The sequence below is a fragment of the Bos indicus x Bos taurus genome, chromosome 2 (assembly GCF_003369695.1).
Source record: "Bos indicus x Bos taurus breed Angus x Brahman F1 hybrid chromosome 2, Bos_hybrid_MaternalHap_v2.0, whole genome shotgun sequence".
In the NCBI taxonomy this organism is placed as follows: Eukaryota; Metazoa; Chordata; class Mammalia; order Artiodactyla; family Bovidae; genus Bos; species Bos indicus x Bos taurus.
This window is the reverse complement of record NC_040077.1, coordinates 127,947,654-128,010,312: the sequence shown is the minus strand read 5'-3', so window position 1 is coordinate 128,010,312 and position 62,659 is coordinate 127,947,654. Positions and strand designations below refer to the sequence as shown.

Sequence of the window (62,659 nt, the reverse complement as noted above, 5' to 3'; positions counted from 1 at the left end):
TCTCCATGGAGCCTGGGGGGCGCCACCCTCCCAGCATGTGAACGTAGTCTTCTTTGCCCACTGGGAAAGCTCTCCGAGCTTCTTTTGGGTTTTTTATGGAGGGTTCATTATCTAAACACAATTGATTAAATCTTGGCCACTGAAGATTGATTCGATCTCCAGCCCCTCTCCCCTCCCTGGATGTGTGTGTGGGGAGGGTGACACTAAAATTTTCAACACTTGGGGACTTCCCTGGTGGTCCAGTGTTTTAGGTCCAGACCCTAAAACTCCATGCAGGGTCCCCCGGTCTGATCCCTGGTCAGGGAACTAGATTCCACGTGTTGCAACTAAGAGTTTTGCATGCTGTAACTAAAGATCTCACATGGTGCAACGAAGATCAAACATCCTGCATGCCACATTAAGACTCGGTGCAGCCAAATAAACAAATACACAAGACAAATATTTTTTAAAAAATTCTAACCCTCTAATCACTCAGCTTGTCCAGCAACTAGCTCTCATCCTTAGGCTACTTGGAGGCCTTCCTAAAACCACCTGATCAACATAAACTCAGATGTGGTTGAAAGGGGTTTGTCGTGAATCACAGACGACACTCATTTCACTCTGAAGCTATTTTAGGAATTGAGGAGGAAAACCAAGTATTACAATGAAAGATGCCACTATTACCCTAATCACTCAAGAATCACAAGGTTTGGGGAGCTGTGAGCCAAAAACCATGGACGAATACTAAAATATATATTTCTTATTCTAAATCACAATTTCACACACACATGTCTCCACAGCTGGAAAGACCTGAGTCTTTTATACATCTGGCGCATCCATTACGAAGCACAATTGGCTTCGCATTCTCTTACCGTTTGGGATTGTGATCATTCTAGTTTTTACATGCAGAGTATCACTTGGTAGTCCATTTGCCTGCTGTGGCACCTGGGATGACCTGTTTGTGGTTTGCCCAAGGAATAAATCCAGGCCAGTGGGTCAGGCAGGTTCTGGACTGGGAGCTAGGGGACCTCTGCCTCTACCTGGGCACGTAGCCCCACCTCTCCAGGCTCTGTGGAGTAAGATCCAGGGACGACCTGAGGTTGCATCCAGCTTGGCAGAAGGAGGGGCAGCGATCCTGGTCATGGCAGCTCCATGCCATGCCTCCAGCTTCAGGGCATGAACTGACTTGGCAGCAGACAGACCACTACGTGGCCTTCTTTGAACCTTCCTCTCTGTCAGCAATTCTTGTCTGCCTGTCCTGCAGATTATATCTCAAATATGACCACTTCTTTCCTCTTCCACTGACACCCCCTGCTCCACACCACCCTCCTGCCTGTGCTCGCTTGATCTACTCTACTTGGGCAGCCAGGGTGATCTATTAAAAACATAGGTTAGGGACTTCCCTGATGCTCCAGTGGTTAAGAATCTGCCTTCCAATTCAGGGGACACGGCTTTGATCCCTGGCCAGAGAACTTATATCCCATGGGGCAGTTAAGCCCACACACCACAATTAGAGAAGCCTGTGCACCACAGTGAAGACCCAGCACAGGCAAAAAAGAAAAAATAAACAAACAGGTTAGATCAGGCCACTGCCTTTCTTAACTCCCCATCCCATGGGTTTCATGGTTTGTGGAATGAAATCTGCAATGCAGGAGACCTGGGTTCGATCCTTGGATTGGAAAGATCTCCTGGAGAAGGGAAAGGCTACCCACTTCAGTATTCTGGCCTGGAGAATTCCATGGACTGATAGTCCATGGGGTCGCAAAGAGTCAGACATGACTGAGCGACTTTCACTTTCAAGACCTTAGAAGATCTGACCTCTGTCTGCCTCTGATCTCCTCCTGTCCACTCTGCCCTCCGCCCCTACTCCAGTCAACCATCTGACCTTGTGGGCTTTCCCTGCCTCCAGAACACTGCCCAGCCGCAGCTCCTCCTCCATCTACCTGCTTGTCCTTTCCATCTCAGCTCAGCTGTCTTCTCCCGGCAGATGGTGCTCACCCTTCCCTCTGTTTCTGAAGGAGTTCCTGCTGTCCCACCGATAATAATCAAAAACAGCATGGTACGTCTTTCAGGGGACTTTCCCAGACTGTCCTTCTCTTGTGTGACCATCTTTTGTGCTTCATGTCAGCTGTCCCCACAGCCCCTCTGGAAGGTGACGTCTACAGGATGAGGCAAGGCCCCCACTGATTCTGCCCCACCTTGCAGAGTGCCTGGCCTGTAGTGAACAGGAGGACTTAATAAATAAACTGAGAGAAGAAGTTTAGCTAGAGCCTTTTCATGCCTCTGCCTCGCTGAGCTTGGCTTGTGTGTCTGATCCTGGTCAACTCCTTATGAGGGAGGCTGGTGAGAGGAAGAGTTGTTACCAGACCGAACTTGAGTCTGCTCACGTGACACCAGCAGAGCCAATCTACGGACAACGGATTGTGCTGAGGGAAAGTACAGCACTATTATTGTGCTGGGCATCAATTATCGCAGGGCATCAAGCAAGGAGAACGGGCAGCTAGTATTCAAAAGACCTGAACTCCTCTGGCCTTTAGGCAAGAGTTTTAAAAGTATTATAGCAATAGGGATAGGTTGCAGGGCACATGATCAGCTTATGGACATTCTTCTGATTGGCTGGTGGTGAGGTAACAGGGAGATGGTTTTTGAATCTCAAGCATCCACCTTCCACTTCCAACCAGTCTGGAGTCTGCATCCTTATGGTCAACATGTAATCACCAGTCACTCCAGTGAGTGGGGGTGGCTTAGTTTCTGCAGGACAATGCAAGGGTATGTGTCAGATTATCTACATGCCTTCAGGAGGAACTAGGAGTCCTTTGACTCTATTTTCTAATCGCTGACTACTTGAGTCTGCTGTTTGGAACTGGAGAAAGCCAAACAAGAAGTCAAGGACACAGAGGATCTTGTACCAGGCAAGGCTTTGCAGGGTCCTGCTGGGTTTCAGAGTTTCATCCCCAGATCCCTCATGGCAGGTGTGTGCAAAGCCATTCTGACATGGCAGGTGTCCTATGACTTGGCCGGCCTGGGTTAAAGGAGAAGCAGAGGGTGGGGTAGAGCCGTGGATGACAGAAGGCTGAAGATCATTGAATCCCTCAGAGGGGACTGTACCAGAGATGCTGAGGTCCCCTTGTGTCAGCATGTCCACCTCCCCAGCCCCTACCACTTAGCATAAAAATTCTTCCATTTATCTAGCATTTTATAAGCATTATCTCATTTTTAATTCTCACCACAACAATACTAGCGTAGGTATATTACCTTCATTCAACTGAAAGAAACTGAGTCTCAGGTTTAAAAAGGATTGGAACTTAAGACCATCTGACTTTAGAGCTCTTGACCCCCTGCACAACACAGCAAGAGCTTCTGGAAGCATCTTGAGGTGGCCTCATAGATCTCAGTTCTCAAGAACAGAGTGATTTTTCAGTGAACTCTCCCTGCCTTCTGCCTCTCCCATCACAGAGGAGCTCTCTGAAGCCAAAGACCCTGTTTCAAGTATTCACTGAAAAAGTAGAATCGCAGGTTGCTCTGACTTCCCATGTCCTGGGGCTACTCTTACCTTCTGAGATGGACAGCATCCTGTCTATGGAACGTGTCTCTTTCTCAATAAACCTGCTTTCACTTAAAAAAAAAAAAAGTAGAATGATAGAATTGCACTTTTTTTTAAATTGAAGTATAGTTAATGTATCAATATAAGTTACAGGTGTACAATATAGTGATTCACAGAATTTCACGTCTTAATCCTTTTTAATAAACATCACCAGAGTTTCCTATGAAAACACGTGGTTCTCTCTTAGTTCTCAGTCAACTTGGGAAGAAGTTATCAACGCTTTGACAGCATCTCATAGGCACCAGTGGCAAAGCAATAGGCCCCAAACCAAACACTTTCTAGAAATAATTTGAAAACACAGTGGGGAAACCTGACTGTACTCCTGGTTCTGTCATTCCCCTGCTATGTGACTGTGGGCAACTCAGTCTGCTGCCTGGGTTTCAGTTTTCTGTTTGTAAATGGGGACTCCCCTAAGATCTCTTCTCCTTTTCTATAAATATTGAGGGCCCATTGTGTGTCCATAATAGAGTGCTAGGCTTCATGGATCCAGCCACAAACCAGCCTGATGAAGGAGACTGCCAGATCCTACAGGGCAGAGCTTTTGAGACTCCCCAGCTGGCAAACCTCCCCCAAACCCTTCAGTCAGATTAGCATAATCCCAATTATTTCTTTATTTGGCCTCACCATGCAGCTTGGAGAGCTTAGTTCCCAGACCAGGGATGGAACACATGCTCCTTGCAGTGGAAGCGTGGAGTTCTGACCACCGGACTGCCAGGGAATTCCCCACACAATCCAACTTTAAAGACAGCTATACAGGTACATAGGCTGCGGTCCATGGGGTCGCTAAGAGTCAGACACGACTGAGCGACTTCACTTTCGCTTTTCACTTTCATGCATTGGAGAAGGAAATGGCAACCCACTCCAGTGTTCTTGCCTGGAGAATCCCAGGGACGGGGGAGCCTGGTGGGCTGCCATCTATGGGGTCGCACAGAGTCGGACATGACTGAAACGACTTAGCAGCAGCAGCAGCATACAGGTACAGCCACTACAGAGAATAGTATGGAGGTTCCTTAAAAAACTAAAAACGGAACTAGCATATGATCCAGCAATTGCACTTGTAGGCATAAACTCAGAGAAAATCATACTTGAGAAGGTACCTGCACCCTAGTGTTCATTGTAGCACCATTTACAATAGCCAGGACATGGAAGCAACCTAAATGTCCGTAACAGAGGACTGGATAAAGATAGAGCTCATATATTGCTCAGCCATTAAACAAGAAAAGAACAAAATTAATGCCATTTGCAGCAACATGGATGAACCTAGAGACTGTCACACTGAGTGAAGTCAGACTCAGAAAGACAAATATCATATGATTCAGCTTAATGCGTAATTTAAAAAAAAGGAGACTTTTTTGTAAATGAACTTATTTACAAACCACAAGTCACAGATGTAGAGAACCAACCAAGGGGTAGGGGAATGGGGAGGGGTAAATTGGGAGATCGGAATTGACATATGCACACTACTATATATAAAATAGATGACACTATACAGATAAAGTAGATGACTAATGAGAATCTATTGTATAGAATAGGGAACTCTACTCAATACTCTGTAATGGCCTATATTCCAAAAGAATCTAAATAAAGGGCGGATATATCTATTTGTGTAATTGATCCACTTGGCTACATAAGTAAAATTAACACAACTTGGTAAATCAACTATACTCCAATAAAAAAAAATTTAAGGCCACAAATATTATTTTAAATAAAAAAGACACCTAACGAACTCCCTGCAGTTCACATCTAGCTAGCCTGGCATGTTTGTAAAGCTCCTTCTCCCGTTCGGCCCTGGCTGAAGTGGCCTTGGTGGACCGAGGGACTGGGCTGGGCGAACTGGAACCCCAAGAAGGGCCTGGACCGGGAGAAGCGTGAGGACACGGCCAGGAAGCGCCGCCCAGCCAGTGCCCCGAGCCTGGCGCCCCTGGGGCGGCCCCCAAGGCAGGGACCGAGGGGGCAACGGGGCCCCTCCCGGGATCACCTGCGCGCGATGAGGCGGGGCCGGGGGCGGGATCCCGGGGCAGCCGGAGCCCGGGCTGCTTCTGCGGCGCTGGCGGGAGGCGGAGCGGGGCGGCGGCCGGTGCGCGGGGCTCCCCCGAACAGGTAGGAGGAGCGGGAAGTGGGGGACCCCGAGTCTCCGGGGGCACGGGCGGTCCGGCTCGGGCGCGGCGGGTCACAGGCCACCTGCCGGCCTCGATCCTCGGAGGGGAGTCGGGAGAGGAAGGTGAGGGGTCCCCAAGTCCCACCCACCCCCCCTCCCCCTTCGTTGGAGGAAGTGCCTGGGGTCTGCTCCTGGAGGGCGGTGGGCTGTGGTCCGAGTGGAGAGGAAGGTCGGTTGTCTTTTTCGGGCTTTGGAAATGGGGACGGGGCACGCGTCGCAAGCTCGACCCTCACGGAGAAGCCTGCCTTTGGGGCGTGTTAACCCGAGCATCTGGCAGGCGAGTCGTTTCCTTGTCCCACCTCCCTCACTAAGCCTTTGGCGGAGGGGCCGAGACTCCCCGGAAGAAAAGAGACCCGGCCAGCCAGGAGGTTGAAATGATTTTAAAGCACTCAGGACCTCTGTTGGCTTCATCTGTGAAATGGGCATCTGGAAGGGTCGGCCCTGTGCGGAAGCCCCTCTTGGAGGAGTATCTACAATGAAAACTCACAGCTAGGAGGAAGAACCCAGGGTTCTAGTTCAGATCAGCCAACTCAGCAGCTCTGGAGAAAGGAGGCGGGGATACGTTCTGTGGTCTGGGTACCTGTCAGGAGGAGGACATGGGTGTGTCATATACTAGGCGGGCTTCCAAGAATCTAGGAATCCCTCTAGTCTGGGAGGAGAGTCGGGAAGTTTCCTTGGAGGAAGTGGGATTAAGTGGCGCTAGTGGTGAAGAATCGGCCTGCCAGTGCAGGAGCTGCAGGAGACATAGGTTCAGTCGCTGCATGGGGAAGATCCCCTGAAGAAGACTGCCTGGGAAATCCCATAGACGGAGGAGCCTGGCAGGCTACAGTCCATGGGGTCACAAAGAGTCAGACACGACTGAGTAACGAAACAACAGCCATGAAGAAAGAAAGCATAGTGCTAAGAGCTTCTGCTTTGGAATCAGTCAGCCTGGGCGTTGGAATCCCTGCTCTGCCCCTTAAGTAAGGGTTAGTCGCTCAGTCGTGCCCTACTCTCTGTGACCCTATGGACTGCAGCCCACCAGGCTCCTCTGTCCATGAGATTTTCCAGGCAAGGATACTGGAGTGGGTTGCCAGTTCCTTCTCCAGGGGATCTTCCCAACCCAGGGATGGAACCGCTGCAGGCAAAGTCTTTACCGACTGAGCTACAAGGGAGTCTTGGGCAGGACTTTGCATTTCTCTATTGTTTGCTTTACTCTGTAAACAAGGCAATTTCTTTGACAGATTGTCAGATCCTTATCTGACTATCTGACAAGTGCTTAGGACAAGGTCTGTATATTATAGGCACTCAGTAAAAATGAGCTATTAATTTCCACCAGACTGTAGCTTCCTGGAGTCAGGGGCCACGTCTCTTTGTTCACCATTATATGGTGCCCCATGGACAGAGGAGCCTGGCGGGCTCCAGTCCCTGGGGTCACAAAAGAGCCGGATACAACTTAGAGACTAAACAACAACAAAAACAGTAGGTCTCACCGCACATTTGTTGAATGAATGAACAGTAAGTGAGTATGTAGTACCACAGTTGGCGTGTGGCAAGTAGTCAATAAACAGTGAATTTAGAGATGGCCAGGCCCTAACAGATGGGTATGGATAGGAGACGGTGGTCTAGGTGGATGGAGCGGTGTAACAGATTAAGATAAGCCCAAAGCAACAGATTTGGGGCACCCCTTCTTGAGAGGGGCAAGGGAGTAACATGATAAGCTCAGCCAGAGCGCAGAGTAGGGGAAGGCACACAGAATGCTGGAATCCTGACCTGGTGGCCACATGGCAGTAGATGGAGCAGCTGGAACTCTAGGTAGGTCAGATGCCTTTCTCACATCCTCTAAGTGTCCATCCCCAAGTTGCAGGGGCCAGGGGTGCCAAGAGACAGCAAAGGATGGCGGGTGCCTGATGAGAACGGAAGAGGAAGCGGGAAAGGGGCTCCCGTGGCCCCTTCATGGCAGTGGGACCTTTCTCACCTGGTCCTGCCGTGTCCTGGCTGCTGGTGAGATAGCTGAAGGGGGCTGTGTGGGGCCAGGAGGGCCGACCCCTCCCCCGCCCCCCACCCCCCGCGTGTGCGTGCTGAGCCAAGCTCATGGGGAGCTGGGCCAGGGGATCGTGCTGGGTCTCTGGGGAAATCTGCTCTGTGGGGAAAAGCTTATCCCCACAGCTTATCCCCACAGTCCTTTGTCTCCTCCTGTGGACCGTGGCCACTGCTGCCTCAGGCCGGGAGGGAGCTGTGTCCTCGAGGTGGAACCACTCTTAGCCAAGTGAGGAGCCTACAGCCTGTCTTACGTCCTGGCAGGCAGCCTGTTGAGGGTTCCATCTCCCTGCGGTGACTAGGAAAGCAGAGATCTGAACTGGAGGTGAGAGATTTGGGCAAACACATCAAGAGGACATGGGAAGCACTGTATCTCTCTCAAGAGCCAAGTTCAAAACATTTCCTCTTAGCACTTTCCATAATTGCTCATAATCATTGGATATCTGTGTTTCCCACTGACTTGTAAACTCAGGGAGTAAGCCTGCCGCCTTTCTCACCATATCCCTGCCTACAACAGTGCCCCTGCACATAGCAGGCATTCAGTGAATGTCTGTGGAATGCATGAACCCAGGCTGAGGACTGGGGCTCTGGGCTTTGAGAGGAGAGCTTTGATTTTCCAGAGAGAGCATCTCTTTACAGAAGTGATGTAGACACCCCAAATTCTCCCCTCCTAACCACCTCCCCACCGCCACCCTCATCTCCCATCCAATCCCCACCCCCTACCTTGAAAGGCGTGTCCCCCATCACATCTTCTGAGCCTCTGCCTTCTCTCCTGCCACCATCAGGGTCTTTTCTCAGGGAAGAATCCCCTGCTGGTAGAATTTACACCTGAGGGACAGGCCTGGACACTGTGCTGCTTCTCCCAGCCGGATAGTCAGCCCTCTAAAGACCCCCTAGGCTCTGAGAGGAGGAAAGCAACATCCAGTCTGATCCCTATCCTGCAGGATCACAGGGTATAGGAGCTACAGTTCAATTCAGTTCAGTAGCTCTGTCATGTCTGTCTCTTTGTGACCCCATGGACTAAAGCATGCCAGGCCTCCCTGTCCATCACCAACTCCCGGAGTTTACTCAAACTCATGTCCATTGAGTTAGTGATGCCATCCAACCATCTCATCCTCTGTCATCCCCTACTCCTCCCACCTTCCATCTTTCCAAGCATCAGGGCCTTTTCAAATGAGTCAGTTCTTCACATTAGGTGGCCAAAGTATTGGAGTTTCAGCTTCAGCATCAGTCCTTCTGATGAATATTCAGGACTAATTTCCTTTAGGTTGGACTGGTTGGATCTCCTTGCAGTCCAAGGGACTCTCAAGAGTCTTCTCCAATCAGCTCAGTTCAGTTCAGTCGGTTAGTCATGTCCAACTCTTTTTGACCCCGTGAACTGCAGCACGCCAGGCCTCCCTGTCCATCACCAATTCCCAGAGTTCACTCAGACTTACATCCATCAAGTTGGTGATGCCATCCAGCCATCTCATCCTCTGTTGTCCCCTTCTCCTCCTGCCCCCAATCCCTCCCAGCATCAGAGTCTTTTCCAATGAGTCAACTCTTCGCATGAGGTGGCCAAAGTACTGGAGTTTCAGCTTTAGCATCATTCCTTCCAAAGAAATCCCAGGGCTGATCTCCTTCAGAATGGACTGGTTGGATCTCCTTGCAGTCCAAGGGACTCTCAAGAGTCTTCTCCAACACCACAGTTCAAAAGCATCAATTCTTCGGTGCTCAGCTTTCTTCACAGTCCAACTCTCACATCCATACATGACTACTGGAAAAACCATAGCCTTGACTAGACGGACCTTTGTTGGTTATTGATATTTCTCCCAGCAATCTTGATTCCAGGTTGTGCTTTTTCCAGCCCAGCGTTTCTCATGATGTACTCTGCATAGAAGTTAAATAAGCTGGGTGACAATATACAGCCTTGATATACTCCTTTTCCTATTTGGAACCAGTCTGTTGTTCCATGTCCAGTTCTAACTGTTGCTTCTTGACCTGCATACAGATTTCTCAGGAGGCAGGTCAGGTGGTCTGATATTCCCATCTCTTTCAGAATTTTCCACAGTTTATTGTGATCCACACAGTCAAAGGCTTTGGCATAGTCAATAAAGCAGAAATAGATGCTACAGGAACCCTTAAAGGTAATAGAGGGCTCCTTCAGGTGAGGAAACTGGAGTCCAGAAAGGATGAGATATACCCAGTGAAGAACTGTTAGGGGAGACTCAAGTCTCCTTATCCGAGTGCTTTGTCACTACAGTGATCTGGGAGATTCTCTGGGAATATGAATACTACAACACTTCCCTTTACTTTCCAGTCTTCCAATAAAATAGAATGGAAGGTTAAAAAAGGAAAGGTTAAGTGGATTTTAAGTTGCCCAGTAAACGCTTTTAATTTAAAAAAAGAAAAAAAAAAAACCTCATATATATTGAAAATAAAGACCCCAAGTTATATATGTTCAATTTACTTTTTAAAAGATATATGTTTGATATTGGAGAAAAATAATCCAAAGCAGGAATCTCTCTAACCTTGCCCAGGTATTGCTGGCCAAGCAGTGCCTGTGCTGGGGTGTACCCTGCAGGCTACCATGCCAGGGCCTCTGCAGGCAGCCCAGAATCAGTGGTGGGTTTGTTTCTCCTGGACTACCTCCAAGCACAGAGCGCACTGCCCTATCGGTTTCTGCATCTCCATCCATCCGGCCTCCTGATGCAGTCATTGGCATCTGGGTTTCTGATATCCCACTCTTTGCTTCGGGATCTGGCAGGGTGGATCCTGCTTTGTCTTTTTTCAAAGGAGTTCCTCATCAGGACGATAGGTCCTCCGTGGGCAGGAGGAGGCAGGAAGGGAGAAAGGGGACCAAGCCAAGGCCAGAGCCTGCCAGTCAGCAAGTCTCCGTGGATTCCTCAGCAGGGCTGGGTGTCAGTACAGTTGAGGGGTAGGACCAGAGCATGGCAGCTGGGCTGGAACCTCTCCTGTGGTTTGATGCTCCCGGGGCTGGTGGCTGTAGTTTGGCCTAAGGAAGGAAAAGGGGGTGTGCCGATCTCTAAAGACAGAAGAAGCCTGTTCTTCAGCCAGCTTCCAGGCCTGTGGTGAGGAGCCTCCTGCCTGGGCTGGACACTCCTGAGCAGTTGGGGCCCTCAGCAGGGCTGCCAGGTCCTATGGTACCCAGTGGGTGGCTCGAGGAGGTGGAGGGGGCAGGGTTGGAAGCTCCTGGCATGTCAGGGGTCCGTGCAGACCCTGGATGGCCAGGGCAGCCTCAGCCAGCAGGGAGAATGGGGCGCAGAGCAGGGAGGGAGGCCTCGGTTTTTGAGCTGTGGGATTTTGTTCAAGCCACATCACCTCCCTGAGCCTCGGTTTCCCAATTTATTAAAGGGGATGCTATCCAAGGCCCTTAACTTATAAAGATGAGTTTCCCTTCCCCTTCAGAGAAGCTTGTGTCTTGGTACCTACTGAGTCAGCTGTTCGGGCCAACGAGCATCAGGGTGTTTCACTTCTTCCACAGTTCACTCATCATTCATTCATTCACTCAGTCACTCACTCATTCGTCAAGACTAACACCTGCCTCTGGCCTGTGCTGAAAGTTCAGGGAGACCTCGTTTTCCTGCTGTGTGTCTAGTTTCTTGCAGAGCCCCCAGCACATGGGGCCTGGCCTTCTGCAGCTTCCATCTGTTCCTCCACCAGGGATCATCTCTTTCAGTCTGCTGTGCAATAAAAAGCAATAGTGTGGGGCTTCCCTGGCTGTCCAGTGGTTAAGTCACTGTGCTTCCAATGCAGGGGGCGTGGGTTTGATCCCTGGTTGGGGAACTAAGTTTCCACATGTCCCGTGGCACAGCCAAAAAAAATTAACCCTACGAGGACTTCCCTGGTGGTTCACAAGTGGTTAAGACTCCACTCTCCCAATGCAGGGGGCATGGGTTTGATCCTTGGTTGGGGAACTAAGATCCCACATGCTGCACTGCATGGCGGAAAAATAAATAAAATGAATAAAAAATTAAAAATGCAGTTGTGTAACTTGTTCCCTCAGCTGCTATCCCTGATCCCCTAACGCTCCTTCAGATATTCCTAAGGTTTTAGCCTTCAGGTCTCAGAGAGAGATAAATGGTCAGTGGTTAATTCCTGCTTGCTGAGGGTTTGCTGGGGCCCACACAGCACTAAATGCGCCACATGCCTCCGTCCCTTTCCCACCCACGGCAGCCCAGGAAGTGAGTGGTTTTCCCTCGCTCGCTGCCGAGGTTCACAGAGGGCTGGGTCACAGAGCTCACCCGGGATGCCATTTTGCCTTGGTGGGCCCCTTGCTCCATAAAAAACATTCAGTTATATTAATAACTGTATTGGTACATTAAAACATTTTCTTCATCCTAAAAGTTCCTGTTTTCTTCTGATTTTGAAAGAAATAAGAAACATTTTTATGTTTCCCAAAAGTCTTGTGAGCCCTGGGCACTTGGTCTCCTGGGTCCTGGAGAGATGCAGACCCTGAGGCTAGGCAGAAGCTAGGCTGAGATTCCAGGAAGTCCTAACCTCCTCCCTGTACTGCCCTTCAGCAATTAAGAAAAAAAAAAAAGAACAGGCAAGAAACTGCAGAAAAGGGACTAGTTATCCAAACTCCTAATGCCTGTGGTGGTGTTAGTAGTTCTTTCTGGAAAATGTCACTTGGTTTATTTCCTCACCTCCCTCCCAACTCCTACCCCCTTTCTCACTATTTCTTGACCAAAACTTTTCCAAGAGCCAAGTCCACTCTGTCCTCTTTTGTGGAAACTGTAGATGCCCTACGTTGGTCTTCTCTCCAGTCTCAGACCTTAACGGTAACTGGTTTGCCCAGAGGACAAAAGAGGATTTATTTATTGTACAGAAGCAGCTCCATGTTCCTACCTAATCCCCAGAAACGATGTCATTGGTCATAGTAATAATAACAACAGCGATTCATATTTTTGAGAGCTCTCAGGGTGCTCGGCATTTGCTAATCATTTGTAATCACTTGGCATGAATTGTCTCCTGAAAACCTAACCCTATAGGAGAGTAGGGAGAAAATTGAGATATCTTGTCCGTCCTCCAGAAGAAAAGGTGGCAGAATGTGAATCTAGAATCAAGGTTGACAAATTTAGTTATCTTTAAGCATGAGGTATGTCAATTAAAGAAAAGCAAGATGATATTTTTTTCATCTCCATTTTGCAGATGAAGAAACTGAGGCTTAGAAAGACTAAGTGAGATGCTCGAAAGGCAGGACCAGGATGGGGACCTTAGTAGGGAACTAGGCTGAGTCTGTTAGTCTGCTATCAGAGCGTGAACCCCGCGAGGGCAGGGACCGTATCCCACGGTCTCCCCCATCATCTGGCACAGTGCCGTGGTACACACACTTACAGTGTGGAATGAGTGACTGACGTCTGCTCTGTTCTCTAAAGACACTTACCCGCTTTGGGTCCCTGCTCCTTGTCTTGGGACAGTCACTGCCTCCTGTCCCTGTAGTGCAGAAGTTGGCAGCTACAGCCCTGGGGGAGTCTGCTGTTGTTTTAGTCGCTAAGACATGTCCAACTGTTTTGTCACCCCATGGACTGCAACCCACCAGGCTCCTCTGTCCATTGGGTTTCCCAGGCAAGAATGCTGGAGTGGGTTGCTATTTCCTTCTCCAGGGGATCTTCTTGACCCAGGGATCGAATCTGAGTCTCCTGCATTGGCAGGAAAGTTCTTTACCACTGAGTCACCACGGAAGCCCCTGGAGCAGCTCAAAGCCCTGCTGAGATGAGGAATCAATCAAAACAGACCAAGGCTCAGGTATTCACTTGCCCATCAATGCCCTTCCAACCCCAGCCCCCACCCTAGTCTGTAGAATCCCTCCGAAGGAGTTGACCTCCTGCCAAGGCTGCTGCTCCCTGGAACTCAGAGATGAAGCCTGGCAGACACACAGGCAGCGTGCCAACCAGAAGAGAGTGGCTGAAGGAGTCTGTGTCTCTCTGCCCCCGGGCTCATTTTTTCTTTTCCAAGTGCCTCTGGCTCTTCCGCAGGGCATATTACCGGGCTGAGAGCAAGTATCCCCAGGGGAACCTGAATTCACTCACCAAAAAATTAGATGCCTAAGAAGTACAACTGTTATAAGAGACAGTAAATCAAGCAGCATATGTCATCTGAAGCAGAACGATTGAAGTAGATGGACCAAGATTTTGAAGTAAAGCATGATAATTTTATTATCTTTATTAAAAAGACAAGGGAAGACCTTTGTAGAATAATACAAGGACACGTCATAGGAGACAACCAAAGCACAAGATTAGCCATGAAACTTCCAGTTTTTGTTGGTTAACTGCTAAGGGGTGTCCCACTCTTTTGCTACCCCAGGGACTGCAGCCCCCCGGGGTCCTCTGTCAATGGGATTTTCTAGGCAAGAAGACTGGAATGGGTTGCCATTTCCTCCTCCAGGGGATCTTCCTGACCCAGGGATCAAACTGTGATGCCTGCTTGGCAGGCGGATTCTTTGCCCCTGTGCCACCAGGGAAGCCCATGGAAGATATACTACTTAAAATAAAGGACACACCTGGCAGAAGTCCTCGCCTCCCCTCTACTTAGCCTCAGGTCTAAGCACCACAGAGGAAAGCGCTCTGTTCTCACGTTCCGTAAACAGAACAGAGCTCTGCAATCCAGCCGGACCCTGTGCCCCAGCGACGAAAGAGACATTGCTGTCTCTCAGCCTGTTCCTTTCTCCACTTCTTCATTCAGAAATGCTTCACATTGCCTCATTATACGTTTTGGGCCAATATGGCTGTCAAATTAACTCTGAATCAGGCTCTGGCACAAAAGAAAAAAAAAACAAATTTGTAGTGAAAAAAAAATAAAGGACACAATAGATGGTTAAAATATCAGGTTGGATACAACTGAATTAACATTTCCCAGCTGGTGCTAGTGGTAAAGAGCCTGCCTGCCAATGCAGGAGACATAAGAGACGCACGTGGGTTAGATCCCTGGGTCAGGAAGATCCCCTGGAGGAGGGCATGGCAATCCATGCCAGTATTCCCCTAGAGAATCCCATGGACAGAGAATCCTGGCCAGGCTATGGTCCATAGGGTCACAAAGAGTCAGACACAACTGAATTGACTTAGCATGCATGCATTCAGTAAAGAGGAAAATCAGATTGAGAACTGTCCCAGAAGGAAGCAGGAAAAAATAAAAAGATAACAAATGAAAAAGAAAATCAAAGAGAGACGGAGAGTAAAAGTAGGTGTCCTGAAAGGAGAGAAGACAAAAAATGCAGAATAAGGAAGAACTTAAGAAATAATAGAGATTAAATGTTTCAGGATTAAAGGAAAATGAATGAAATCAGACTGAAAGGACTCATGGAGTCGCCAACAGCAGAAAAATCCACACAAAATATCGTGATAAAATTGAAAATCTGAAAGACAAAGAGGAAGGGCAGAGAGAAATAGCCTCCCTTACAAAGTGCCAAGATTTAGACTGATGTTATACATCTCAATAACAACACTTGATCAAGGAAGTCAAAGAATAATGTTATTATAAGAATTGAAAGAAGACAGCCCTTTCAATCCAGAATTTTAAAGGCAGCCAAATCGTCATTCAAACATGAGGTCATACTAAAAATATTCTTAGACAAATAAAGCCTTAGAAGGTGGAACACACAAAGACCCACATTGAAAATACTCTGAAGGAACTACTTAAATAATAAAAGAAACAAACCCAGGAGCTGCTGCAGGAGCTGTCGGAAGTCAGGGGTCAATGCAAGAAACAGAAATAGAAATCAGCATTATTGGTAGGAAGGGATTTTATGCACCCGATTCTTTTAAAATATTGGAAAGGCCAGAGGCTTCCAAAACACTGCAGACTGGAGAGCTCTGGCACCTGCCATAGTCAGGAAGGCGAAGGAATCATGAAGCTTCGTGGAACTACTGAATTTAAGGATACATGACCACGGTCATGTGATCCAGGGATCCAGACGCTGGTCTGCTGTAACTACCTGGATTCTGAATCTCAGAGTCTGGCTACAACACTCACTCCATCTTTTTAAACAGAAGACCTGCCTTGGGACCAGACAATTTGGGAGGTAACACTGTCCAGCTAGAATGACATTGATCTGTTTCATCTAATTTATTTTGTTGCTTTCTATTGATGGCAAGTTTTCCATTTTCAGAAATAATAAAACATTTCTGTTTACAGGTTATTTTTTAATGTTTTAAAAGAAAAGTCGGTCCAGGGATCTCAAGCCATCATAATTGGTGCAAACAATTATTATAAGTAGTCAGAGGTGGAAGAGGTATCCTGGGGAGGAGAAGACAGTCGGGTGTCATGACCAAGGAAGGTTTAGATTGGGGTAGCATTGGGAAGACGGCACTGGAGGAAAGGCCAATGTGCTGATTGTCTGTCCCTGTGTAACCAGCTGCTCCAAGACTTAGTGGCCTGATAGCTCTAAGGTTGAGCGGACTCAGTGGAGAGGTCCTCACTTGGGGTCTGACACGTGGTTTCTGCCTGACATTCACGTCTCAAGGCTCAGCTGGTCTGGGTGTCTATGGTGGCTCACTCATGTGGTGGCTTAGTGACACGTGGCTGTCAGTTGAGAGCACAGCTGGGGCTGTCAACTAGCACATCTACCCATGGCCTCTGCACAAGCCTGGGGCTTCTCAGAGCATGTCAGCTGGGTTCCAAGAAGGAGCGAGCATTTTTAGAGGCAGGAAGCAGAAGCCTCCCTGAAGGGCTTTAACCCCAACAGCCAGTATCACTTCTGCCATATCCTAGGGGTCCCAGCAGTCATGGGGCCCACCTAGATTCAAGGGAGTAGAGAAACAGACTCCATCTCTTCAGTGGGGAGATAACTGTGCAGCTAGTAATAGCTTCCCAGTGTGGGAGGCACAGGTGAGGCATGGGTGAGTTTAGGGAGACAGGAAGTCACTCATTCCCTGCCTAGGGTTGGGAAGAAAGGGAGGAGACAGGTGCTGGTGGATAAAACTGGAAAAGGTTCATGGAAGACTTTGGTTGATAAGACAGAGAATGATGGTTTTATTCTGTGACCAGACAGAAGTAGATGGATAGTACTGGAATAAAAGAGAGACACCATGCAGAAGGCCAAGGTCTCAGCAATTTTTTCTCCAACAAAGGATCCCTAGGGGAGACAGTAGTAGCTTCTGTTTCTTTACAGTAGAATATCCCAGCAGCATGAAGGAGTGGAAAATACACACACACACACACACACACACACACACACACACACACACACACTGCCCTCAGTCCACTAAGCACTTGTTAGACAATTATTGTATGGCAAGTGCATGGCCAGACCAGGCACTGTGGAAAGAAGTCTATGATTCAGAAACCACTGGGCTGTCCTGCAAATTCTGCTATTTCTACATTCATTCTATAGCTTCTATTCTCCTCTTGGACTCTTCATTGCCCCTAAATCCTTTGCAAGGACAATGAAAAAGCAAAAAGATAGGACACTGAAAGATGAACTCTCCAGGTGGGTAGGTGCCCAATATACTAACACCCGGTTGAGGATATGACTGGTGATACAAGTAAAGTCTGATGCTGTAAAGAGCAATATTGCATAGAAATCTGGAATGCTAGGTGCATGAATCAAGGCAAATTGGAAGTGGTCAAACAGGAGATGGCAAGAGTGAACATCAACATTTTAGGAATCAGTGAACTAAAATGGACTGGAATGGGTGAATTTAATTCAGATGACCATTATATCTACTACTGTGGGCAGGAATTCCTTAGAAGAAATGGAGTAGCCTTCATAGTGAACGTAAGAGTCTGAAATGCAGTACTTGGATGCAATCTCAAAAATGACAGAATGATGTCTGTTCATTTCCAAGGCAAACCATTCAATATCACAGTCATCCAAGTCTATGCCCCAACCAGTAACGCTGAAGAAGCTGAAGTTGAATGGTTCTATGAAGACTACAAGACCTTCTAGAACTAACACCCAAAAAAGATGTCCTTTTCATTATAGGGAACTGGAATGCAAAAGTGGGAGAAGGCAATGGCATCCCACTCCAGTACTCTTGCCTGGAAAATCCCATGGACGGAGGAGCCTGGTAGGCTGCAGTCCATGGGGTCGCTAAGAGTCGGACACGACTGAGCGACTTCACTTTCACTTTTCACTTTCATTGGAGGAGGAAATGGCAACCCACTCCAGTGTTCTTGCCTGGAGACGGCAGGGCCTGGTGGGCTGCCATCTATGGGGTCGCACAGAGTCAGACACGACTGAAGTGACTTAGCAGCAGCAGCAGAATGCAAAAGTAGGAAGTCAAGAGATACCTGGAGTAACAGGCAAATTTGGCTTTGGAGTACAAAATGAAGCAGGTCAAAGGCTAACTGAGTTTTGCCAAGAGAACACAATAGTCATAGTAAACACCCTCTTCCAACAACACAAGAGAAGACTCCACACATGGACGTCATCAGATAGTCAATACTGATTTCGGACTGATTATATTCTTTGCAGCCAAAGATGGAGAAGCTCTATACAGTCAGCAAAAACAAGACCGGGAGCTGACTGTGGCTCAGATCATGAACTCCTTATTGCCAAATTCAAACTTAAATTGAAGAAAGTAGGGAAAACCACTAGACCATTCAGGTATGACCTAAATCAAATCTCTTATGATTATACAATGGAAGTGACAAATAGATTCAAGGGATTAGATCTGATAGATAGAGTGCCTAAAGAACTATGGACAGAGGTTCGTGACATTGTACAGAAGACAGGGATCAACACCATCCTCAAGAAAAAGAAATGTAAAAAGGCAAAATGGTTGTCTGAGGAGGCCTTAGAAATAGCTGAGAAGAGAAGCGAAAGGCAAAGGACAAAAGGAAAGATACACCTATTTGAGTGCAGAGTTCCAGAGAATAGCAAGGAGAGATAAGAAAGCCTTCATCAGTGATCAGTGCAAAGAAATAGAGGAAAGCAATAGAATGGGAAAGACTAGAGATCTCTTCAAGAAAATTAGAGATATCAAGGGAACATTTCATGCAAAGATGGGCTCAATAAAGGATAGAAATGGTATGGACCTAACATAAGCAGAAGATATTAAGAAGAGGTGGAAAGAATACACAGAAGAACTGTACAAAAAAGACCTTCATGACCCAGATAATCATGATGGTGTGATCACTCACCTAGAGCCAGACATCCTGGAATGCAAAGTCAAGTGGGCCTTAGGAAACATCACTATGAACAAAGCTAGTGGAGGTGATGGAATTCCAGTTGAGCTACTTCAAATCCTAAAAGATGATGCTGTGAAAGTGCTGCACTCAATATGCCAGCAAATTTGGAAAACTCAGCAGTGGCCACAGGACTGGAAAAGGTCAGTTTTCATTCCAATCCCAAAGAAAGGCAATGCCAAAGAATGCTCAAACTACCACACAATTGCACTCATCTCACACGCTAGCAAAGCAATGCTCAAAATTCTCCAAGCCAGGCTTCAACAGTACATGAACTATGAGCTTCCAGATGTTCAAGCTGGTTTTAGAAAAGGCAGAGGAACCAGAGATCAAATTGCCAACATCTGTTGGATCATCAAAAAAGCAAGACAATTCCAGAAAAACATCTACTTCTGCTTTATTGACTATGCCAAAGCCTTTGACTACGTGGATTACAATGAACTGTGAAAAATTCTGAAAGAGATGGGAATACCAGACTACCTGACCTGCCTCCTAAGAAATCTGTATGCAGGTCAAGAAGCAACAGTTAGAACTGGACATGGAACAACAGACTGGTTCCAAATAGGGAAAGGAGTACGTCAAGGCTGTATATTGTCACCCTGCTTATTTAACTTATATGCAGAGTACATCATGCGAAATGCCGGACTGAATGAAGCACAAGCTGGAATCAAGATTTGCTGGGAGAAATATCAATAACCTCAGATATGCAGATGACACCACCCTTAAGGCAGAGATTGAAGAACTAAAGAGCCTCTTGATGAAAGTGAAAGAGGAGAGTGAAAAAGTTGGCCTAAACTTCAACATTCAGAAAACGAAGATCATGGCATCTGGTCCCATCACCTCATGGCAAATAGATGGGGAAAGAGTGAGAGACTTTATTTTGGGGGGCTCCAAAATCACTGCAGATGGTGACGGCAGCCATGAAATGAAAAGATGCTTTCTCCTTGGAAGAAAAGCTGTGACCAACCTAGACAGCATATTAAAAAGCAAAGACATTATGCCAACAAAGGTCCTTCTGGTCAAAGCTGTGGTTTTTCCAGTAGTCATGTATGGATGTAAGAGTTGGACTATAAAGAAAGCTGAGCATCGAAGAATTGATGCTTTTGAACTATGGTGTTGGAGAAGACTTGAGAGTCCCTTGGACTGCAAGGTGATCCAAGAAGTCCATCCTAAGGGAAATCAGTCCTGAATATTCATTGGAAGGACTGATGCTGAAGCTGAAACTCCAAAACTTTGGACACCTGATGTGAAAACTGGCTCATTTGAAAAGACCCTGATGCTGGGAAAGATTGAAAGCCGGAGGAGAAGGGGACAACAGAGGATGAGATGGTTGGATGGCATCACCAACTCGACAGAAATGAGTTTGAGTGAACTCCGGGAGTTGGTGATGGACAGGGAGGCCTGGTGTGCTGCAGTCCAGGGGTCACAAAGAGTCAGACACAACTGAGCGACTGAACTGAACTGAGGACAAGTGTCCTGAGTTTTGACTAAAAAATTGTGGTACAAGTGCAAGTACAATTATTTAACCTTATTGTATAAATAAATCAGGCATTTATGAGGGTTTTGCATGCATAAGGCATTTAGCAGTGCTTTTCAAGCCTCTAGGAGAGTGACTGATGCTTGTTTTCCAGTCGCTAAGTCATGTCTGACTCTTTGTGACCCCATGGACTGCAGCATGCCAGTCTCTTCTGTCCTTCACTGTCTCCCGGAGTTTGCTCAAATTCATGTCCATTGAGTTGGTGATGTTATCTAACCATCTCATCCTCTGCCGCCCCCTTCTCCTGTTGCCTTCAGTTTTTCCCAGCGTCAGGGTCTTTTCCAATGCATTGGCCTTCGCATCAGGTGGCCAAAGTATTGGAGCTTCAGCCTGAGGCATAGTGGACTAATAATAATAAGTACTAGTTTCCTCCTCCAGGATCTGTCCAAAGTCTCCCCCGGATCTCAAGTAGGTCAGTCTTTTCTGAGAATTCCCAGCACCTCTCAGGTACTTTGCTTATAGCACTTATCACATGAAAGTCTTATAATTAGCAAACAGGTCTGTCTTCCCTTCTATTTTAGGACCTCCTTGGGAAATGAATTCATCCACGCATAGAGGCTGCATGGAAGACATGAGTCCGATTATTATTAGCAATGATTATCTCATTTGATTATTGCAACCAGGAAAAAGACAGGAATCACCAAGTCTAGTTTACAGAGGAGGAAACAGGCTCAGAGAGCTTAAGTCACAAGCCTAAAGACACTCAGGTCAGAATTCAAGCCCATTGTTGTTCAGTTATCAAGTCGTGTCTGACTCTTTACAACCCCATGGACTGCAGCGTGCCAGGCTTCCCTGTCCCTCACCCTGTTCCGGAGTTTGCCCAAGGTCATGTCCATTGCATCCGGATGCCATCCAACCATCTCACCCCTGTCTCCCTCTTCCCTTCAAGCCCATGTCTAACTCTAACCCCCCACCTCTGTCACCTTCACCACACCACCATGTCAAAGAGAGGAGAGGACTTTCCAGGAGAGAGACAAATCCTATGGGGTTGTGGGGGACTCAGTAGTCCAAGGTTAGGGGCATGTCGGTGCCAAGGGGGAATGGGGGACCAGACAGGAGAGAGACGGGAAGAGCTTCGAATGCCAGGCCTGGATGCAGGGAGCAGTCTGGAAAGACCTGCCCGAGGGTCCCAGCATTCCCCAGATCACACCGTGATCTCTCCTCCCAGCTCACTAGTCGCCTGATGTCCACGCCCTCCCAGTCAGGACTGGGCCTGGAACACAGGTCTCCTGACTCGCAGCCCTGAACTCACCTCCCCCTAGTCGCCTGATGTCCACGTCCTCCCGGTCAGGACTGGGCCTGGAACACAGGTCTCCTGACTCGCAGCCCTGAACTCACCTCCCCCAGCTTCCTCCTTGTCATGGCCTCCCTTTCAGGCTGTGGTGTTTGCTCAGAGCCCAAGCCCGGGGCAGAGAGCAGAGAAATATTTATTTATGTCACCACCAACCCTGCCTCCTGGAGGCCCCCAAGGGCTCCCTCACAGAGAAGTTCAGTTATGTAACCCCAAGTTGACACAGCAGGAAGGAGAAGGACATAAATTATAATTACTCATTTTTCCGCAGTCTTGGACGCTCTTTGGATAGCTTGACACTTTGGATACCTCCCTTCTTCCTCATCGAACTGACCTGGGGCCTCCAGGGGGAACTTGGTGGTTCTCAGCCGATTTTAGCCTCAATTGGGGTGAGCCTGGGGCTTTGAGGAGACCTTCCTAGAGGCTGGGGAAGGGAGAGAAATGAGATCTCAAAGGGCTGCTTTATTCCGAGCACTCTGCCAGGGGCTTTATATTCATAACCTCGTTTTTGCCTCATGAAGAAGGTCCTGTTTATTACCTCCATGGAGCGGGAAAGGGATGGAGGCTCAGACAGGTTCAGTAACTTCCCAAAGGGCGCCCAGCAGAGCCAGGTCAGGAGCTCTGAGGCTCCTAGTTTTCAAACAGCTCACGTGGAATCTGCAATGTAGGGATTCTGGAGAGATTAAAGTGTGCTAGCATCTGCCTGTGCAGGAAATTCTTCCCTAGCTTAATCCCCAAACATCCCTCACATTCACTCTCCACTGTGACCTTCCCTGAACACTCAGCTCCTTTGTGCTGGGACCCTCACAGCCCCACCCGGCTCACTGCCCCACCCACCTCCCCAGTCTCACACTTCCCTTTCTAAAGTGTTCATCCTCACCCCCATCTCCCAGTCTTCATGCCCACTGTTCTTCCCAGCCACAATGTCCCTCCTCCTTTCTCCACCTGACAAAATCCTAGCAAAATAATAATAATAATGCACCTTCATAGAGCAGAAGGTGTGGAGTGGAGTGGTTAAAAGAATGAACTCTGAAAAGAGTTAAAAGAATGAAACTCCAGCTAGTTAAATCACTTTTGCTGGCTGTGTGACCTCAGGCAAGTTAGTTAACCTTTGTGCACTACAGTTTCTTCACTTGTAAGATGGAGATAGTGATACCCAGCTGACCTGGAAGAAGGAGAAAAAATGGGATGAAATGAGTTCTAAAAATAAAAAAGATACAAATAAAAGCTTCTTTGTGAATTCCTTAGAAAAGTTCTTGGCACAGAGTAAGTGATCAAATGCTCTTTCTGATGGTCAGCCCTTTGAAATGTGGAGCAGACTCTGAAGTCGTGTTGCTTGAGTTCACATCCCACCTTGGTTGGTGACCTTAGACCAGTTAGTTAATCTCTCTGGGTCGTGGTTTCCTCTGTAAAAAAATTTCAACAGCAATGTGCTTTCCACTTAGGGTGGAGGAGACAGTCAAATAGACTTACAGTGCCAGAGGATTTGGCACTTAGTGACAGGTAAATACGGGGAGCCCTTGTTTAATTAAAACCTTGTTTAATGTTAATTAATGTTAGCTTCCCTGGTGGCTCAGATGGTAAAGAATCTGCCTGCCATGCAGGAGACCCGGGTTTGATCCCTAGGTTGGGAAGATGCCCTGGAGAATGGAATGGCAACCCACTCCAGTATTCCTGCCCGGAGAATTCCATGGACAAAGCAGTCCATGGGGTCGCAGAGTCAGACACGACTGAGTGACTAACACTTGTTTAATGACCACATGGCGCCACTCAGCTTTTCCCTCCCTGTGCAGCTTGCCCTGTTCTCTGGTCCCCTGCTCAGCACCCTCTCCCACACTGAGCTCCATAGCATTCACAGCCTGTCTGTGTCTTACTGTCTCATTACTGGTGCCCACTTGTGGTGGAAAGACTCAAGGCCTATGACCTGTGCTCGGTCCTTACTGGATGCTTTGGTTCAGCCAGAAGCTATTAAACCCCTAGTGCTGTGAGGGTGCACAGCATGGGAATTTGAAGTGATGCTTGGGTTAAAGTATCAGAAGTGCCAGGAGGTGAGGAGAGAGTGCTCTGGCATATGCAAAGTTCCCGTGGCCACAACAGGACAGAGTGACAGAGCAGAACTCAGACAGGGAGGCGACTGGAGGGGTCTGCAGAATCCAGATCCTGTACAGAGGACTTGCTGACCATCGTAAAATTCTAGTGTGAAGTAGACTTGGGGTTTTTAAAGATCACTGCAGCTGCTGTGGAGGACTGCAGGGACGCAGAGCAGAGGCAGTCCTGGCCCGCTGGGCAGCAGTGGCAGCATACAGGTGAGAGAAGACAGAAGCCTGGACCCCAGCAGGGATAGGGATGCTGGAGGAGGTTAGTTAGGAGATGTGTAGGAAATGAAGGTAGATCTGAAAGGGCTTGGTGATGAGGGTGGCAGACTGCTGACAGGCAATGACTTTAGTGGGTTTCTGGCCTCAGAGGCTACGTGGATGGCAGTGACATTTCCTGCCACGGGGAACTCTGGGAGAGACTAGATTCTGTGAATCGCTGGGGCATGACAGAGCCCAAGACACTGCCCAGGCCCTCAAGAGGGGGAAGGCAGACATATAATGGTGATGGTGGTGACCACAGTGGCTAATTGAGTGCGGATGTGAACCCAGTGGTCCGACCCCAGAACCTTTGTTATAACACCCTGCACCATTTGGCCAACAGGCCATCATCTTATTTTCCTTTTGTTTTTTTTCCTTTTGGCTGCCCTGGGTCTTTGTTGTGGCACAAGGGCTTAGTTGCCCTGAAGCATGTGGGATCTTTTCTTTTAATTAATTAATTTATTTATTTTAATTGGAGGATAATTACTTTACAATACTATGATGGTTTTTGCCATACATCGACATGAATCAGCCATGGATGCACACGTGTCCCCCATCCTGAGCCTCCCCCCCACCTCCCTCCCCACCCCATCCCTCTGGGTTGTCCCAGAGCGCCGGTTTTGAGTGCCCAGATTCATGCATCGAACTTGCACTGGTCATCTATGTTACATGTGGTAATGTACATGTTTCAATGCTATTCTCTCAAACCATCCCACCCTTGCCTTCTCCTACAGGGTCCACAAGTCTGTTCCTTAACATCTGTGTTTCTTTTGTTGCCTTGCATATAGGATTGTCATTACTGTCTTTCTAAATTCCGTACGTATGCATTAATATACAGTGTTTGTGTTCCTCTTTCTGACTTCACTCTGTATAATAGGCTCCAGTTTCATCCACCTCATTAGAACTGACTCAAATGTGTTCCTTTATAGCTGAGTAATATTGCATTGTGTATATGTACCACAACTTCCTCATCCATTGATGGACATCTGGGTTGCTTCCATGTCCTGGCTATTGTAAACAGTGCCGCAGTGAACACTGGGGTACATGTGTCTCTTTCAATTCTGGTTTCCTCAGTGTGTGTGCCCAGCAGGGGGATTGCTGGGCCATATGGCAGTTCTGTTCCCAGTTTTTTAAGGAATCACCACTCTGTTTTCCATAGTGGCTGTACCAGTTTGCATTCCCGCATGTGGGATCTTAATTCCCAGATCAGGGATGGAACCCAAGTCCCCTGCATTGGAAGGTGGATTCTTGACCACCAGGAAAGTCCCATCTTCATTATCTAAGTGCCTACTAAGTGCCAAGGACTGTACTAGGCACTGGGATGTCATCTCTGAACAACAAAGACAAGTGCCTGCTCTCACAGATCTTAGGGTCTGGAGGGTTGGATGGGTCACAAATGAGATAGTTTCTGCTGGTGGTTGATCTAAGAAGATTGAAGAGGGTAAGTGAGACGGTTCCAGGGGTTGGGGGAAGGGGGCATCTTAGAGTGATCTTAGACGTTTAAACTGACACAATGGTAAAAGTGCAGAGTCACGGTTAATAGTTCAGAACCCCAGCAGGGACTGGGGGTAGGAGTGAACAAACTGCATGAGGTAATTCTTTTTTAACCGAAACATTTGACTTAAGTGCTTAAAGTGTTGGAAGGTTTGGGTTTTGAAGTATAAATAGGAATTCACCAGGTAGACAGGATTAAGAAGTCATTTTACAGAAAAGCATGAATATGAGCAGCAGCAAGTAACCCTATGGGATATATGTTTGTGTTGTTCAGTCATTCAGTTGTGTCAGTCTTTGCAATCCCATGGACTGCAACATGCCAGGCTTCCCTGTCCTTCACCATCTCCCAGAGCTTGCTCAAACTCACGTCCCTTGAGTCAGTGATGCCATCCAATCATCTCATCCTCTGTGGTCTCCTTGTCTTCCTGCCTTCAATCTTTCCCAGCATCAGGGTCTTTTCTAATGAGTCAACTCTTCGAATCAGGTATTGGAGTTCAGCTTGGAACTATTCTTGTATAGTTGAAAGTTGTATTGTTGAAAGTATTGGAGCTTCAGCTGCAGCATCAGTCCTTCCAATGGATATTCAGGGTTGATTTCCTTTAGGATTGACTTGTTTGAGCTCCTTGCAGTCCAAGGAACTCTCAGTAGTGTGTAGGATACAAGTATAGTTCATAAGCTCCATGTGAGCAAATGCCAGGCCTATATTCTTTCCTCATTGCCTCTAGTGTTTAGCATATGGTGAGTCGGACATGACTGAAACGACTTAGCAGCAGCAGCACTGAATGAATACATGCATGAAGAAATGAACAAATGGGGACTCCCCTGGTGGTCCACTGGTTAAGACTCACATTTTCACTGCCAAGGTCCCAGGTTCAATCCCTGGTTGGGGAACTAACAACCAATGTGGCATCGCCAAAGAAAGAAGGAAAAAAAAGGAGCCAATGAATAAGCTAATGTGGGTAGGAGAGGCAGCAAAGAAAGGACAGAATATAAATAAGTGTAGTTCAGTACATTATGAGCCACATACGTAATTTTAAATGTGGCCACATTAAAAAAGTAAAAAGAAACAGATTAAATTTTGATAATATATTTTATTTGACCCAATATATGCGAAGGGCCTATGACTCACTGGGGAAGACTGAAGGCAAAAGGAGAAAGGGGTGACAGAGGATGAGATGGTTAGATAGCATCACCGACTCAATGGACATGAATTTGCGCAAACTCCGGGAGATGGTGAAGGACAGGGGAGCCTGGTGTACTGCAGTCCATGGGGTCCGAAGCGTGGGACACGAGTTAGCGACTGAACAGCAACAACAATCCCAATATTAGCAAACATCTAATCAATATTTTTTTTAACTTACTAAGATAAGCAAGATATAAATTACTTAGCTCTTTTATTATGTGCTAAAGTCTTTGATGTCCCACGGGTATGTTACACATATAACACATCTCAATTCAGACCGGCCACATTTCAAGGACTCCACAGCCGCCTGAAGCCAGCAGCTACCACATGTCTGAGCACGGGTCTACATGCTGAGGGGTTTGGACTTCATTCATCTTAGCTGGTGAGATGTCACTCAAGGTCTAAGCAGAGGTGACCAGAGTCAGATTTGTTTCTAGAAAGCTTGCTCTCTGGGGTGGCCGTGAAGCTGATGATTTTTTCTTTTATCCTGGTTGTACTATGTGGCATGTAGGATCTCAGTTCCTTGACCAGGGATCAAACCCATGCCCCCTGCATTGGGAGCAAAAGAGTCTTAACCCCTGGACAGCCAGGGAAGTCCCTAGCTGATGGTTTTTGAGTGGAGTGAGCCCTCTCCAGCCTGTCCGCTCTGGGTAGAAAGGTCACACTCAGGGTGTACCCCATTCCCCTGGCTGCCGTGTGACTGGGTGGAGACAGGCGCCCTGCTCCCAGCAGAAATCTCCCTCCTCTGGCGAACGTCAGAGCCGGAGCCCCCAGCCTGCAATCCTCCTCGGTGACTCTGAGCTCCTCTTTCAGGGGCGGTGCTCCCTGAACACACGGGATCTGCCGCGGTGTGTGCGGAAACAGGTGCGGCCCTCCACAGTTCAGAGAAAATAAAGTGCCTACAGGCGTGTCTGGCAGTAGCCCTGCCTGGCTGAGTTTCTTGCCGGCTCAAGAAATCAACACAGAGGCAAAAGCTGGCACGCTGGCCCTGCCTCCTTCCCCTGCTCTGCCCACCACCCCCAGGAGGTGTCCCTGGCACACTCAACCCCTGACACACCTCTCACACCCTTCCTGGCACTGCTCTCCTGCTCATTTTCGTATTTTCTTGGACCCCAGGCTCACACTGCCTTGCCACGTTCTGCACACCCTCCAAGCCTCTTCCCTGTTCCCGTTGAGTCTTCACAGATGGTGGGGTAGGTACCGGGAGGCCCCTGGTTTGGGAAGTTGAAGACTGGATGCTTACCCTGCTCTGTGACTTTGGGTGAATTGCTTGACGTCTCTGAGCCTCAGTTTCCTTGGGTATCAAGCAGAATGGGTGTGACGAGGGGTAAAGGAGATCATGAATGTGAAGCCCCAAGTACAGTGCTAGACACAGCTGCTGCTGCTGCTGCTGCTAAGTCGCTTCAGTCGTGTCTGACTCTGTGCGACCCCATAGATGGCAGCCCACCAGGCTCCCCCGTCCCTGGGATTCTCCAGGCAAGAACACTGGAGTGGGTTGCCGTTTCCTTCTCCAATGCATGAAAGTGAATAGTGAAAGTGAAGTCGTTCAGTCGCGTCCGACTCTTAGCGACCCCATAGACTGCAGCCTACCAGGCTCCTCCATCCATGGGATTTTCCAGGCAAGAGTACTGGATGGGTTGCCATTGCTTTCTCCGGCTAGACACAGTTCAGTTCAGTTCAGTCGCTCAGTCGTGTCCGACTCTTTGCGACCCCATGAATCGCAGCACACCAGGCCTCCCTGTCCATCACCAACTCCCGGAGTTCACTCAGACTCACGTCCATCGAGTCAGTGATGCCATCTAGCCATCTCACCCTCTGTTGTCCCCTTCTCCTCCTGCCCCCAATCCCTCCCAGCATCAGAGTCTTTTCCAATGAGTCAACACAGAGGTGGTCCCAAAAGGGACGAGTGGTGATTGTGAGTGTTAAGTGCCCATCACCCCAACCCCAGCTCCTTGAAAGCCAGGCTGACCTACACACCCAGGGCCTCTGGACTCTCCCTGCTGCCACACCTGCTGAGCTCCTGGGACCCGACAGCCATGGGCAACAAGGCTCATATTGCTTTGAAACAAAGATAATGGCAAAAACAAACGCCCACAGGCTCAGCTCTGGGGGGTGGGGGGTAGGCGTCAGTGACCCACTAGAGCTGCTTCAGAGATGGCACTGGGGGCCCTTCCTGGGACAGGGCAGCCCGGCCAGGACCCTGACCCAATACCAGGCCGACTTACCCACTGGGCAGAGCAGATACAAGGCCATCTAAATGTTTTAATTTCTTTTAAAATCGGGAGGGGGGTGGGAATCCATTTTAGGGTGGAAACAGCCTGCAAAAGCTACACCGCAGCCCTGACCACATCTTCATTCATTCAACCGCATATCCTGGGCAGGGTACTTCCTGTTGGTTCTTATTTGATCCTTATGATCTTGTCTGGCGGCACACATATCATTTTTCTCCCTGAGATGAGGAAGATGAGGCTCCTGGAGGGTAAATAAGTTGCCTCCAACTTAGATGTGACAGAGGTGGGATTTGAACCCAGGTCCCCCTGAGTCCAAATGCTTTTCTTCCCTAGACCACGCCCTTTGCAAGTTCATCATCTTATTTGATTTACAGCATAAGGTGGGATAATCAGTCCCAAGTTTTTTGGGGGTTTTTTGGACTGCACCATTCAGCTTATGGGATCTTAGTTCCCTGATCAGGGATCAAACCCACACCCTCAGCAGTGAAAGTGTAGACGCCTCACCACTGGACTGCCAGGGAATTTTCAACCCCATTTTATTTTCTAAGATTTTTTTTAATGTTGACCATTTTTAAAGTCTTTATTGAATGTGTTACAATATTGCTTCTGTTTTATGTTCTGTTTTTTGTCCACAAGTCATGAGGGATCTTAGTTCCTCTACCGGGCATCCAACCCACACCTCCACCAGAGAAGTCATCTGACCCCATATGAAAGCGGAGGAAACTGAGGCCTGAGGCGAAGGGGACCCCTTGCTCACCGGGTCCTTTCCTCGTAGTCAGTGAGGGTGGGGAACGAGCCCCCGATCCCACGCCCCTCCCTACGTACGGCCCCTGTCTGGTCCAAAGCCCTTTCCTGCACCCCCACGGTGCCCACCCGCTGCCCTCACTGTGGGCACCCTGTCCACGTGGCTCGCCTGCCTTTCTTCCCGCCTCCCTCTTCCTGTCCAGTTTCCCAGCCCTTAGAGGAGCTGCCTACATCCCACCTCCTACCAAAGCTGCCACCTGAGAGGGAGGGAGAGGAGAGCACGAAGGTTCAGATGCAAACCTGGGTCCCCCAGACAAATGCCCCTCTGTATCTTGGGGCCCGTGGTGACTGGCTGCGGGCCAGCGCTCCCTGCGGGCGGGCGGCTTGAATGGCCAGGATTGTTCCCGCACCTCCTGTCCCTGTCTGCTGCCCAGCGCCTGCCAGGCCCCCCCGCACAGACAGGAAAGGGGAGGGCCGTTCCTTCTGGAATGGAAGGTGTGGGAGGCAGGCGAGCCGTGGGGAGGGTGTGGGGGGTGCTGTGTCCTGAACCAAACTGGGGAGGCAGGAGAGTCGCAGGATGGAGGGAGCGTGAGAGGGAAGTCACCGTCCCAGCCTGAGCTCTCTGCAGGAGAGCAAACTGAGGTGCAGACAGGACAGGTGACTTGCCCAAGGTCGCACAGCACGGCAGTAACAGAGGTAAGACTCGAACCCTGGACGCCTAACTTCCAGCCCAGGGTCCCTGCCCTCCCACGTCAGGCCTCACGCTGGGGTTTGGGTGGTGAGCCTGCTGAGCCGGTGAGGTGGTGAGCGCCATAGGCTGGGACACTGAGCTGCAAAGGAAGAACGTCACGTAGCGGCTGCACAGCACCAGGTTTCCTCTCGTTCTGTAGTCACGTGCAGATGCTGCAGACAGCGTTCATCCTTAACTCCTTCATGACAAAGACTCGGAGGTTAGCCAAGCCCTTGCAAAAGGTGGAGGAGAGACCATGCATCAAAGGCAGACCTCTGAAAAGTCAACATCAGGGATAACCTCAGATGATTGGATTTTGTAGGACGGCACTGGCCTGGGTTCTTAAATAAGAAGCAGCTAGCTAGGGGCATTGGAGGTCAGGGCACCTGGTTCTGAAGAGACTTGGGTTTGGTTTCTTCTCTGCACTCCCAAGCCCAATTTATTTTCCTTCAGAGGTTCACAGTGGCCTGCCCACGGTCTACACACTGTTACATCTCTGTGTTCTTGCTTCAGTGGCAGCAATGAAAAGTAACTCAGAAGCCTCAGTTGGTGTGTTTTAGAAACGTGGCAGTTACCAGGCAGGGTGGCTGAGGGCAAAGCTGAGGGGGGAACACTGGTCCAGGTGGGACTTAAGTGCACTCACCGGCCAGGGTTCCTTCGGGTTGTCTTTGGTTCTTGCTATTGTTGTTACTGATCTTGTCTTGAACGAATCAGAAAGGAGTTCTGGAAAGAGTACCCAGTGAACGACCAACGCACCTTCCTGTCTGTGTGCCCTGGGCCCCTCGCTGGCCCCTAGCTTTCTCGTTTGTCAGGAGAGTTTTCAGAGTGGCTTCCACCAAATCCACTGATCATGGGCGCTGCCTCCTAGGATCACCACAGAAGGTGTGGGGAATCAGGGAAAGAAACCTTGTGGGAAGAGGAGTGGAAGGGAGGTGACTTTTGGAGGAGCTGGATTTTCCATCATAAGTTCATCCCCCAAACTCTCCCGCAGAAGAGTGGATCTCCTTTCACTCTGAACAAACACATAGAAAATCGACCAGTTTCACTTTTTTCTTGACTGGCAGAATTCTCCTGCACCTCCCTCCTCCTCCTAGTCAGACTGGCTACCCCTGGCATCATCTGGGCGCCCCCTGGTCCCTGGGTCCTTTGAGTGTCTCATGCAGTTCACGCCTCCGCCTTCACGGGGCAAATCCTCCAGGAAAAGGTGCATGAGGCGGGCTGGATTTTTTGTGTGAAGCTTCTTCTGCCCCTAAATGTTGTTCTTCTACCCTTCCACTCAATATTTAGTTTGGCTTCTGTCCACTTCTAGGCTGGAGATAATTTTCCCTTAGAATTTTGGAGAGTTAGCTCAGAGCTTCAGGACTGCTGCTGTCAAATCCATGGACATTCATCTGAGTGTTGGTTCATCTGGTTTCATCTGAGTGTTGATCCTTTTCTGGATATTTGACCTTGCTATTTTTTATAATTGATAGATGTGTGGGACATTCTCTTTACACCCTGCATTCTGGGAGGTAATGATGATGAGCCCCGTTGTGCGTCTTTTTTATTCACTTTTCTGGTGAGTCCACAGTCTTCTCATTCTGAAAATTCATGTCATTCATTTCTGGGAAATTTCCAGGTATTCTTTGGTAATTGCTTCCCCTTGATTTTTGTTCCACTTAATCACTTCTGACATTCTTATCATTAGAATGTTGGACCTCCTGGAGTAATTTGTTTTTGCCTCTTTTCTCTCTCAGTCTTTTTTGGTTCCACTTTATGAGACATTTCCTCAGCTGTCTTCGAATGCTTCTATTAAACTTTTACTTTTGTCATATTTTAAATTCCTAGCACTCTTTCTTGTTCTTAGAATATTCTTTTCTTATAGTATTCTGTTCTTGAGCCTCAGTCTCTTCCCCAGACCGGGGATCGAACCTGTGTCCCCAGCATTGGCAGGTGGATTCCTATCCACTGCTCTACCAGGAAAGTCCAAATTTGTGTTATAAGTTGTAATTTTGTTATGGCAGCCGTAGGAAACAAGCATCCTAGCTCCGCTATATACTAGCACTGAGACCCTGGATGGGTCACTTAACCTTTCTGAACCTCAGGGCTTTTTTATCTGGAAAATAGTGATAATGTAGGTGAGAAGATACATACAAGTGTTTAGCGTGGTAACTGACACATGGTAGTCACTTGCTAAATGACAGCTGCTGTGTTTGTGGCCACCACCATCATCACCCTCATCCTTGATGTTACCGGTGGTCTACCCACAGATGTCAGTACAGATGGGACCTTTCCTGTTTGTCTAGACCTTTTTGAATAGAAAGGCTAGGAAGCTGTTATGAGACAAGCCTATAGCTCTCCTCCAGTAGTTCTCAGCCAGGGGCGATTTTGCCTCCCAGAAGACACTGGAAAACGTCTGGAGACATTTTTTGTTGTCGTAGGTGGAGGATGCTACTGGCATCTGGTTGTAAAGGCCAGTCCCACAATGCACAAGATGCCTCCACAACAAAGAATGCTGTGGCCCAAGGGTACACAGTGCCAAGGCTGAGAAACCCTGCCATTCTCTGAGTTCTGTGGTACCTCCTGGGCTCAAAGTATCAACACGTAGTGTATCGCTGTTCGCACTGTTTGCGACGCCAGTTGTCTCGCTGTATCTCACTTACGCGAATGGTTCGTTGAACCCCGGTAGACAAGGTGCAAGCGGGGAAGCTGGAGGAAAACTCAAGGAGCTGTAGGAATTGCTGATGGGTTTATTCTCTCCTGGCTGGCACCGCGGCCGAGGCAGCACACACGCTACATTCTCTTTTCTCCTGGCTGACCCCACGGACACAGCTGAGTCGCCGCCGTTTTCTAGGCGGAGCTCACGCAGGCCTACTGCACAAAGTAGCACGTGACCAAGTATCTCGTGATGCGCATGCGCAGTGCTTTAATGCGCTCAGCTGTTACACAGTCATTATTTACAAAACGTGGGGTGAGAGAGCCTGAACATGCCATCTTGGCTAATTTCCTCTCTCCCCCCACGTAGTAAAAATACTAAGAGTCCTGCCCCAGCAGGGCCACTGACCCTCTGAGTAGCCCCAGAAAAATCGCTTACCTCCTGGAAGACTAGGCAGCCACTCCAGTTTGGAAGTAGATCTGAATTTAAGATTGAGCATCTCACTCATTTGCTCTAAGACTTTAGGCAAGTCCCTTAACCTCTCTGAGCCTCCATTCCTTTTCAGGAGAGTGGAGATAAAAGACCCACCTTGTCATGTTGATTAAGTGAGAAAACACGTGAATGCATAGCGCCTGACACTTCATTAGCATCCCCTTAAATGTTAGTTTCCTTTCCTTCCTGATCAGAATGTTGGGGTCGAATTATTTTCCTCTGACATATTCACATAGAGCCATCAACTCTTTACCCTTGTGCCTTTTTTCCCTTGGGGACAGTGGGACACCTGGAGATTTATATAGAAGCTCAGGTATATTTGAGGACCCTTGGAAGTTGGGTCCTTGGCTTGAGCCCAAAGACTGAGGGGTAAATGGAAGGCATAGGTCACATTCCGGCTCTCAGTCAGTCTCAACCAGGACGCCCACTGGTCTCCTCCTCCCACTGACTCCTGGCACACCCTATGCCTCCCATTTGGCACCAGGCATAAGTCCGCCTTGTGACCACTCTCGTCTGGATTTCCATCTGTAACTTTGTACATGGAACTTAGACTTGCAGGTCTTGGGTGGGAAGCTCCTTGCGGCATCTTTCTATATAATGTGGGCCACAAAAATCAGAAACACAGGATGTTCAAGCCTGAAATTGACAGGTGGGTAAAAAAAACTTAATAGATGTGGTAAACCTAGAACCCAGACTTCCAGATCCACAGGCCACTGCCTTTTCCAAAGGACTTCAATATGATGTTAATCAGCTACCTCTCTATGATCAAGGCTGGACCAGGCAAGAGGGGGATAACCCCCCACTAACTACTGATAGAAGGAAATTTTCTTAAAAGAAATGTTCTCATCCTCTTTGCCTGAGCTGTAGAGACATGATCCCCATGGCCCCTCTTTGAATCATCTCAGAGCTGTGTACATGGTGGGTGCTGGGTGAATGAATGATGGAAAGTGGACAGAACAGGTGGGAGAATGAGTGTGTGCACAGTGGGTGGGGGGGGTGGGTGGATGAGTGGATGGGAGGATGGAAGAGTAGATGGATAAATGGAACAAGAAATGGGCTTCCTAATTTCTGAGAACCAACAGCAAGGAACATATTCAGTATGTAATTGTGGGGGGGGGGGACTAAATTCAAGGTAGCATTATGCCAACTCAGCCTCACCTTTGGGACCTCTGACACACAAGGGGACAGAGCCAAGTACAGGCAGAGCAATTAGAGTGGGGTGAGATGATATGGAACCCAACAGGAATGGAGGGTGTAGGAGGGAGCCAGTCTGGATTCAGGCAGACTGGGATCACCATGTACTCAACAAAGCATTTGGAGGTTCCTATAACACCAGGCTATGGTAATTTAGGTTTAAAGTCTCCTCTGTGTTGGAAACAATTAAATCATACTAAGGATAATCAGTCTAGTAACACTAGAAAACTGGGCTATGTGCCTTATAGACAGTGTTGCCAATATATAATTTCCCTGGAAGATAAGATTCTACAGAGTAGACTAAGTCAGATGACCTGAGATATACTGGGCTACATCTAATAGAAGCTCTTAACTTAAGTCTTACTTGTGATTTTACTAATACTGCTGGCTATGTTATTTGTTGCAGAAGGAAATGGTAACCCGCTCCAGTATCCTTGCCTGAAAAGTCTCATGGACAGAGGAGCCTGGTGGGCTGCAGTCCATGGGGTCGCAAAGAGCTGGGCACAACTGAGCGACTAACACTTACGAACTTACTAAAGGGTCCAATATGCAATCTGCTGCCATGTCAAACCCCTCTGTAGAGTTCTCCTCGTTTTATTACAGTCCCAACTACCTTCCAGGAAGGATTCCTGCCTTCCATCCTGACTTGTACACACTGTCTTCCCTCATCCAATATCCCCCGAGTCGATAGCTACAAAGAAAGATGAGCTTTAGGAAGACACAGGTTCTTGAGATCAGCTATGAATGGCTGGTCCATACCCTAGAACCACAGGTTGGAAAGGCCGTTAGACATCGTCTCCAAATTAGGCCATTTTGCAGGTGGGAAAATCAAGGTCTAGGGAAGACGATGACTTTCCAAAGTGTTATGGCAAGTGAGTAACAAAAGGAAACCATGTCTCCTGATTCTCACCCCAGATTAAGAATTCTTTAATGCTTTTTCCCGGCACACCCAGCAGCCCCCAGGCCCTCCCAGTCCTATTAGGACTTTTGCCTGCTTGGGGTTGGTTTCACTCTTTCCTCTGTCTCTGCCCTCGGTGGAGATGGAGGAGAAGGTCAGTGTTCTGGATGTTCTGCTGAGTCTCTCCTCAGATCCCCTCCTTGGGATATCAGCCTTTACAGTCTGGCTCCCTGACTTCTTTGTTCATACTTGAACTCGACCAAGCACAGCAAACACTACATCAGGTGGAGAACTGGGGGCTCCAAGAAGGGCAGGGTGAACACAGACTGGGAGACAGGAGGGGAAAGAGAAGAGGAGCTAGGATGAGCGTTCACCGATCACCCACCATCCAGCAGGCACTGTTCATTGTTCCGTTGCTCAGTATCTGACTCTTTGCAACCCCATGGACTGCAGCACACCAGGCTTCCCTGTCCTTCACTATCTCCTGGAGTTTGCTCAAAGTCATGTCCATGGAGTCAGTGATGCCATCCAACCAACTCATCCTCTGTCACCCCCTTCTCCTCCTGCAGGCACTGTGCTGGGCAGTTATAACATCTCATTTATTCTCAGAACCCCACAAGATAGGAAATGTTTTATAAATGAGACTGTTTTTCCTGTTTTATAAATGAGAATGCTGAGGCCTAGAGAAGTGGTTTGGCTTGTAGAGCTGGTCAGCCGGGATCCCAAGATTAAAACCCAGGACTCCCTGACCCCAAAGCCCCTGCCAGGTCCGGAGCTCCCAGACCACGTGCTTTGTCACAGTAACATCAAGAGTTCTCGAACCACCAGCAGGAGCTGGAGTTTCTCTCCTAAGGGCCCAATCAACAAGGTCAAGGCTAACAGGAATCAGTGCAAAGTCCTGCACATAAGTTCAAAAAGACAATTGCCTAAGAGTGTCCTGGAGGTCTGGTTACTAGACCGCAGCTCATCATAGGATCGTCACCAAGTGTAATACAGCTGTCATTGCCTTCTAGTTCCAAAGGTCTCTGAGTGTAGAAAGTCCTAGGCTTTGACAGAACATAAACAAGCACAAGATAAATGAAGAAAAGGTTTGGGGGTGGTGTCCCAGCAGGGTGTGTGGAGCAGTGGGCTGTGGCTGCCTGAAAAGCTAAGGAGCTATTTGTTTGCATTAATCCAGTGTAATATAAATAGTTTTGTGCCCAGTCCCTGTGCTAAATGTATCACATGTTTTATCTCATTTAATTCTCACATGACCCCGTGGAGCCTATAATTCTTATTTTAGATCAGAAAACTAAGAAGTGAAGAAAGTTGACCAAGATCACGCAGCTAGTAAATAACTGAATTCAAGCTCAGGTCTGATCACTGTCAAGAAAAATGTCATTCTGGACAGTTCAGGTCCCCTTTGGAGTCAAGCATCCGCTTTGGGGTATTTTATTTAAGGAAGGTACTGACACATAGAGAAATGAGGAACCTATTCATGAGGGGTACTAAAGACTGTTTGAAGAAGCTGAGAATATTTATCCTGGAGAATAAAATCCTCAGAGAACATATAGTTGCTGTTTTCAAGGGCAGAAAGCATCTCGACTTAGAAACAGGTTGGATTCACGGGACATTTGTACGTGCTCAGTCATGTCTAACACTTTGCAACCCCATGGACTATAAGCCACCAGGCTCCTCTGTCCATGGAATTTTCCAGGCAACAATACCGGGGCAGGCAACCATTTCCTATGCCAGGGGATCTATCAAACCCAGGGACTGAGGCCCCCGTCACCTGCATTGGCAGGCGAGTCTTTGCCACTGAGCCACCTGGGAAGCCCAACTGGACGTCTACCGATCATTTGTTGGTTAAGGTCAGAGGAGCATACTAAGCCGACTGCTGTTGCCGCCTACTGGTAGAAGGTGAAAATGACATGCTGATTTCAGCTACCATCACTGTTCCATTCATAGAACTTTAACTTTTTGTACGTGTAAGGGCTTTTAAACATGACCATTGTCATGTGTAAGAGGTAATATAGGTTACTTCTGTGGGAAGAGAATTAGGACCAATGGGTTAAAATCACAAGGGAAGAGATTTTGGTTCCAAAATGAAAGTTACTTTTCTGACAATTAAACCATACCACTAACCTAAGGGACAGCTTGGGAGTAGTTAGGTTTTTGTGGAAGAAACCAAGTCATGCTGAATCTCCCATCTCTCAGATGAATGAGAGAAATCAATCCCAGTGTCTTGGCGGGTCTCAGGCATTCATGGCTTCCCGATTCTGAGTTACAGTTGGCCATTTGGGTAGCGGTCTGCCAGGCTTGATAGCATCTGGGTTTTCTTATCCAGGGAGGAACATCTAGGCTAGGCCAGACAGAGGAGGATACCGTGGAGGCAGAGCGGAAGGGAGAGGGATATTCTGGACAGGTGGGGTCTGGCAACATTGATCCTCAAGTTATGACCTTATGGACTTGTCTGGTGGCTCAGACGGTAAAGCGTCTGCCTAAAGTATGGGAGACCCGGGTTCAATCCCTGGGTCGGGAAGAGATTCTGGAGAAGGAAATGGCAACCCACTCCAGTGTTCTTGCCTGGAAAATCCCACGGACGGAGGAGCCTGGTGGGCTACAGTCCATGGGGTTGCAGAGAGTTGGACATGACTGAGCCACTTCACTCACTATGACCTTATACCTGACCAAGGAACAGAAAAGGATGGTTCAGTGAGTAAATGGTCATGACTCTCCATCTCTTCCCAAACTGACCTCCCACATGCAACCATGTGTAAACAACCCTAGGAAACAACAGCTCCTTGTAGATTCTGTAAATATGATTAAGGCTCTGCTGGAGACAAAGGTTCAGAGTATAGGCAAGGTCAGGGACCAGTCTGGGTCAGGGTTAGATTAAGAGCTCTGCCCTCTCTTCCACAGCCTGTGAGGACTTTTTCATCAAAGCCCTACATTGATTTGGCCCCCAGATGCTGGCCATTGCACCTTGTGCATTGTCTGGGGACCAGTCTAGTGAGAGTTTATGGAGACGGGGCGGTGAAATTAGACAAACCCTAGCTTGAATCCTAGCATAGCTACATATTAGCCTTGTGAAGTTAGATTGATGTCTTCTCTGATCTGAGTCTCAGTTTCCCCATCTGTAGAATGGGCACAGTGACTGTATTCTAATCAGACAGATATGAGGATTCAATGAGACCTCTCACATAGATCACTGAGTACAGTGCCTGGGGCACATGGTAAATTATTATTAAATTAACCTCTGTCCATAAAGTTCAGCCTCACCTCCCTGTACACTCCCCCATTTTCTGTGGCCATGGGCCCTGGTCATGGACATACTTGACACTGACATCTCCCTGCTGGACCTCACTTGGTTAACAAGAATCACAGGGGCCCCACACATGAAAACACCCACACCCTTGGCTATCAACACTCCACCACCCTCCCTCCCACCTTCTCTGATGTGGTAGGAACAGAGATGTAATTGAGAGCCCTTGGCCCTTAGATGAGGCAAGATATGCTCTGGGATTACTCATTCTTCTCTCAGAAAGAGGAGCAGCCGGGACCATCCAAAAGGGAGTCCCTCCTGGAACCCAGCACCCAGGAGGTCACCCTGAAAGGCCTGCGGAGGAGCCTGTGCCCTGGTGGCCCTAGACGGCTCCGTCACCGGTCAGTATGTGTCTGTGTGCACGTGTGCGGGTTCCTGCAGTGACTGGTCTTGAGCCCCTGCCCCCACCCCCGGTGTGTGCCAGGGTCGGGTGGTGCAGAGGGAAGGATACAGGCTTCGAAGTTTGCAGTGCTGGGTTCATTTGCCAAGCCTGCAGCACTCAGGCCATAAAGTCTCAGGGTCCTTGTTTGAAACAAGGGGAAGGAAGACCTAGTTTACATGGCATTTGCTAATGAAATCAGAGGATGGATAAAAATATCTGGCACAGGGTCTTCACACATGGCGGACGCTCAGATGATGGCTTCCGTCAATTCTGTGCTTGTTGGTTTAACGGGGAATGAGTCCACGACAGGGTTTAGTTTATCTAGTGATTATGCCATCTCTCTCTCCTTAGGTGACCCTTGGTCAACGGCCACGTATTTGCCTCTTTTTTCTATTTTTAAAAGGAACTGTGGGTAATTCCCTAGTGGTCTAGTGGTTAGGACTCGGTGCTTTCACTGTCATGGGCCTGGGTTCAATCCCCGACTGGGGAACTTAGATCCTGCAAGCCGCAAGGTGCAGCCAAAAAAAAGGGGGGAAATTGTGAGAAAGCATTACTGGTGAGTGTTCTCAGCTTGATATTGGTGGAGACAGAAGCAGAGAGTTTAGGCAATGCATATTAAAAGTCTTTATGTGCCAAGATAGCGGTGTGTGTTGCGGGAGGGAGCAGTTCCGCTACCTCTCCCTGGGAGTAGGAGTTGGGGGTGGAAGGTTGGGGAAGACTTTTATTCCATGTTCTCTTGTTGGTCCATACTTGTTTTTATAAAAAGAATTTTTTTTTTCCTGTTTTGAGCCCCTGTCTCTAATTAGTTTGGACTTCCCTGGTGGCTCAGATGGTAAAATCGTCTGCCTACAAAGTGGGAGACCTGGGTTCGATCCCTGGGTCAGGAAGATCCCCTGGAGAAGGAAATGGCAACCTACTCCTGTACTCTTGCCTGGAAAATCCCATGGACGGAGGAGCCTGGTAGGCTACAGTCCACGTGGTCGCCAAGAGTCGGACACGACTAAGCGACTTCACTTTCACTTTATCTAATTAGTTCAGCCAATATTCACTAACACCCGATGAAATCCTAAGGGATACCCCTTATTGAGCACTTAAAAGCACTTTCCATACTTAACCTTGAACCCTCAGTTCCCTTGGGAAAAGCTGCCTCCTTTTACAAACAGCAAACCCAGCTAGGAGAAGTTCAACCACTCACCCAGGTCCTTCCACCCACAAAGGTGAGGAGAGCCAGACTCTTTTTATCTGAAGGAGGCAGAAAGATGTGGGAAAAAAGCCAAAAGCAGTCTCTAACTCAAGGGCCTGACAATGAATGCAGAAAGTTGGCTGCCAGACCCAGAACGGAGGCACGGGCCGTGGCAGTGCATCTTTGCTGAGCGCTGCTGTGGGAGAGCGGAGGGCAGGAGGGTGGATTCCGTCTGGCGGGAAGTCTTCCTGGAGGTGACTGGGCTGAATCTGGAAGCTTCCTTTTGGAGGGGGAGTGGGCAGCAGAGCATGGCTGGTAACCCAAGCCTGTTTAAGGTGGACTGGAGACAGGAAGCTCAGCCAGGCCAGAAGGTTGGCCAGTGTGGGGATGTCATATAGCGCCACAGAGGGGTCCTTCAGGGAGCCTGAGTCATCCAAGTCCTGAGTATCTGGTTCAGGGGAGGAAGGGACAGACAAAGCGGGGCTTGGGTCTGTGACTGAGGCAGGACTTCAAGACTTAAAGGAAGGCAGAGACGGGGAAGGCAGAGCCCATCCTGTGGATCAGCAGGCCCAGCCACACGGGGTCATTCTGTGGTTGAGAATGGGAGGGCTGGCCGGGAACAGGTCGTAGCCACCAGAGCCACCAGCCCGGCTGCAGGTGACCCCAATGGAGGGGGTGCTGGCCCCTGTTTCCATCACGAGCTGGCACAGGTAGGAGACCTGGGGCGAGCCAAAGCCTGTAGCCACAGCTCAGAGACAGCAAAGACCGGGAGTGATGTGGGAGGACGGAGTGGCCCATTGTCCCAACGATTTGACAGAGGTTGGTGTGGGGAGCCAGGAGGCTGAAAAGGAGGTTGGAGACAGCCAGTGAAGGGCTTTCACTTCCAGACATTCAGGTGTGGGTACTGGGGAGATGGCTTGTTTTTTGAGCCTGGGAATGCCATGATCAAACCCAGGGTCTCTCACGCTCACCAGAATGCGAGCTTCTGGAGGCAAGGAGTTGGCCTTTGGGCCAAGTTCCACGTCTCCCTAGCTGGGGGACCATGGTCGAGTCACTCAGCCACACCGAGCCTCAGTTAGTTTCCCAGCAGAAAAATGCAATGATTGAGAGCATTAAATGAGCTGACAGATGCCACATGTGAGGGCACCGACAGCAGCCTTGTGCAAAGAAGATGCCCTCTTTGCTTGGAGGGTTTTGTGCAACTTCAGCTGCCTCTCACCCCACCCCCAGCCCAAACCACGCCCATCCTTCAAGGCCCATTCAAATTAATCATCTTGAAGTCACTCTTCACAACCCAATAGCTCATCTCACTGACTGCTTATATCATACATCATAGTTAGTTTTTTTAGCTGCTTCCCCCCACCCCCAGCTTACATTGTAAAGATTTTGAAACCGGGAGAGGCATTTCAGGCATTGTTGTAGGGTGGTCAAAGTCTCACTAGCATGGGCAACAGATGCCCTGGGTTCAGTTCTCCTGGGTAACTTGGGGCTCCATGTGGTATGGAGGGCTTCAGTTTCATCAGTAAAATGGCAACAATAACCTTCCTCACACATTCTCCAGAAGATCAATTTAGATACTCGGTGTGAAACATAGTTAGGAGGAGTTGAATAAATATTGTTGAATAAATTGAAACTGCTTTGAAAAATGGAATCTTTAAAAATGTCAAACCTTATTTTTAACTCTCCATTGTTCATTGTTCAGTTGCTAAGTTGTGTCCCACTCTTAGCAACCCCATGGACTGCAGAACACCAGCCTTCCCTGTCCTCCACTATTTCCCGGAGTTTGCTCATGTTCAGATCCATTGAATCGGTGTTGCTATCCAACCATCTCATCCTGCCGGCTTCTCTTTTTATCTTCAATCTTTCCCAGCATCGGGGTCTTTTCCAATGAGTTGGAACTCCCATGCTGCTGCTGCTGTCGCTAAGCCGTTTCAGTTGTGTCCGACTCTGTGTGACCCCATAGACGGCAGCCCACCAGGCTCCCCCATCCCTGTGATTCTCCAGGAAAGAACACTGGAGTGGGTTGCCATTTCCTTCTCCAATGCATGAAAATGAAAAGTGAAAGTGAAGTGCTCAGCTATGTCCGACTCTTCGAGACCCCATGGACTGCAGCCTACCAGGCTCCTCCGTCCATGGGATTTTCCAGGCAAGAGTACTGGAGTGGGTTGCCGTTGCCTTCTCCGTGGACCCCCATAGTATATAGTAAAAGGCCTGATGTTTACTTGCTGCTAAGAGAAACTTGCCAACAAAGGTCTGTCTAGTCAAGGCTATGGTTTTTCCAGTAGTCATGTATGAATGTGAGAGCTGGACTATAAAGAAAGCTGAGCGCCGAAGAATTGATTCTTTTGAACTGTGGCGTTAGAGAAGACTCTTGAGAGTCCCTTAGACTGCAAGGAGATCCAACCAGTCCATCCCAAAGGAAATCAGTCCTGAATATTCATTGGAAGGACTGATGCTGAAGCTGAAACTCCAACACTTTGGCCACCTGATGCGAAGAGCTGACTCATTGGAAAAGAGCATGATGCCGGGAAAGATTGAAGGTGGGAGGAGAAGGGGACGACAGAGGATGAGATGGCTGGATGGCATCACCAAATCGATAGACCTGAGTTTGAGTAAACTCTGGGAGTTGGTGATGGACAGGGAGGCCTGGCATGCTGTGATTCATGGGGTTGCAAAGAGTCGAACACAACTGAGCAACTGAACTGAACTAACTGAAGAGAAACTACATGCTTAAATATTTTCTCCAGTCACCCAGATGAAGACCAAAAGAGGCATCATACAGGGATTATAAAATAACTGGTTTTAACCAAAATTTCATCTTCCTTCTCAGCACATCGAGATGACCACAGCCACCCCTTTGGGGGGTAACACCATCTTCTCATTGAACATGACCACCAGAGGAGAAGACTTTCTGTACAAGAGTAAGTCAACTTGGCTTGGCGGCCAGGGGATCGAGGGTGGGACAGAGTTTGTCTTTAGCTCCTGGTGTCAAGGTCAAGAGCGTGGCCTCTGCAGACAAAGTGCTTGGGTCTCAATAATGCCATTTGCCAACTGCGTGAACCTGAGCACGTGACTTCACTGCTCTGGGCTCGTTTCATCATCTGTGCTGCTGCTGTTGTTTAGTTGCTAACTCGTGTCTGACTCTTTTGTGACCCCATGGACCATAGCCCGCCAGGCTCCTCTGTCCATGGGATTTCCCAGGGGACAATACTGGAGTGGGTTGCCATTTCCTTCCCCAGGGAATCTTTCTGACCCAAGGATCAAACCCAAGTCTCCTTCATTGGCTGCTGCTGCTGCTAAGTCACTTCAGTCATGTCCGACTCTGTGACCCCATAGACGGCAGCCTACCAGGCTCCCCCGTCCCTGGGATTCTCCAGGCAAGAACACTGGAATGGGTTGCCATTTCCTTCTCCGATGCGTGAAAGTGAAAAGTGAAAGTGAAGTCGCTCAGTTGTGTCTGACTCTTAGCGACCCCATGGACTGCAGCCTACCAGGCTCCTCCGTCCATGGGATTTTCCAGGCAAGAGTACTGGAGTGGGGTGCCATTTCCTTCTCCAATGCATGAAAGCAAAAAGTGAAAGTGAAGTCACTCAGTCGTGTCCGACTCCTAGCGACCCCATGGACCACAGCCCACCAGGCTCCTCTGTCCATGGGATTTTCCAGGCAAGAGTACTGGAGTTGGGGTGCCATTGCCTTCTCCAAGGGATATTGATCTTGAACCTAAAATTAGAAATTGACATTAGGATTGGGCGCTGATATTGAAAGTAGAATCTGAGATATTAAGCTACAAGGACATTCATTATAGCTTTGTTTTTAATAGTGTAAAATTGAATGCAACATAAATATCCTCAATAAAGAATTGGCAAATAAATCATGGCCAGCCAACCAATGGAGTACTATACAGCCTTCAAAAGTCATGAAGACAAATATATAGCAATATGATCAAGATATTTTGTTATAAAACAGTTTATGGAACATGGTTCCATTTTTATCAAATGCATATTTTTCCATATTATAAATATTTTCTTAAGATAGACTTTCAGACGTAGGATTATTAAATTATTCAAAAGGTTATGGATATTTAATATGTATATATGCAAAAATATGATCACATTGGTAAATGTATACATATGTAGACTCTCAGTGGTTCTTGGGGCAATGAGGTCTTATCCTCCCCTCCTTTTTGGCTTGTATTTATATTACCAAATTATCTACAGGGGCTTCTCTTGCAGTCCAGTGGTTAAGACTTCACACTTTGAATGCAAAAGCATGGATTCAATCCCTGGCCAGGAAACTAAGATCCTACATGCTGTATGGTACAGTCAAAAAATTATATAAATCTACAAAAATGGCATATTACTTTTGTATTATCAAAAAGAAGCAAGGATGTTTTGTTTCATGCAAGAAGTTTGAAGTTATGTTGGGGATGATAAAAGCAGGACTGGACCTTCAGCAGAATTTTGGCAGGTAATGTGCTGAGGGCCCTCACACACACAGCAAGTAGAGGTGCTCTGCCACTCTGGAGCGATTCTCTCCTGGGGTCCGCAGTGAGTGTTCCAGCAGTGAGTGTGGCATTCTGTCCTCTCCTGGACCCAGGGAGGATGCAGAGTGCCACCATATGGGTCCCGCTCCCACCTTCCACATCCTTCTTTGGACTCCCTTTGCACACTAGCCTGGGCTTCCCTGGTGATTCAGACTGTAAAGAATCTGCCTGCCATGCTGGAGACCCAGGCTCGATCCTTGGGTCGGGAAGATCCTCTGGAGAAGGGAATAGCTACCCACTCCAGTATTCCTGCCTGGAAATTCCCTGGTGTGCTGCAGTCCATGGGGTCACCAAGAGCTGCACATGAGTGAGCAACTAACACTTCCACGGCACACTGGCCATCTCCACTCCTCTCTTCCTCGTAGGTTCTGGAGCCATCATTGCTGCCGTTGTGGTGATTGTCATCATCATATTCACCGTGGTTCTGATCTTGCTGAAGATGTACAACAGGTATGGGACGCCCTGGGCTTTAGAACCATCTGGTCCCTTCAGCGATGCTAGAATGGAAGCTAATGTTTGTGGTTGCCTGTTACGTGCCCAGCAGTATCTTTGAGTCCATTTTCAAATGCTCTTACCTTTTGTGGGTCCTTTTTGGATGTTTATTCTACTGGAAGAATAAACTTGCCTGGTGGCTTGGACGGTAAAGCATCTGCCTGCAGTGTGGGAGACCCAGGTTCGATCCCTGGGTCGGGATGATCCCCTGGAGAAGGAAATGGCAACCCACTCCAGTACTCTTGCCTGGAAAATTCCATGAATGGAGGAGCCTGGTAGACTACAATCCATGGGGTCACAAAGTCAGACAACTGAGCGACTGCACTTTCACTACTGGAAGAACTTCACAGTGACCATAGATTTTTATATTTGGAGAAGTATTTTCGATATACAATAATGATAATGGCTTTTTTTTTTTTTTTTTTTGGCTACCCTGTATGACATACATGATCTTAGCCCAACCAGGGATCAAACCCATGCCTCCTGCATTGAGAGCGTAGAGTCTTAACCACTGGACTGCCAGGGAAGTCCCATGATAATGATCTTGAGCTCTGTGATAAACTCATGTAATTTACAGATAGGAAAGTGGTGTTTCAATCCTCTTCTGTTGGAGAGCCCTCTGTGAGGTTATACTGAGTGGCCCATGTAAGTGCTTGGTGTGACAAACACTGAAATGTGCATACCTGCAACTTTACTTTCTGGGATCAAATAAGAGGAAATAAAATAATATAAATTGATTGCAAAAAGAATAAATGTTGTGTTATCACCTCTAGTCACAACTTTGCTAGAAGGTTGTTCTTTTGAGGGAAGAAATCAAAATAAAAAGACTGCATTCATTTACATCATAGAAGACCCAGAAGCCATTAAAAAAAAAAAAAAAGTTTTTATAGAAATGTATTTATTGATGAGAAAAACTGTTTACAACATATTGTCAAAATTTGCAAGGCAGTAGGTATATCATGATCATATGCATGGGTTGCACACACACACCCAGGAAAAGTTCAAATAATACACAGCAAGGTATTAACAACTGGTATGTCTGCATAATGGAATTTAGAGTAGGTTAGTTGGTAGGTTGGCTTTTGCATGGTCAGGGGGTGCGCTTCTTGATTTCTGCATTATTTTTATAATGACAATGTTATTTGTAAAGGTAGCTAACATATATTGATCTCTTACTATAAGTGAAAGTGAAAGTCGCTCAGTCATGTCCAACTGTTTGCAACCCCATGGACTATACAGTTCATAGAATTCTCCAGGTCAGAATACTGGAGTGGGTAGCCTTTTCCCAGCCCAGGGATCGAACCCAGGTCTCCTGTATTGCAGGCGGATTCTTTACCAGCTGAGCCACCAGGGAAGCTTACTATGTGCTGGGACAATTCTAAGCTCCTTACATGTATTAACTCAGTTAGTCTTCATAACAGTGTCAGAAAGTGGGTATTCTATATCCCCAGTTTTATACTTTTGAAACAGGCAGGGGAAGATTAAGTGACATGTCCAAGTTTCAGTTCACTTCAGTCGCACAATCATGTCTGACTCTTTGCAACCCCATGAATCGCAACACACCAGGCCTCCTTGTCCATCACCAACTCCCAGAGTTCACCCAGACTCACATCCATCGAGTCAGTGATGCCATCCAGCCATCTCATCCTCTGTTGTCCCCTTCTCCTCCTGCCCGCAATCCCTCTCAGCATCAGAGTCTTTTCCAATGAGTCAACTCTTCACATGAGGTGGCCAAAGTACTGGAGTTTCAGCTTTAGCATCATTCCTTCCAAAGAAATCCCAGGGCTGATCTCCTTCAGAATGGACTGGTTGGATCTCCTTGCAGTCCAAGGGACTCTCAAGAGTCTTCTCCAACACCACAGTTCAAAAGCATCAATTCTTCAGCACTCAGCCTTCTTCACAGTCCAACTCTCATATCCATACATGACCACTGGAAAAACTATAGCCTTGAGTAGACGGACCTTTGTTGGCAAAGTAATGTCTCTGCTCTTGAATATGCTATCTAGGTTGGTCACAACTTTTCTTCCAAGGAGTAAGCGTCTTTTAATTTCATGGCTGCAGTCACCATTTTCAGTGACTTTGGAGCCCCTCCAAATAAAGTCTGACACTGTTTCCACTGTTTCCCCATCTATTTCCCATGAAGTGATGGGACCAGATGCCATGATCTTCGTTTTCTGAATGTGGAGCTTTAAGCCATCTTTTTCACTCTCCACTTTCACTTTCATCAAGAGACTTTTTAGTTCCTCTTCACTTTCTGCCATAAGGGTGGTGTCATCTGTATATCTGAGGTTATTGATATTTCTCCAGGCAATCTTGATTCCAGCCTGTGCTTTTTCCAGCCCAGCGTTTACTCAACCCTGATTGATAGAGTTGGGATTCAAACTCATCCATCTTGTTTCAGAGAAAATATTCCTACCATTACACATATAATAATAATATTATTATTTCATACGTTATTTTAAAAAAATATTTACAATTTGGGTCTATTTCAAACCAAGAAGTGGCATCCAACCCCAAGGTCTACCTATCATTCTTCTCCATCATTGCTGGAACTCTGAGCCCCTTTCTAGGTTGAAATCCAGATGGAGGCTCTGCTCAGCCCATCCTACTTACAATGATGCCTGAGCTGGGAACTGAGAAACCTGGATTTGGTCTTAAGTCTGTCAAAAGCAGTCAAGTTACTGAACCTCTCCATGCCTTGATTTTATCATCTTTAGAGTGGAGATGTCTCTAAATAGACATTGCTCCAAAGAAAACACACAGATGGCCACACTCAACATGACTGAATGTTAGAGAATTGCAAATCAAAGCTATAATGAGGTCGAGTTACAGATATATCAGATATACTTACGGTTGCCAGTTGGTAAGGAGAGAGGGACAAATTGGAAGATTGGGATTGACATATAAATAGTATTCTATATAAAATAGATACTTAATAAAAACCTACTGTATAGCAGAGGGAACTCTGCTCAGTACTCTGTAATACCCTCTATATGGGAAAAGAATCTAAAAGAGAGTGGATATATGTATATGTATAGCTGATTCACTTTGCTGTACAGCTAAGATTAACACAATATTATAAGTCAACTATATTCCAATAAAAATTTGAAAAAAAAAACCACCTATAATGAGGTATCACCTCATACTGATCATTATAGTTTAGTGGTCCCATTTGTGTTTTTGAATATTTTTAATTAAAAGTACTTTTAAGAAAAAATAGCAATTTCCCTTTAAAAATGTGGTGGCCCAGTATCACGTGGTGTTGCTTCCTCCAGGCACTGCAAGTTAAACCATACACAGATTAAATTGGACAAGAGAAACATGTTCAGTGTGTGGAATGAAAAAATACACATATATTTATTGGAAAAAAAAATTTTAAATCTGCAAATAATAAATGCTGGAGAGGGTGTGGGGAAAAGGGAACCCTCCTGCACTGTGGGTGGGAATGCAAATGGTACAGCCACTGTGGAGAACAATATGGAGATTTCTTAAAAATCTTAAAATGAGAGTAACCATGCATGAGTGCTAAGTTACTTCAGTTGTGTCCAGCTCTTTGCAACCCCATGAACTATAGCCCACCAGGCTCCTCTGTCCATAGGATTCTCCAGGCAAGAATACTGGAGTGGGTTGCCATTTCCATCTGTTCAGTTCAGTCGCTCAAGTCATGTCCAACTCTCTACGACCCCACAGACTGCAACACACCAGGCTTCCCTGTCCACCACCAAATCCTGGAGCTTGCTCAAACTCATGTCCATCGAGTCAGTGAATCCATCCAACCATCTCATCCTCTGTCATCCCTTTCTCCTCCTGCCTTCAATCTTTCCCAGCATCAGGGTCTTTTCCAATGAGTCAGTTCTTCACATCAAGTGGCCAAACTATTGGAGTTTCAGCTTCAGCATCAGTCCTTCTGATGAGTATTCAGGGCTGATGTTCATATGAACTAGCAGTTCCACTCCCGGGCATATATCCAGAGAAAAACCATACTTCAAAAAGGTACATGCACCCCAATGTTCATAGCAGCACTACTTAACAATAGCGAGACATGCAAACAGCCTAAATGTCCATCAACAGATGAATAGATAAAGAAGATATGGTATGCATACAGGATGGAATACTACTCATCCATGAAAAAGAATGAAATAATGCTATTTGCAGGACATGAATGCACCTAGAGGTTATCATACTAAGTGAAGTAAGTCAGAAAAAGACAAATATCATATGATATAATTTATATAAGGACTTCCCTATAGCTCAAACGGTAAAGAATCTGCTTGCAATGGAGGAGACCAGAGTTCGATCCCTGGGTCAGGAAGATCCTCTGGAGAAGGGAATGCCAATCCAATCCAGTATTCTTGCCTGGCGAATCCCATGGACAGAGGCCCCTGGCGGGCTACAGTCCATGGGGTCGCAAAGAGTCGGACACGACTGAATGACTAACACACACATCATTTGCATATGGGATCTAAAATCTGATACAAATGAACTTATTTATAAAACAGAAACAGAGGCTTTCCCTAAGTGTGGCTAAGATACCACACTTCCAATGCAGGGTGTGCACGTCTGATCCCTGGTCAGGGATTCTTTTTGGCAGTGTGGCCAAAAATGAAATAAGTAAATAAGATAAAACTGAAACAGACTCATAGACATAAAAAACAAACCTATGGTTACCAAAGGGAAAAGGTGGGATCAGGGGAGAGGAATAAATTAAGAGTTTGGGGTTAGCAGATACTATATAGAAAACAGATAAACAGCAAGGTCCTGCTGTATAGCACAGGAAACTATATCAATATCGGTATCTACATTAATCTCCTCGATGGAGCTGTGGTTACAGAGCCTGTTCCGCAGGGCACACACGAGGAAGACTCAGCCTTATGTGGGTGTCTCCTTACAGGAAAATGAGGACGCGACGGGAGCTGGAACCCAAGGGCCCCAAGCCAGCTTCCCCTTCTGCCCTGGGCGCAAACAGCAACAGCAGCCAGCAGCCTGCAACGGTGACCTTCAGCCCTGTGGATATCCACGTGGAGACTCGGTGACTCCCTCACTGGTGCTGTCTCGGCCACTGTCCAAAGAGCCTTCAGTCAAGACCAAGAAGCACATTTCTCCTCTGGCAGCTTCACGATGAGTCCCTTCTGGTCGGGTTGACGGGGGCATCTCTTACTCAATCCCTTATGCTTCTGGCGACCCCCAACCCCATCCTGCCAGGCCCCAGCCCAACTTCATCCGTATCCCTGCCACCACCCTTCCTAAAAGTTCTGCTAACGTTGGGAATCCTCTGATGTGGGTTTAGCTGTCTCCCCTAAATGCAACAGCTAGACAGACAGACAGGTAGGCAGGCAAGCAGATAGCCTGGGCCTCTTCTGGTTAGGAGTCAGGAGTCAGGACATGCTCCTGAGTGGGTCTGCCTGGGGTCATATCAGAGGAAGGGCCCTATCCATAGCTTTGCAGCCCAATACTCGATCCCATAATCAGGCACAGGGGAACTAACTGGGACTAACTAACCAAAACTCAACTTGTTCATATATAACTTGTTTTAGGACTAAATGAATGCTAGCTAGCTTCTGACAACTCATCTGCATATTTCTCCATCTTCAAGAAAGGTTATAGAAAAAACTGAATTCTCCAAAGGTGTCTACATCTTTAGTAAAGAGTCAAAGTCAAGGACACAGGATGACCTTAGGAAAACATGGGAAGAATGGCCAATGGGATGAAAGCTATTGCAGTGTCCACGGCCAAGAATGAGCCTGGAGACTGGCCAGGGCCCCTCCCACCCCAGGGGGTGGTGTGGCTGGGTTAACCTGGACTCGGGCTCATTTCTTGGCTTCCCTGTATCTGGATTCTGAGCAGTCCTTACTCTCCAGTTACCACCTTCCCTCCAAGGTCAGGTATTTGGAGACTGATTAGATTTCAACTCTATTAATGTTACCTCTACCCTTCCTGGTCACTTTACAAAGATTCTGGATATATTCAAAGTACCATATTCACAAACCATTCCCCTAGACAGAACTCATCTCTTTGACTCCTTAGCCTGGAGAACAGTTGAAAAAGGAAAGAATTGGGATTAAAGTGACCTGTTTTCTAAGCCCTACTTCCTGGTCTTGAGACCTTGGGAGAGAGACTCGACTCCTCCCTATTTTGTTTCCTAACATGAAGTGGAATAATGTCTGCCCCACTGGGTGACCATGACAAGTCAAGGACCTAGGAAAGTAGCTCAGGTGGTGCCTGGCACCCAACAGATGCTTTCCAAATGGGAACCACCATTATTATCATGAATTTCTTCATTGCAAGACATATGCTTGTTCCCATTTTAATGATTCTGAAGTCAGAATATGTTTTAAAATTGATGGGTCCATTAACAAAGTTGTATTTTTTTCCTCTCAAAAAGCTGTTTTTTAACCAATTGTACATTTTATAATTGACAACATCTTGGAAACAAGGTAATAAATCTGTATTCTGTTACAGAAAGTAACACACTCCAACATTTAATCTTAAATTCTAGGAGGTAGTCAGATATCCCTTTTGAGGGAAAACTGAGGATCTTGGAAGTAGGAAGACTGACCCAGAGTTATACAGCTCCTGTCATCCCACTATAAAAATGCTCACTTCAGTATGTCTGGAGAGGGACTTCCCTGGCAGTCCAGTGGTTAATACTTCACACTCCCAATGCAGGGAGCATAGGTTTGATCCCTGGTCAGAGAACTACAATCCCTGAGGGCCATGTGGCCAAACAGACACACACAGACACACACACAAGAATACGTCTGGAAAAACACTGCCAAATTCTTTCTTTCCAGACATCTCTTCTCCATCCTGTGTTTAAATATCCACTAGACACTTTGCAAGGTGCGTTCATGTAAGTTTTCTCCTGGGATTTACCTTTCGCAGTTACCCTGGGAGATACTATTTTTTCCATTTGCCATTGAGAATTTCAAACTCAAAAAGAAAAAATACTTGCCAAAAGTCTCACAGCTAGTAAGTTGCAAAGACAAGATTCAGATCCAGGTCTCTTTGACTCCAAGGTCCATCTTTGTGTTGTATTACACTCTTCCCTAACATCCTGGCTCAAAGTATGTGGATTCTTCTGTGAGTTCAACAAGAGGAGGACAGGCTTATCCACATGTTTGAGTGGAGGTCAGGGTCTAGCTTCCACAACAAAAGTGGGGTAAATTCACTTTGGTAGCTTCTTTGGGCTTCTGTAGCCAAGGGGGCCTTTTCCAAGTCCATTCAAGATCTAAGGAGTCCTGCTTCATTCCCCCTACCACTCAGTCTCAAGGAGCAAGGCATGAGATGCCTCAAAGCAGGGCAAAGCCCTTTAAGGACTCAAACCCACACAGATATGTTTCCCAAAAGTATTTTGCTTAAAAAATAAATAAATAAATAAAAGTTGGACCATAAAGAAGGCTAAGCACCAAAGAACTGATTCTTTCGAACTGTGGTGTTGGAGAAGACTCTTGAGAGTCCCTTGGACTACAAGGAGATCCAACCAGTCCATCCTAAAGGAGATCAGTCCTGGGTGTTCATTGGAAGGACTGATGTTGCAGCTGAAACTCCAATACTTTGGCCACCTGCGAAGAGCTGACTCATTTGAAAAGACCCTGATGCTGGGGAAGATTGAAGGTAAGAGGAGGAGGGGGCCTCAGATGATGAGATGGCTGAATGGCATCACTGACTCAATGGACCTGAATTTGAGCAAACTCCAGGAGATAGTGAAGGACTGTGTGCTGCAGTCTATGGAGTTGCAAAGGGTCAGACACGACTTAGCAGCTGAACAACAAAAACAACTCTAAAACCAAACTCTTCTGCCCACAGTGGAATCTTCCAAGAAAGAAAAGCATATTCCTCTAGTATAAATGAAGGTTTGGAAATGGAAAAGGCAGGTAGAGAGGTGAGGGGGAGGCAAAGAAAAAAGGATTGTTGTGTTTGGGTTTTCACTGATGAGGGTGAACTCAATAAACATCCTTAGGGCTCCTGTGTGCCAGGTGAGCTGTCACTACACACAGTCAGCATGGTACCTGCTCTCAGGGAGTCTGCAGCTGGCCTCCTGAGACAGGTGTCTTGCAACAGAGTTGTATTTTGTTTCTGACAGGTGCCTTTCCGCACTGAGCAGATGGTGCCTTATTTGGCCACTGAATCAATGAAAGATATTAAATGCTTAAATGTCTAAAAATAAAAAATGTTTAAATCAAATATTTGTTGAGTTGATTTCATTTTGGAGCTAACAAATACCTTTTCTGGAAACTTCCTTTCCTTGACAATGTAAACAGGATCCTGAGGGAAGGCCAGAGCTGTTTCAAACATTGCACTCTCAGTTCGAAAGGATGGTGGAAAAGATGAACTGCTGTGTGAGCCAGAAAACTTGTTAACTTCATTAAATATTACAAAGGGAATTCCATTTCATAGTAGGCTGAGAGGCCAAAGTTTGGAGACCGCTAGGAGTGGAGGAGACATTAGAATGGAACCGAAGTCACCAATAATGATGTTTACCGTTAATTAAGCTCTTCTGTGTGCCAGGCATAGGATGAGTCCCTTCTACCCACTAGCTCCTTTAGCCATTACAGCTCCCATGCAAAGGGTGAGCATTATTTCTATTTTTTGGATGAGGAAACAGGTGCAAGTGAAACAGGAGGGAAGGGGGCAGGGCACAACTTTTAAAAGAACAGTATAGTCCGAGGACATGACATAAACTTATTAGAACTAAATAGGTTCAAGATGGTGGATTTATCAACTTCCGCTAAACCCGGAGCCTCGGTATGCATTCGTTGTAACACATCAGCAAGCTAAATGACACACTCAAAGGGGACACGACAATTCCCAGGCAGACCTTAAAGGTCAAAAAGTGGTCGACGGCCCAGTTCCTGGAAATCTCCACCGCTTCCCCAAAAGAGCTGGAACACTTCTTCCACACGTTAGCCTACGAAGTTACCCAGCCCATAAAAGCTAACCACACCATATTTCAAGGCCACTCTTGCCTTCTGAGATGACTCACATCCTCTGTGCGGAATGTGTTCCTCTCTAAATAAATCCACTTCTTACCTATTACTTTGGCTCTCATTGAATTCTTTCTGCCATGAGACATCAAGAACCTGAGCTTCTTTAAGTCCGAAAACCAGGTGTGTGATATCAGTTGGGAGATCATGGATTTTGGCTGGATTTGAGCCCCCACACATGAGTTCAAGTCCTAATCTGAGACGAACAGTCTCAATATCATTGACATTTGTCCTCTTGGTGATGTTGAGTTCATTTGGCTGGTCTAACGATTAAATCGACACAAGACAGATTAACAGGAGAAAAAGATTAATTCATACGCACAGAGGTCAGAAATGAGACCTCTGAATTGAACAAAGTAGGATGTTTATGCAATATCATTTTTGGTTCATTGTGATGGGATTCCCTGGTGGCTCAGATGGTAAAGAATCTGTCTGCAATGCAGGAGACCCTGGTTAGAACCCTGGGTCAGGAAGATCCCCTGGATAAGAAAATGGCAACCCACTCTAATATTCTTAACCTGGAAAATCCCATGGACAGAGGAGCATGGTGGGCTACAGTCCATGGGGTCACAAAAGAGTCAGACATGAGACATGACTGAGTGACTAAACAACAGCAACAACAATGAAAGAAAGAGGCTTGGGCTTGGAGTAACAGATGAATGAAGAAGTGACAATATTTGTTTATACAGGTTTATTAGCCTTGAATTCCCTAACTCTGCTGATAAGGATGCTCTCTCTCCTGGTACAGGAAGGATACCTTCACATGGGAGATTTATTTCCCACTATCAAGGAGAGAAAGGGATGTTGCTGCTGCTGCTGCTAAGTCGCTTCAGTCGTGTCCAACTCTGTGCAATGCCATAGACAGTAGCCCACCAGCCTCCCCCGTCCCTGGGATTCTCCAGGCAAGAACACTGGAGTGGGTTGCCATTTCCTTCTCCAATGCATGCAAGTAAGAAGTGAAAGTGAAGTCGTGTCCGACTCTAGCGACCCCATGGACTGCTGCCTACCAGGCTCCTCCATCCATGGGATTTTCCAGGCAAGAGTACTGGAGTGGGGTGCCATTGCCTTCTCCGGAAAGGGATGTTAGAGAGGTTTTTATAAATATCATTTTTTTTCCACCAGCTGTTTCTCAAGCAACCTTAATTCAAAATAATCAAGATGCCATTGTGGCATATCTTGGGGCAGGCTACTCTGAGCACCAACAGTGACCATTCTTGTGTTTGGGAAATCTTCTACTTAAAAAGAGGCAGGACCACCTCCTGATATAAAAGCTGGAAAGGCCAGACGCTCATTTTCTCGGAGTCCCTTGCAGCTAGGGAGAAGTCACATGACCTAGGCTCTGCTAATCAGACACTCCTGCCACAGACTTTGAATCCAGAGTTGGCAGCATCAAGGGATAGGAACTGTGCAGAATCTGCTCCAGAGGCAAGTGTTGGCACCCTACACAGGGGCAGCCACGTCCAGGATTCAAGCCGCCACACTGGGCATTCTTTTCTTTTTTAATTTTCTTTGTTTTATTAATTAATTAATTTTATTTTTGGCTGTGCTGGGTCTTCGTTGCTGTGTGTGGGCTTTCTCTAGTTGCAGCGATCGGGAGCTCCTTTTCATTGTGATGCATGGGCTTCTCCTTGTGGTTTCTTTTGTTGCAGAACATAGACCCTAGGCACACAGGCTTCAGTATTTGTGGTGCACGGGTTTAGTTGGCCCAAGTGAAAAAAGTGAAGTCCCTCAGTCGTGTCCGACTCTTTGCAACCCCATAGACGGTAGCCCACCAGCCTCCCCCGTCCCTGGGATTCTCCAGGCAAGAACACTGGAGTGGGTTGCCATTTCCTTCTCCAAAGCGTACAAGTGAGAAGTGAAAGTGAAGTCGTGTCTGACTCTAACGACCCCATGGACTGCTGCCTACCAGGCTCCTCCCTCCATGGGATTCTCCAGGCAAGAGTACTGGAGTGGGTTACCATTTCCTTTTCCAGGGAATCTGCCCGACCCAGGGATCAAACCCAGGTCTCCTGCATTCCAGGCAGACGCTTTAACCTCTGAGCCACCAGGGAAGCCCAGTTGGCCCAAGGCATGTGGAATCTTAGTTCGTGGAACGGGGATCGAACCCATGTTCCCTGCATGGAATCCCCTGAACAGGCAGATTCTCAACCACCAGACCACCAGGAAAGTCCCGGGGGCATCCGGGAGTCCAGCCCCAGTGCCCATTGGAGCTGGCTGTGTGAGCTCAACCACAGCCATGGGATCTGTGCCAGACTGGTTCTGTAGTGTAATTTTAAGCATCATGCCGGGCATTATGCCTCTGAGCCTGCTTCTGGCCTTCTAGGAATTCTGGCAACTACCTGATTCCTTTTTCTGCTTAAATCAAGAGTCACTTCCTGCTGCTGTGGCTAAGTACTGTGTGGCTGTGGGGGACTTGACTATGGCCACCCACATGGGAAGTGGCTGGCACTAGAACCCAGGTCCCCAAAGCTCTCGCTCTTTCCATGCAGATGCTTCCAGGTGTGTGATCAAAGGATCCCAAAGTGCTATGAGATCATAGAGGAGGTAGATCAGATCAGTCACTCAGTTGTGTCCGACTCTTTGCGACCCCATGAATGGCAGCACGCCAGGCCTCCCTGTCCATCACCAATTCCCGGAGTTCACTCAGACTCACATCCATCGAGTCAGTGATGCCATACAGCCATCTCATCCTCTGTCGTCCCCTTCTCCTCCTGCCCCCAATCCCTCCCAGCATCAGAGTCTTTTCCAATGAGTCAACTCTTCGCAAGAGGTGGCCAAAGTACTGGAGTTTCAGTTTTAGCATCATTCCTTCCAAAGAAATCCCAGAGCTGATCTCCTTCAGAATGGACTGGTTGGATCTCCTTGCAGTCCAAGGGACTTCTCCAACACCACAGTTCAAAAGCATCAATTCTTTGGTGCTCAGCCTTCTTCACACTCCAACTCTCACATCCATACATGACCACAGGAAAAACCATAGCCTTGACTAGACAGACCTTAGTTGGCAAAGTAATGTCTCTGCTTTTCAATATGCTATCTAGGTTGGTCATAACTTTCCTTCCAAGAAGTAAGCGTCTTTTAATTTCATGGCTGCAGTCACCATCTGCAGTGATTTTGGAGCCCCCAAAAATAAAGTCTGACACTGTTTCCACTGTTTCCCCATCTATTTCCCATGAAGTGGTGGAACCAGATGCCATGATCTTCGTTTTCTGAATGTTGAGCTTTAAGCCAACTTTTTCACTCTCCTCTTTCACTTTCATCAAGAGGCTTTTTAGTTCCTCTTCACTTTCTGCCATAACGGTGATGTCATCTGCATATCTGAGGTTATTTGTATTTCTCCCGGCAATCTTGATTCCAGTTTGTGTTTCTTCCAGTCCAGTGTTTCTCATGATGTACTCTGCATACAAGTTAAATAAACAGGGTGACAATATACAGCCTTGACGTACTCCTTTTCCTATTTGGAACCAGTCTGTTGTTCCCTGTCCAGTTCTAACTGTTGCTTCCTGACCTGCATACAAATTTCTCAAGAGGCAGATCAGGTGGTCTGGTATTCCCATCTCTTTCAGAATTTTCCACAGTTTATTGTCATCCACACAGTCAAAGGCTTTGGCATAGTCAATAAAGCAAAAATAGATGTTTTTCTGGAACTCTCTTGCTTTTTCCATGATCCAGCGGATGTTGGCAATTTGATCTCTGGTTCCTCTGCCTTTTCTAAAACCAGCTTGAACATCTGGAAGTTCACGGTTCACATATTGCTGAAGCCTGGCTTGGAGAATTTTGAGCATTACTTTACTAGCGTGTGAGATGAGTGCAATTGTGCAATAGTTTGAGCATTCTTTGGCATTGCCTTTCTTTGGGATTGGAATGAAAACTGATCTTTTCCAGTCCTGTGGCCACTGCTGAGTTTTCCAAATTTGCTGGCATATTGAGTGCAGCACTTTCACAGCATCATCTTTCAGGATTTGGAATAGCTCAACTGGAATTCCATCACCTCCCCTAGCTTTGTTCATAGTAATGCTTTCTAAGGCCCACTTGACTTCACATTCCAGGATGTCTGGCTCTAGGTCAGTGATCACACCATCGTGATTATCTGGGTCATGAAGATCTTTTTTGTACAGTTCTTCTGTGTATTCTTGCCATCTCTTCTTAATATCTTCTGCTTATGTTAGGTCCATACCATTTCTGTCCTTTATCGAGCTCATCTTTGCATGAAATGTTCCTTTGGTATCTCTGATTTTCTTGAAGAGATCCCTAGTCTTTCCCATTCTGTTGTTTTCCTCTATTTCTTTGCATTGATCGCTGAAGAAGGCTTTCTTATCTCTTCTTGCTATTCTTTGGAACTCTGCATTCAGATGTTTATATCTTTCCTTTTCTCCTTTGCTTTTTGCTTCTCTTCTTTTCACAGCTATTTGTAAGGCCTCCCCAGACAGCCATTTTGCTTTTTTGCATTTCTTTTCCATGGGGATGGTCTTGATCCCTGTCTCCTGTACAATGTCACGAACCTCATTCCATAGTTCATCAGAGGAGGTAGAGTTACCATCAATTCCTCTTAACCCAGAGACTGTGTGACTTTTTGAATGCTATTGAGGGAGTATGTTAAAAGTACATGGAAGAATGGGTAGGATTTTTTTAATTTTTGAATTGAAATGTCACACACACACATACAATGTGTGTATGCAGCTCAAAAAATGTTCACAAATGGGCACACTTATGTAACTGTCATGCAAATGAAGAAGTAAAGTATCACAAGCACCCTGGCACCTCCTGCCTTTTCCTCCCACCCTACTAGCCTCCCACAAGGAGTCCCCACTATCCAACCTTGTCCCACCAGAGAACAACTGTGTCTGTGAGTAGAACTGTGGTGTGGACTCTTGTTTCTGGGTTGTTTTGCACAGCACGGCGTTTGTAATACGTGTTCATCTTGTCACCTGTAGGTGAAAAGCATCAGTCCTCATTGTGGTAGTACTTCATCATGTGACAAAAATTAATTTTTTTTTTTTTGGCCTCACCACGCAACATGTGGGATTTTAGCCCCATGCCCCTAATCCCACTCGTTGGAAGAACAGCCTTAGTCACTGGATCCCCAGGGACGTCCCTCGTTGTGCTTTTTAACCTGTTTATTTTTAACTGGAGGATAACTGCTTCACAGCACTGTGTTGGTTTCTGCCAGGTTTCAACATGTCAGTAGGCTTTACCTCGCATTCCCTGATGATGGGTGGACCTGATCACTTTCATGTTTATTGGCCATTTCCATTTCATTAGATTTCCTCTTTTACAAAGTTGCCCTTCCATTTGTCTATCCATTGTTTGTATTTGGTTGTTTCCTTTTTTATCATTGACTTGCTGGAGTTGTGTATCTGTTCTGGATATAAATCATCTGTCATTTTATGGCTTGCATTTTAAAAAAACTAACAGTTTTTTTTTTATATCTAAATTGCATTCCATCAAGTTCACCCTTTTAAAGTATGCACTTCAGTGGTTTTTGGTATTTTCACAGAGTTGGGCAGCCATCACCACTATCAGATTCCAGAAGAGGGTTGAGTTCACTTACTCTTTCTCTGTGGCTCACGTTCACAGGCACCGGAGAGACAAAGAGGGCGGGATAGACACGCCCCCTGACATCACCGAACTTCCTGTGTAGCAAGAAAGACAATGAAACAAACACCTGCAATGTGGAACAACTATTCTCATGATAGAAGGAAATTCAGGGTGTTATGGAAGCCTCTTGCTCTGGCACCTAGCTCAGCCCAGAGGTTGGCACATAGGGAAGAAGGTTCCTCGGTTGAAACAACATCTATGTGAAGAGAGAAAGACTGAGTGGGAGTCAGCAGGGGAGGGTGGGAGGAGAGGAAGAGACAAGAGGAAACCCCTGAAGGAGAAAGAAGCTGCAGCTGAGCAGGTGTTCAAGGAAGCAGTGGGAGATGGGTGAGGGAAAGAGACGAGAGGTTCCAGGATGAAGGATCTTCGGGGCTTCGCTGTTTTAAAGGCAATGTGGAGCCATGGAAGGTGCTGGAGCATGGAAGTGAGCAGATCACAGCTATGCTTTACAGAGATGGATCCCGCTACAGTGTGCAGAATGGATTGGTGTGGGAGAGACCAGAGGCTGGGAGGACAATTTTGAGTCTATTGCAAGAAGTAACAGGAGCGTCTGTTAATTTTTAAATGCCTTTCCTAAATAACCCTCGAATTATGAAGTTTTGTTCTTTTCCTTGTTTTTAAGTAGCTATTTGTGGGTGTGCAGTAACCCAACAAAAATGTCTCCAGGAGTCGTCTCGAGCCCACTGGATGGCAGCACACAGCGGGCATTGTGTCAGCTCTGTAGCCCTTTGTCTTCAGACACCCATTCCCTGCACAAAAAATTTCCTGGCAAACAGGCGAATTACTGTAGTTAAGCAGATACTACTGTCCTGGGCTCTGATGGTCTGCCCACGTTCGGGAGGAGCAGGTAAAAACAAAAATGACCTTCAGGTCCCTAGTGACATAAAATCCTTGGTCTGATCACAGCCCAGGTATTAGCAGAAAGGGCCCCTTCCCGGCTCAAACTCAGTCTCTTGAATTGAACGGTACCTGGGACCCCAGATGCTCTTTAAAGATGCTGCAGTGCCTTCATTGATCTCAGAGAAACAGAGCAACCAATTCATTCATTCTTTCTAGCTTTTCAGCTCTTGTCTTAGGAGGCATATGGAGTAAAAGAGATAGAAAACATTAATGTCTGAGTATTCACAGCATTGAATGGAAGAACTGAATTAAGCAGTTTGCGGTGTGTAATAAACAACAGGAGGGGAAAAGAGGGTGTTGTTTTCTTTTGTTCCGTGTGTTTGCTTCTCCACCCTGCCTGGCCTCCAGCAGAGACAGCTCCACCTTTCTCTCCAGATTATAGCTCTGTCATCCTTCACTTTCCATTTTCCACTTCACCCTGGCCTGCCGCAGTCCATGGGGTCCCAAAGAGTGGGACACAACTTAGCAACTGAACAATAGTAACAACTTCACCCTCAATCCCCACCCCTGCTTTTCTTCTCCACCATAGACACTCCCTTCAATTTTTAAAATTTATCTCATTGAAAACAAATGAGCAAAAACTTTCCATTGACCACGCAGGTCCCTCCTGGCACTGGGCCACATCTCTGCTTTCCCTGATAGCAAAACTCTTCCAAAGTGCTGTGGAACAGTCTTGGGAACAATGCAGGTGAGGACAGAAGGGAATGGAGGAGCGACCCATAGAAGAGGGCCTGAGTGGAATAAGACTGACCCCGCACAGGTATAGAGCTGAAGGTTAAGTGGGGTCACTGTTTCTGTCCCTCTGATCAGCTCGGTGGTTGGAGGCTCAGGGGTCGGCACTGGGTGCCCTTGGGGCTGCTGGTGGCCAGACATGAGGGTCAGGGAAAACTGCATGAGGACTTCCATGGTCACAGCTAGACACCCAGGTGTGGCTTTCCATCCAGGACACTCACAGGAGCGTCCAGCACAGGCACACTCACGTCACAAGCATGGAGGATTTGCCCCACGCCCCCACTGGCCACTCCCGTGACCGCCTCTCCCACAGAGCACGTGGACATGACCATGAGCACAGCCTATGCTCTGGGGCCACAGTGCTGGTCTCTGCTCTGCAGCTGCATTTTTCTTCCCCTTCCTTATCCCCAACGAGTCCAGTTTCCCCCAGCATTGCTCTCCACCCCCGATCTTACTCGGCTTTGCTTGGGGTGGGCTCCGGGGAGATGTCTTCCGGCACCTTGGCCTTCCCCCTGCCCTGAAACCTCATCCCCACCACCCTCTGGAGCACCGCGGGAGGTCCTTGTTGTGTCTCGAGACGATGGGTCCTCAGGGGAACTGTCGCCTCTTTGTGAGACGTGTTAGAAGGATCGGCACACGCTCTGGATCACATGTGTAAGTCACAGACGTGGAAGACAGGGGGGAATCCTCTGAAGGAGAAGCAGAGCTCAGAGGAAGAAGAAAAGGAAGCGGGAGCTGGGTGGTCTCAGATGAGAAGAGGCAGGAGCACAAGACTCGAAGATGGGCCCGAAGACCCCGCAGCCCCAGAGGACAAATCAGGTTCTTACCTGCATGCATTAGGCTGAATCTGGCTGCCGAGGGGCACCAACTT

The 62,659-nt window shown here is 47.4% G+C and overlaps 1 protein-coding gene across 3 annotated transcripts; it reads left to right on the top strand.

Annotated features, from left to right (window-relative positions):
• Positions 1-5,632: 5,632 nt before the first annotated feature.
• On the top strand, positions 5,633-53,761 carry NCMAP (non-compact myelin associated protein). 3 transcript variants are annotated; one of them, XM_027520243.1, is made up of 4 exons: positions 5,633-5,683; positions 43,373-43,463; positions 45,451-45,535; positions 50,469-53,761. In XM_027520243.1, the coding sequence occupies exons 2-4, from the start codon at positions 43,382-43,384 to the stop codon at positions 50,608-50,610; spliced, it is 309 nt and encodes a 102-aa protein (XP_027376044.1). In that variant the 5' UTR covers positions 5,633-5,683; positions 43,373-43,381; the 3' UTR covers positions 50,611-53,761. The 3 variants fall into 3 exon arrangements, with proteins under 3 accessions (XP_027376044.1, XP_027376058.1, XP_027376052.1); XM_027520257.1 differs by lacking the exon at positions 5,633-5,683 and adding an exon at positions 30,283-30,420; XM_027520251.1 differs by lacking the exon at positions 5,633-5,683 and adding an exon at positions 39,817-39,915.
• Positions 53,762-62,659: the final 8,898 nt, after the last annotated feature.

What these genes read in the sequence shown, in the direction of transcription:
- NCMAP (XM_027520243.1), top strand. Translation starts at nt 43,382, where the DNA reads ATGACCACAGCCACCCCTTTGGGGGGTAACACCATCTTCTCATTGAAC. An exon ending in AGAAGACTTTCTGTACAAGA is followed by an intron (nt 43,464 to 45,450) that starts GTAAGTCAACTT and finishes TCTTCCTCGTAG; the next exon opens with GTTCTGGAGCCATCATTGCT. An exon ending in TTGCTGAAGATGTACAACAG is followed by an intron (nt 45,536 to 50,468) that starts GTATGGGACGCC and finishes GTCTCCTTACAG; the next exon opens with GAAAATGAGGACGCGACGGG.